The 60,948-nt window shown below is 43.1% G+C and overlaps 2 protein-coding genes across 2 annotated transcripts; both read right to left on the reverse strand.

Annotated features, from left to right (window-relative positions):
* Positions 1 to 7,955: 7,955 nt before the first annotated feature.
* LOC120054471 (C2 calcium-dependent domain-containing protein 4C-like) lies at positions 7,956 to 13,782 on the reverse strand. Its single transcript, XM_039001892.1, has 2 exons — positions 13,703 to 13,782; positions 7,956 to 9,822 (listed from the first exon to the last, which is right to left on the reverse strand). The coding sequence occupies exon 2, from the start codon at positions 9,774 to 9,776 to the stop codon at positions 8,550 to 8,552; it is 1,227 nt and encodes a 408-aa protein (XP_038857820.1). The 5' UTR covers positions 9,777 to 9,822; positions 13,703 to 13,782; the 3' UTR covers positions 7,956 to 8,549.
* A 30,447-nt stretch (positions 13,783 to 44,229) lies between these two features.
* Positions 44,230 to 60,460, reverse strand: LOC120054472 (ubiquitin-conjugating enzyme E2 R2-like). Its single transcript, XM_039001893.1, has 5 exons — positions 59,668 to 60,460; positions 48,890 to 48,976; positions 48,548 to 48,645; positions 45,378 to 45,512; positions 44,230 to 45,153 (listed from the first exon to the last, which is right to left on the reverse strand). Exons 1-5 carry the CDS (start codon positions 59,851 to 59,853, stop codon positions 44,931 to 44,933), a joined length of 729 nt encoding a protein of 242 aa, XP_038857821.1. The 5' UTR covers positions 59,854 to 60,460; the 3' UTR covers positions 44,230 to 44,930.
* Between the last annotated feature and the right edge of the window lie 488 nt (positions 60,461 to 60,948).

Below are 60,948 nucleotides of genomic sequence, written 5' to 3' on the forward strand. Positions count from 1 at the left end.
ACTAATAAGGATCACTGTTGTATCATATCTGAATATTAACTTGATGTGAGAAGGTCACTGCTATAGCACTGATTTGTATAACGTGATTATGTCAAAAAAGTAGTAATGATGACACGGCTTCCTGAGTGGCGCTGTGGTCTAAGGCACTGCATCGCAGTGCTAGCTGTGCTACTAGAGATTCTGGGTTCGAGTCCAGGCTCTGTCGAGACCCATAAGGCGGCGCACAATTGGCCCAGCGTCGTCTGTGTTAGGGGAGGGTTTAGCCGGCAGGGATGTCCTTGTCCCATCACGCACTAGCGACTCCAGGTGTATGGTGTTTCCTCCGACACATTGGTGCGGCTGGTTAAGTGGGCATTGTGTCAAGAAGCAGGTTGGGCTGTGTTTCTGAGGACGCACACCTCTCCCAAGTCTGTACGGGAGTTGCAGCGACGAGACAAGACTGTAACTACCAATTGGACACCATGAAAATGGGGGGTAAAAAAATATATTAAAAAAGTCATGACATGCCAAATCTACAATAAATATACATTTAATCAAGGCATTTCATACTCATACATACACTATATATACAAAAGTAAGTGGACACCCCAAATGAGTGAATGTGGCTATTTCAGCCACACCCGTTGCTGACAGGTATATAAAATATAGCACATAGCCATGCAATCTCCATAGACAAACATTGGCAGTAGAATAGCCTTACACCTTTACTGAAGAGCTCAGTGACTTTCAACTTCGCACCGTCATAGGATGCCACCTTTCCAACAAGTCAGTTCATCAAATTTCTGCCCGGCTAGAGCTGCCCCACTCAGCTGTAAGTGCTGTTATTGTGAAGTGGAAACGTCTAGGAGAAACAATGGCTCAGCCACAAAGTAGGCGGCCACACAAGCTTACCGATTGGGACCGCCGAGTGCTGAAGCGCATGGCGCGTAAAAAACGTTTTGTCCTCAGTTGCAACACTCACTACAGAGTTCCAAACTGCCTCTGGAAACAAAGTCAGCACAAGAACTGTTCGTCGGGAGCTTCATGAAATGGGTTTTCATGGCCAAGCAGCCGCACACAAGCCTAAGATCACCATGCGCAATGCCAAGCGTCGGATGGAGTGGTGTAAAGTTCACCGCCATTGAACTCTGGAGCAGTGGAAACACGTTCTCTGGAGTGATGAATCACGCTTCATCATCTGGCAGTCTGACGGACAAATCTGGGTTTGGCGGATGCCAGGAGAATGCTACCTGCCCGAATGCATAGTGCCAACTGTAAAGTTTGGTGGTGGAGGAATAATGGTTTGGGGCTGTTCTTCATGGTTCCGGCTAGGCCCCTTAGTTCCAGTGAAGGGAAATCTTAACGCTGCAGCATACAATGACATTCTAGACAATTCTGTGCTTCCAACTTAGGGGCCTTCCCCCTGTTGCCACAATCTGTTTCAGCATGACAATGCCCCCGTGCACAAAGCAATGGTTTGTCGAGATCGATGTGGAAGAACTTGATTGGCCTGTACAGAGCCCTGACCTCAACCCCATCGAACACCTTTGGGATGAATTGGAACGCCGACTGCGAGCCAAGCCTAATCGCCCAACATCAGTGCCCGACCTCACTAATGATCTTGTGGCTGAATGGAAGCAAGTCCACGCGGCAATGTTCCAACATCTAGTGGAAATCCTTCCCAGAAGAGTGGAGTCTTTTATAGCAGCAAAGGGGGTACCAAATCCATATTAAAATGGAAATGAGATGTTCGACGAGCAGGCATCCACATACTTTTGGCAATGTAGTCCATATAAACACAGTTTGAGGAACAGTCAGGAAAACCCACAGGTGTCCCTTACGTCTTTTATACTGTGATGTCAATACTAAGCACCCACATCAACAATAACAACACTGTAGATAGAAACAAACCAGCATCCATTCTTTATCTAACACCGTGACAACAAAATTAAAGAATTTGGCATCAAGTATGAAGGATTTGCACTTGTTTCATTTTCTGAAAACCTGTCAAGACAGGAAGACTTGAGAAACAGAATAAGTTAAAAAAAAATCTCCTTTCCTCTACAGATATGTGATCACTGAAATAAATATTGATTCTCTTAATTATTTATTATTTCGCATAAGCATCGTCTTCTGAGTATAACTTACTTTAAAATGTTGATAGTCAAACCTTTTTTTTTGAGTGTGTGTGTGTGTGTGTGTGTGTGTGTGTGTGTGTGTGTGTGTGTGTGTGTGTGTGTGTGTGTGTGTGTGTGTGTGTGTGTGTGTGCGTCAGTCATTCGATCTCAACCCAATTGAATACTTAAGGGAGATTTTGAGACAGCATTTTTCACCATCAACAAAACACCAAGTTATGGAATTTCTTGTGGAAGAATGCCTTCGCATCCCTCCAATAGAGTTCCAGGCGCATTGGAGCTTTTCTGGTGGCTCGTAGTGGCCCAACGCCCTGTTAAAACACTTTATCAAATCAAATCAAGTTTATTTTATATAGCCCTTCGTACATCAGCTAATATCTCGAAGTGCTGTACAGAAACCCAGCCTAAAACCCCAAACAGCAAGCAATGCAGGTGTAGAAGCACGGTGGCTAGGAAAAACTCCCTAGAAAGGCCAAAACCTAGGAAGAAACCTAGAGAGGAACCAGGCTATGAGGGGTGGCCAGTCCCTCTTCTGGCTGTGCCGGGTGGAGATTATAACAGAACATGGCCAAGATGTTCAAATGTTCATAAATGACCAGCATGGTCAAATAATAATCAGGAGTAAATGTCAGTTGGCTTTTCATAGCCGATCATTAAGAGTATCTCTACCGCTCCTGCGGTCTCTAGAGAGTTGAAAACAGCAGGTCTGGGACAGGTAGCACGTCCGGTGGACAGGTCAGGGTTCCATAGCCGCAGGCAGAACAGTTGAAACTGGAACAGCAGCAAGGCCAGGTGGACTGGGGACAGCAAGGAGTCATCATGCCCGGTAGTCCTGATGCATGGTCCTAGGGCTCAGGTCTTCCGAGAGAGAGAAAGAAAGAGAGAAGGAGAAAATTAGAGAGAGCATACTTAAATTCACACAGGACACCGGATAAGACAGGAGAAGTACTCCAGATATAACCAACTGACCCTAGCCCCCCGACACATAAACTACTGCAGCATAAATACTGGAGGCTGAGACAGGAGGGGTCAGGAGACACTGTGGCCCCATCCGATGATACCCCCGGACAGGGCCAAACAGGAAGGATATAACCCCACCCACTTTGCCAAAGCACAGCCCCCGCACCACTAAAGGGATATCTTCAACCACCAACTTACAATCCTGAGACAAGGCCGAGTACAGCCCACAAAGATCTCCACCACAGCACAATCCAAGGGGGGGTGCCAACCCAGACAGGAAGACCACGTCAGTAACTCAACCCACTCGAGTGACGCACCCCTCCTAGGGACGGCATGAAAGAGCACCAGTAAGCCAGTGACTCAGCCCCTGTAATAGGGTTAGAGGCAGAGAATCCCAGTGGAGAGAGGGGAACGGCCAGGCAGAGACAGCAAGGGCGGTTCGTTGCTCCAGAGCCTTTCCGTTCACCTTCACACTCCTGGGCCAGACTACACTCAATCATATGACCTACTGAAGAGATAAGTCTTCAGTAAAGACTTAAAGGTTGAGACCAAGTCTGCGTCACATGGGTAGGCAGACCATTCCATAAAAATGGAGATCTATAGGAGAAAGCCCTGCCTCCAGCTGTTTGCTTAGAAATTCTAGGGACAATTAGCAGGCCTGCGTCTTGTGACCGTAGCGTACGTGTAGGTATGTACGGCAGGACCAACTCAGAAAGATAGGTAGGAGCAAGCCCATGTAACGCTTTATAGGTTAACAGTAAAACCTTGAAATCAGCCCTTGCCTTAACAGGAAGCCAGTGTAGGGAAGCTAGCACTGGAGCAATATGATCAAATTTCTTGGTTCTAGTCAGGATTCTAGCAGCCGTATTTAGCACTAACTGAAGTTTATTTAGTGCTTTATCCGGGTAGCCGGAAAGTAGAGCATTGCAGTAGTCTAACCTAGAAGGAACAAAAGCATGGATACATTTTTCTGCATCATTTTTGGACAGAAAATTTCTGATTTTTGCAATGTTACGTAGATGGAAAAAATCTGTCCTTGAAACAGTCTTGATATGTTCGTCAAAAGAGAGATCAGGGTCCAGAGTAACGCCGAGGTCCTTCACAGTTTTATTTGAGACGACTTTACAACCATCAAGATTAATTGTCAGATTTAACAGAAGATCTCTTTGTTTCTTGGGACCTAGAACAAGCATCTCTGTTTTGTCCGAGTTTAAAAGTAGAAAGTTTTCAGCCATCCACTTCCTTATGTCTGAAACACAGGCTTCTAGCGAGGGCAATTTTGGGGCTTCACCATGTTTCATTGAAATGTACAGCTGTGTGTCATCCGCATAGCAGTGAAAGTTAACATTATGTTTTCGAATGACATCCCCAAGAGGTTTATGATTGGTGTTTCCTTAGTTTTGGCAATTACCTGTACATTATACATTTGCAGGTTTTCTGCACTCATAATAGGCATTAAGCTTCGCTTAATCAGAAGGGGAAACCCCACACATCATAGACTAAAGCACTTGTCAAACTCATTCTATGGAGGGCCCAGTGTCTGCGGGTTTTCGCTCCTCCATTGTACATGATTGATGAGTTAAGGTCACAAATTGTAAATAACGCCCCTCACCTGATTGTCTAGGTCTTAATTGAAAGGAAAAACCAAAAACACTGTCACTAGGTCCTCCGTGGAATGAGTTAGACACCTCTGGACTAGAGGACAGTGGGTATTGTTCCACTTTTAGAAATCAGATTAATTTGGACAAGGTGCTCAGATCTAAAAGTGCTGTATTAATTTCATACTATGTGACTGTGTGACATTGCCAATCAGAATCACCTGCACTTTTCTGGTGCATATATGTATTCATTATTTAGCTGACAGTAAGCCCCCTCACTGGCATCCCATTCCACGACACACATGGTCACCATTAGCCAGCCTCATTAGTAAGAGTGATATATGTTTTCAGTGTATTCAACCAGGATAATTAACCCTGTGGTTGGTATATAAGACAATCAGGAAGGAATTCTGGCCAAAGCTGTATGCTAAAGCATTTAAATCACTTGAAAGCATAGCCTAACTGGAAATAGCTAAATCATAACTGATGCCCAATGCCTGAAAACACAGTCATGATGATAAAGCTAATTGAATATGGTTGAATATCTTTTTTTCGTTGCATATCTAGCCTGTTCAGTGAAATAGCTAGCAGCACAGATTTCATTTGTCTGGAGAATTGTTCCTAGTTCAAATGTACATTGGGCTGGTTTTATATATAGTACCAGTCAAACGTTTGGATACACCTACTCATTCAAGGGTTTTTCTTTATTTGTACTTATTTGTAAGTAGCCACCCTTTGCCTTGATGACAGCTTTGCACACTCTTGGCATTTTCTCAACCAGCTTCATGAGGTAGTCATCTGGAATGCATTTCAATTAACAGGTGTGCCTTGTTAAAAGTTCATTTTTTTCTTTCCTTCTTAATGCGTTTGAGCCAATCAGTTGTGTTGTGATAAGGTAGGGGTGGTATACAGAAGATAGCCCTATTTGTTAAAGACCAAGTCCATATTATGGCAAGAACAGCTAGAATAAGCAAAGAGAAACGCCAGTCCATCATTACTTTAAGACATGAAGGTCAGTCAATATGGAAAATTTCAAGAATATTAAAAGTTTCTTCAGGTGCAGTCGCAAAAACCATCAAGCAATATGATGAAACTGGCTCTCATGAGAAAGGAAGACCCAGAGTTACCTCTTCTCTGGGTAAATAAGTTCATTAGAGTTACCAGCCTCAGAAATTGCAGCCCAAATAAATGCTTCACAGAGTTCAAGTAACAGACACATCTCAACATCAACTGTTCAGAGAAGACTGCGTGAATCAGGCCTTTATGGTCGAATTGCTGCAAAGAAACCACTACTAAAGGACACCAATAAGAAGTAGAGACTTGCTTGGGCCAAGAAACACGAGCAATGGACATTAGACCGGTGGAAATCTGTCCTTTGGTCTGATGAGTCCAAATTTGAGATTTTTGCTTCCAACCGCCTTGTCTTTGTGAGATACAGAGTAAGTGAACGGATGACCTCCGCATGTGTGGTTCCCACTGTGAAGCATGGAGGAAGATGTATTTATTTATTTTTATTTTTATGTTATTTTACCAGGTAAGTTGACTGAGAACACATTCTCATTAACAGCAACGACCTGGGGAATAGTTACAGGGGAGAGGAGGGGGGTGAATGAGCCAATAGTAAGCTAGGGATGATTAGGTGACCATGATGGTATGAGGGACAGCTTAGGAATTTAGCCAGGACACCGGGATTAACACCCCTACTCTTACGATAAGTGCCATGGGATCTTTAATGACCACAGAGAGTCAAGACACCTGTTTAACGTCCCATCCGAAAGACGGTATGATGGTGTGGGGTTGCTTTGCTGGTGACACTGTCCGTGATTTATTTAGAATTCAAGGCACACTTAACCAGCATGGCTACCACAGCATTCTGCAGTGATATGCCATCATTTTTCTTTTTCCATAGGACAATGACCCAACACACCTCCAGGCTGTGTAAGGGCTATTTGACCAAGAAGGAGAGTGATGGAGTGCTGCATCAGAGGACCTGGCCTCCAAAATCTCCCGACCTCATATGTGTTATTTCATAGTTTTGATGTCTTCACTATTATTTTACAATGTAGAAAATAGTAAAAATAAATAAAAACCCTTGAATGAGTAGGTGTCCAAATTTTGGACTGGTACTGTATATGAGAAACTAGAAAAGACAATCAATTTCAAAAATAGGCCTTGTTCGGCAGTCCCAAAAATATACTACCCACTTTTTGACTTAATTGAATTTTCATCATAAATGCACTTACATTTTGACCCGGTCTACTAAAATGAAGTTTTATCAAATCTACTGACAATATTGATGTTTCTTAGTCATGCTGATGTAAGCCAAAAAGGGGATTGGTTACAACTCAGTGAGCACACTCCCATGTACAGCAGGTATAGATAGCATAAACACTCACAAATAGATTATTTTATAGTATCATACTGATTTTTCACAATAACAAAATGATCACACATACAGCAACAAGAGTTATATAAAGTATAAGCTTGGAGAAAAGCAATGGTTTTGTGGAGAGCTCTTTTGTATAGTCGAGGTTTGAACATAACAGGAATGTAACCCACAAAAACACTGGCTACATACTGTAATCAGTCATGTCTGACATGGTTAGATGACTACATATCTCAACGACTGATCGGTGTGTTGACCCTTCAACCATCTTCAGAAACAACCTCTGTCTCCTACTTGAAATTGCAATCAGACCACATTTATTCTAATTCATTTTAAAGGACCGCAGAGCACATGCAGAGAATAGAAGACTATCCTTCATGTCAAATATTGTTGTGTTATTGTTAATTTTGTTTCCCTTTCTCAGTCTACTCACCTGGTGGCTTGTCTACACAGGGGGGCTGCCAATCATTCACTCTCCAGCAGAGAGCAGTTAACAAACAAACAAGTCATAATATTGTATCTTGATAACAAATTCACACATACACCATACTGAGTCAGATGTCTCACACAAATACCACATTTATGTATAAAATCAAGTTCAACCACTTGGTAAACACTCTTTAAAATGACATGCATTCTCTCTCTCTCTCTCTCTCTCTCTCTCTCTCTCTCTCTCTCTCTCTCTCTCTCTCTCTCTCTCTCTCTCTCTCTCTCTCTCTCTCTCTCTCTCTCTCTCTCTCTCTCTCTCTCTCTCTCTCTCTCTCTCTCTCTCTCTCTCTCTCTCTCTCTCTCTCTCTCTCTCTCTCTCTCTCTCTCTCTCTCTCTCTCTCTCTCTCTCTCTCTCTCTCTCTCTCTCTCTCTCTCTCTCTCTCTCTCTCTCTCTCTCTCTCTCTCTCTGGTTTGTGAGTGTTATGAAACTGAAGTACAAACTGCTAATGTATAACTGCATTTACATATTCATGCCAAGCGGATGAGGATGCATACGGGGATGTCTGATCTCTATCCTCCAGGTTTGGGACATTGTGGTCACATCACAGATTGGCCCTCCCTCCAGGTGGTACTGTAGATGGCAACAACAATCAGGATATAGTAGACCCACTGATACATAAAGGTGTTGTAGTGCTGAACTGAATAAACACTGAATCGTCTGAGGATGAGTCACATTAAGTTACAACTATGCAACATAAAACGTTGAAATCAAGAGAGTACAAAAAGTGAGTCAATCAAATGTGCGGGTGTCTTTTGACCTGTGCCATATTTGATTGTCCACCACATGATCTGGAGGTTGGGCTGTGCAGGGCTGCAGGCTCAGGGAACAGAAGGTTGAGGAGGTGACCATCTAAGAGACGAGCTGCTAGACCTTTCAGACAGTTCTCTGTGGGGCACCAAGGAAACATCAATCCCAATTATATCTCTTCCATGCATGCACTTTATCATTCATAGTCTCATTCAGTGTCAGTCAAAGTTCTGTTCTGTATCTCCAGAACAAATCTAGAGGTCATGGATCAGCTTCTCCAGAGGGATCTCTCTCTCCCCGAGCAGAAAGTCTCTCTTCAGGCTGGTGCCCTTATTCACCACCTTGATCTTCACTGCCAGGTTCTTCACCTGCACTGAGGTCACAGAGTCAAAGAAGAAGTCCTCATTGAACACAGGATTCCGGCTGTTCTTGATGATAGTGCTCCTCTGTTTCTGCAGCTTGCCAGGGTTCAGGTACAGCGACACGCAGCAGTTGATGCTCTTGATGTCGTACACCTTGTCGTATAGCTCTTCGGCAGCCAGAACACGGATGCGCAGGCGGGCTGTGCCGGCATCGTAGTCGGCGCTTAGCCTCACCCTGCCGCCATTCTGCAGGTTAATGGTGTGCTCACGGTCCGACGGCCCACTGCCGTGGAGGGAAGGGGAGTGGAGACGCCGCAGCACGTTGGGACTGGGCTCAGCCGAGCTGCACTCGTCTGTGGATAAGGAGCTGTGGCGGGCAAACTTGCTCTTGGCCTTCACCACCTTGGCCTGCGTCTCATGTGTGAAGATCTTGAGCAGCGAGGCAGAGCGGGAGAGCAGCGGGGAGCTGAAGGGAGAGGACTCAGCCGAGGAACAGGTGTCACTCTCCCCTCCACTAAAGTAGCGGTACGGGTTGTGAGAGGCGGGGTTGAGGTGGTTGCCCTCGCTGACGCTGCTCTTCCCCTTCCGCTGGCAGCTGGGGGAGGTCAGAGGGCTGGTCTGGTCACAGTGGAACAGCGACTCCTTGCGGCGGGTGTGGGGGCTCTCCATCAGAGTGGCAAAACCATAGGAGGTCTGGGTCTTGGGGACGTAGGGCAGTGACATAGCAGTCTGAGACTGAGGGTCAGCATTGGTGTCCCCTGCCACCACATCATCAGCGCTCTCTATCTGGATGATGTGACGGTTTGCTGCCCTCAGCAGGTTCTTGGTGTCCCCAGCCAGCTTGACGACCAGACGAGGACTTTGAGGACTGCTGATTTTCTTACTGCCAATGGTCTGCTCAGAGGCCGAGAGCCAAAGGCCTTCCTTGGGCTTGACGACGTCCAGGGTCTCAGGCTCTGGGGGGCAGGAGACCAGCTTGGGGGGAATAAAGAAGTCAGGGATCTTATCAGGGGTGAGAACATTGCTGTAGGCTGGAGTATTGCCCTCCTTGTCCCCATTCTCCCCCCTCCGGAGTACAGTGGTTTCTACCGACCCACGGATCTTGTCCAGAACCCACATGGTCCCACTGGGCTTCAGCAAGTGAGATACGGGGGTGTTTCTCTGTCTGCAGGCAAAAGCACAAACAAGGCAGCAGTTATTGGTGTGAAATATATTCATTAATACACTGAGAAAATCACATTGTAGCTGTTACTATATCTGTGCCAGAAATGGTTAACTGAATCTAAAAACTAGAAAAACAAATAAATGGACCCCAATGTGTCAAGTTTATATTTAATCAATAGGGATCGATGGGGTGTGATATATGGCCAGTAAACAGCTGAGGTGCCTTATTGCTATTATAAAATGGTTAGCAACATAATTGGAGTAGTAAAAATAATTGTTTTGTAATACCTGTGGTATACCACGGCTTTCAACCAAATCAGCATTCAGGGTTCGAACCACCCAGTTTATAATTATTTAGGATAGAGATGTTGAATAAATAAATAATTTGTGCAGCCTAAATAAGAGGTACATAGGACATGACTGATTTACAAAGGCTAAGAAAACACTATTATTGTACATTTACTCATACAGTACATTCTATGTTGCAGTAAGTAACCTATACTGCCAACATGTTGCACAGCAAATTATTCCTGTGGAATAATAAAGTCTACATTAGTCAAAATAACAAATGAAGCCTAGATTACGTTTATTTATCTTTTTTGTTAAGGTTTCATTTGGTTCTTTTAAAAATATGACGCCAAAATAAACACTTTAGCACATCACTGAGATCCACTTCAACAGCCATAGGAAATTCTATTCTATTTCTTCTGTTAAATTCCTTAGTCAAAAAATCCTTAAGGATTAGTAATTTTCCCAATAAAATCCTATTTTGTGTCACCTCTATCAGAATCCTATTGCACTACTTTTTCCTATTGGGAATCAAAATCATTCCTATTGGATTTTGTGTCACCTCTATCTATCATTATCATATTGGAATCCTATTGGACAATTGTTTTCCTATTGGAAATCAAAAGTAATCCTATAGGTTTTTGATAAATCTTTTAGGATTTTGTCATCATAATCAGAATCCTATTATAATTTTTTCTTAATTGAACCCATTAAATGATATAGTTTGTTGTAATTTGTTCCAGTACAATACAACATTAATTACAACAATTTCGTTGTTTGGAAACAACAATTCTATATTCATTTCGGTTTCATTCATCGCCACAATATAGGAGCGATCCAAGGCTGCAAGTTCATTTTCAGTATGACCACCAGTACAGTTCACCTTTTTCAACAAAGTTCTACTGTGTTACAGTTCATATAAGAAAATCAGTCAATTGAAATAAATAAATTAGACCCTAATCCATGGAATTCACATGATTGGGCAGGGGCGCAGCTATGGGTGGGCCTGGGAGGGCATAGGCCCACCCACTTGGGAGCCAGGCCCAGCATATCAGAATGAGTTTTCACCCACAAAAGGGCTTTATTACAGACAGAAATACATCTCAGTTTCATCAGCTGTCCGGGTGGCTGGTCTCAGACAATCCCGCAGGTGAAGAAGCCGGATGTGGAGGTCCTGGGCTGGCGTGGTTACACGTGGTCTGCGATTGTGAGGTTGGTTGGACGTACTGCCAAATTCTCTAAAACGACGTTGGAGGTGGCTTATGGTAGAGAAATAAACAAATTCTCTGGCAGCCGCTCTGGTGCACATTCCTGCAGTCAGCATGCCAATTGGGAAAGGGAGATACCTAGTCAGTTGTCCAACAATGTATTCAACTGAAATGTGTCTACCGTATTTAACCCAACCCCTCTGAATCAGAGAGGTGCGGGGGCTGCCTTAATCGACATCCACGTCTTCGGTGCCCGAGGAACAGTGGGTTAACTGCCTTGCTCAGGGGCAGAACGAATGATTTTTACCTTGTTAGCTCGGGGATTCGATCCAGTGCTCTTGGCCCAACGCTCTAACCACTAGGCTACCTGCCGCCTCAATTGCACGTTCCCTCATCTGTGGCATTGTGTTGTGTGACAAAACTGCACATTTTAGAGTGACCTTTTATTGTCCCCAGCATAAGGTGCACCTGTGTAATGATCATGATATGCTCACTAACAGGGATCAAAACAAATTTGTGCCCAAAATTTGAGAGAAATAAGCTTTCTGTGCGTATGGAACATTTCTGGGATCTATTATTTCAGCCCATGAAACATGGGACCAACACTTAACATGTTGCGCTTATATTTTTGTTCAGTATATATTTTCCTCTTAGAATGTACACCATCTTTACATAGCTAAATAAAACAATTAGTACAGTAACACAAAGATACGAGCATTTCTTTCATTTAATATATAATAGTCAGGGTTTCACTTGGGGAGCTCCCGAGTGGTGCAGCGGGACTCCCTCCCTCCCAGGGTTGTACCTTGCCTTCCCCACCTGCCCCCCCATCCCCCCAAGAGCCGCAACCCCCGCTCCCTCCCCATCCTCCCTATTTCCCTCCTGGATGTATCTACCAGTGCGCAGCTAGTGAACTCTTGGCACACCTGAAATAGGTCATCTTTTTTTAAACCAATACCTATGTCACATTATGTCAAATTGTTAATCTAGCTCTATGCTGTTTGGCTGTAATGTCAAATAGCACACCTTTTTGACACAAATGTAAACAACCTTGCAAACAATCACAGTAGGTTTCATATCTATTGTTGTTGCAGTTAATGTGTGACGCAGATGCTTACTCCCTTGGAACTTGGGGAAACAAGTGCACGAGATAGCGGTTCCCCAATATAGGATCATCATCTCAAGTGGCAATATTGGCTGTTTATGAAGTTATTATAGTTCACGTGTCCACCTTCATAGGTAATTACATTTAAGTCATTTAGCAGAGCGACTAGGGCACATAAACAGATTTTTCACCTAGTCGGCTCGGGGATTCAAACCAGCGAGCCTTCGGTTACTGGCCCAACGATCTAACCACTAGGCTCCCGTCTTAATTGTCTAATACATTTGGAGGGTGGGTGCGCCATATGTTAAGCAGCCAAGTTAACAATAGTGTATAGCCAAGTTTTGAGGATAATTCCTTTAGAATGTAATGAAAATATCTATACAATTCCCATCAACAAAATGAATAGGATTCCAATACAAGGGTCCAATTAGAATCCAATAGAAAAATCCTATCAAATTTTGGAACCAGTGTTATTGGACTCCTATATGATTCTATCCTATATGATGTTATATACAAGAATCTAATAGAAAATTCCTATCAATGTCCTGGAGTCTGGTGTAGCGGTCTAAACTCCGGACCACATTTCCCCCCTCAGCAACAGAGGTTTGAGCCCCGCATCGGCCGACTGTCTGTGCCCTTAATAACCACTTCGATATCAGTCTGCCTATCTGTCCTGTCAAAAAATATTACGTTTAAATAACTCAGCTCTCCTTTAAAATATATTTTTTTTTTTAAATATATCAGATTTTGAAACCAGTCCTATAGGATTATATCCTACACAATCATATAAAATCATATAGGGTAGGTTCCAAAATCTGTTTTTCCTTTTGGATTATAATATACATATCTTTTTTAGGATAGGATCTTTTGACTAGGGTTGTTGAATTGTGTGGTCAGTTCATATTGATAAGAGATGGACGATACAGACAAAATGCTAGCCGGTCTAGTTTGTGATGAATTTGCACAATCTTGAATTGATAATAACTTTGCCTTTAAAGAGAATGAAGACGGATCTCCGTTGATTTTAGAAAAACTTGGTGTAGCCTACCATCGTAAGAACGTCAATTTATTATATAAGGAATCAATAATGTAGAAGTGTATATTAGCCTAGTATTAGCCTATCATAAAATAAAGTGCAACAAGTGCAAATAAGAAGTTCGCAGACTATACCATTGGCGTAGCCTATGCTCTCCCGTGCCAGAATATATTTAATTACTCACCCTCGAGTGAGACAAATATACAATTTTAGATACATGTTGAATTCAGTTTAATACACTTACTGAAGACGTGGAGGCTGCTTTTGTCGACTTGATTCTTCCGCAACAGGTGTTTTCTCCCGCCTCCTCTGGATCTCACACTGTTTGCAGAACTAGGCTGGCTGGCTGGCTGGCTGTGGCTGACTGTGGCTGGCTGCTCTGCACCCCAGAGACCAGAGATGGACTTGCGCTTCTTGAGCGACTATGATGCATTTTATACACTCTCCCGGCGGCGATGTTGGGAGCCGACCAATAAGAGAAAACTATTATATCCTAGTCTAGAGAGCCAGTGACAACATTCTATTAAGCTGAACCGCGGCGCACTGGTCTATGGCCAGTGACGTGAACGGGCAAGTGCTGAAGAGTAGTTTTGTATGTAATAAAGCCCTTTTGTGGGGGTAAAACTAATTCTGATTGGCTGGGTCTACACCCTCCAAGGCCCACCAATGACTGCACCCCTGCCCAGTCATATGAAATCCATAGGTTAGGGCCTAATGCATTTATTTCAATTGACTTATGTCCTTATATAAACTGTAACTCAGTAAAATAATTGAAATTGTTGCATGTTGCATTTATATTTTTGTTCAATAGCTTGTACTAATTTCCAGCATCAGTCAAAACTACAGGCTTTGAAATAAAAAATATGACATACTGGTAAAAAAATATATAGATTATTAAAGAGAATAAAGCAGAATAACATAAAATAGTTCACATGTGGTTACAATCCTACAATCCATTCTGCCACCTCTGGTCTCTTTGCCCTCCGATCCCTGTGGGGCAGCTCCTGCTCTGCCCTGCTCAAAGCTCTTCTCTGTCCTGACACCCCAATTGTGGAACCACCTTCATCCTGAAACCAAGACAGTTCCTGCTCAACTTCCAAAAACCCTACATCTTCAAAGAGTATCTTAAATAATTCTAACCCTAACCCACCCACAGTGTTAAATGTAACTTTCTTAGTAATTATATGTGACCCACTGAAATAGTGTTAAACTAACACTTTTCAAAGTGTTGTTAAACTAACACCCCAAAAATGTTGGGTCCTTAACTGTGTGGGTGTTACATATTCTGATTTAAATTAAAACGTTATTACAGCTGATGTAAGTGTTAGGGAATTTACACCTGTAGTAACTCGTTTGGGGTGTTGTTTTAACACTGTAGGGTGTAAAGCCTTATTTCCATATTTATTTCCCAGGGTGCCTGTCAAGTTAATTTTGGAGGTACCAGTACCACCCATGACTGTGTTTGCTAGTGACAGAGAGATGGTTGTTGCATTCAATAGTTTTCACTCATGTAGTCTATTATAAAAAGGTAATTATTTATTTTGACAATACATCACTTTTTTACAATATAATACTTTGACATCCTAGTTTTACCAGGATCCCCATTAGCTAATGCCGTAACACTAGCTAATCTTCCTGGGGTCCAGATCCTCCTGGTTTGTAGGCCACGTCAGCAAGTCATATTACACTGGCTTGCAAAGTGTTATATAATACCTATTGGATTCGAGCCAGAGTTAGGATATCCACAAACTGGAACCTTTAATCACCTGCAATCCGCAGTTAGAATAACTGCCAAGGTTAGGAAGATTAATGAATGTGACTACCTAAACCATCTCAATAACAGGTGAAATATATCCAACCACTTACAGATTGGAATAGTTCAGAAAAAATTTATGTTATTTATCTTTGTGTAGCACAAGATCAATGAATCAATCAATGTGCATGCAGAAACAGATATTAAAACAAACCATTCTAAAAAGCAACCTGCAACAAAGCATATTGGGAAATATGATAATGAGGCCCCTCCCAAATTAACTCAACACAGTGGAGTAACAACACCACCACCTAGGTTAACACTTAATTTATTCAACTGGTGGTGTCAATTTCAAGCCTACTGGTGTTAACCACATGAGAATCAACACTCAGATATAACACTCACAACACTTTTTACCTCAACACCGAGATTTGAGCACCCATTCCGCAGGTTTTTTTCCGACTGTTCGTGTAAACATTTTTTCTTGAGGCAAGTCGAATTTCGGGAGCCGAATTCTACACCTTTTCGTTGATTATTACTCAACAGTCCTACTCTTTGTAGTACGCCTAGTAGTCATTCAATGAGAGACTAGTTTTCATGCACATTTTTTTCTCTTGAGAAATACTGTACTGAACATCTTAGTTAGACGTAAAATGATGCAATCAAGATCTACTTGAAAAAAACGTGAAAATTAATTCCAGATTTCTTGATCTTAGATTGCTTCGGGCGATTTTGAGGAAGTGTATACTGGCTGTTGTTGTTGTTACGGTGTCTCAGAAGAGACAAACAGTCAAATTGTCACTTTTTTCTTGTTTTTCAAGCAAAGGTCTTTTAAAGGAGTTATCAAGGCACATACATTTGCGTCGCCTAGCCAAGTTCTGCTAGGAGCAAACCAAACCTAGTATACAGGTGCCTTTACTTGAATGTCCAGCAACCCAAAGGTTGCGTGTTCAAATCTCATCACTGACAACTTTAGCTATTTCGCAACTTTGCAACTAAATATTACGTTTTAGCTCATTTGCAACTACTTACCATGTTAGCTAACCCTTCCCTAACCTTAACCCCTAATCCTAGCCCAGCTAATGTTAGCCACAAAAAATTGGAATTCATAACCTATCATAAGTATTGCAAATTCGTAACATTTTATATTAATTCCATTTTGTAACATCATACAAATTGTAATTTGTAACATATCATACAAAATGGATGATAGACATCTACAAAGTAATAGATAACATACGAAATGTAACATATTATACTAAATGGAGGGAGACAGATTTACATTTACAATGTTATGTCTACCCCTGAGTCCAGGTTGTTCAGAAATGTTTGGTTTTACCTTTTCTATTGCATTTTTCACTTTGGCCAATCACTATAGTTCTCAGTTCTTTTCTGAAAAAGCAGGCCTCACAACTTTCAGAAGTGCCACTGTAGTCCATGAACTGTGTTGTGAAAACACAATGAACATGTACATCGGCATCTAATTGATTCCCCCAAAATATAATTGGTGCTTCTATTCTTCATTACACGTTTGTGAGAGGTATAGCCAAACACACAGACAACGATGGAAAACTGCAGGCACCTCATTGCTCCTGGGGCAGACAATGACCTTTTCTGTCAGACACCTAATAGAATTGGGAGCTGACACACAAACAGGATGCCCAAGAGTAAATGAACACTTGGATTAGACTTTAATTAGAATTGTCAGTCTCTTTAACCATAACACACTTGACACTAACAGAGACACTGGAGAGACAGACAGAACTTAAGAAGGATGTAGGAAAGTAAACTGGCTTTATGACATTCTTCAGTGATTGGCAAATACTGTATCAACCATGACACTTTATGACTCAACCTGTTCTGAAGAGGTAAACAAAGGAGAGCTCAAGTATGGCATGACAAACAGCTATTGACTTTGTCAAATGCTGTTGAAGTGATATGGCTACAGGTTCACCTGCCTCACCTAAACCCTATTATTGTGGGAAGTTGCTATAGACCACCAATTGCTAACAGTCAATATCTGGATAATACACTATATATACAAATGTATGTGGACACCCCTTCAAACTAGTGGATTCTGCTATTTCATCCACACCGTTGCTGAGATGTGTATAAAATCGAGCACACAGCCATGCAATCTCCATAGACAAACATTGGCAGTAGAATGGCCTTACCGAAGCTCGGTGACTTTCAATGTGGCACCGTCATAGGATGCCATCTTTCCAACAAGTTAGTTCGTCAAATTTCTGCCCTGCAAGAGTTTCCCCGGTCAACTGAAAGTGCTGGTATTGTGAAGTGGAAATGTCTAGGAGCAATAAGGGCTCAGCCACAAAGTGGTAGGCCACACAAGCTCACAGAACGGGAACACCGAGTGCTGAAGCGCATAAAAATAGTCTGTCCTCGGTTGCAACACTCACTACCGAGTTCCAAACTGCCTCTGGAAGCAAGGTCAGCACAAGAACTGTTTGTCGGGAGCTTCATGAAATGGGTTTTCATGGCCAAGCAGCCACAAACAAGCCTAAGATCACCATGCGCAATGCCAAGCGTTGGCTGGAGTGGTGTAAAGCTTGCCGCCATTGGACTCTGGAGTGAGGAATCACGCTTTACGATCTGCCAGTCCGACGGACGATTCTGGGTTTGACGGCCCGAATGCATAGTGAAAATGATAGACTGGGGCTGTTTTTCAGTGAAGGGAAATCTTATCGCTACAGCGTACAATGACATTCTAGACGATTCTGTGCTTCCAACTTTGTGGAAATAGTTTGGGGATGGCCCTTTCTTGTTTCCCGTGCAAAAAGTGAGGTTCATACAGAAATGGTATTTCGAGATTGGTGTGAAAGAACTTGACTGACCTGCACAGAGCACTGACCTCAAAACCTATTGAACTTTGGGATGAGTTGGAACGCTGACTGAGAACCAGGCCTAATTGCCCAACCTCACCAATGCTTTTGTGGCTGAATGGAAGCAAGTCCCCTCAGCGATATTCCAACATCTAGTGGAAAGCCTTCCCATAGGAGTGGAGACTGTTATAGCAGCAAAGGTGGGACCAAATCCATATTAAATCCCATGATTTTGGAATGAGATGCTCGACGAGCAGGTGTCCACATACTTTTGGTCATGTAGTGTACGTGTGTAATGCTTGATGGTGTACGTGATATTAACAGAGAGGTATATTTTCTGGGTGACCAAAATATTGACTGGTTTTTAATCAAGCTGTCCACTCAAAAAAAGCTTCAAACTGAAACCAGTGCCTGCAATCTGGTTCAGGTAATTAGTCAACCTACCAGGGTATATGCAAACAGCACAGGAAAGAAATCCATGTGTATTAATCACATGTTTACTAATGCGGAAGAAATCTGCTCTAAAGCAGTATCCACACCAATCGGATGTAGTGATCATAATATGATAGCCATATCTAGAAAAACCAAAGTTCTTAAGGCTGGGGCTAAAATTGTGTATAAGAGATCATACAAGAGGTTCTGTAGTGATTCCTATGTTGAAGATGTAAAGAATATTTGCTGGTCTGTTGTGGAGCAAACAGATGCCGTACTTGACACATTTATAAAATTGCTTCTTCCAGTTACTAATAAGCACGTACCCATTAAGACACTGACTGTAAAAACTGCTAATGGTATGGTTGAGAGGGACGAGGAAAAAGGAATGGAAAATAAGACTTCACAGCCGATTGGCAAACATAACGTAAATTGATAAATCATGTGACTAAACTATACAAAAAGAAGAAGAAACTGTATTATGAGACAAAGATAAATGATATACAGTACCAGTCAAAAGTTTTCCAACAGGACAATGACCCAAAACACACCACCGCCATTCTGTGTAAGGGCTATTTGACAAAGGAGAGTGATGGAGTGCTGCATCAGATGACCTGGCCTCCACAATCACCCGACCTCAACCCAATTGAGATGGTTTGGGATGAGTTGGACTGCAGAGTGAAGGAAAAGCAGCCAACAAGTGCTCAGCATATGTGGGAACTCCTTCAAGACAGTTGGAAAAGCATTTCTCATGAAGCTGGTTGAGAGAATGCCAAGAGTGTGCAAAGCTGTCATCAAGGCAAAGGGTGGCTACTTTGAAGAATCTCAAATATAAAATATTTTGATTTGTTTAACACTTTTTTTGGTTACTACATGTGTTATTTCATAGTTTTGATGTCTTCAGTATTATTCTACAATGTAGAAAATAGTAAACATTCAGAAAAACCCTTGAATGAGTGTGTCCAAACTTTTGACTGGTTGTTAATGGGATTTATGTTTAAATTAATGATTAGAATACTCCACCCTGAAACCATATAATTGTATGAAATTGATTAGAATCATGAAGTTATAATTAATGATGTGTGTAGTTTTAGTCAGTAAAACAATATGTCTCTACAGTATCTTAAACACAGACTGTCTGAGCAAAATTCGGTGCCGACCTTGGCTAGGGGCCACTGAGAAATTTGGTCTCACGGCCTCCCCAATCTTGGAGGAGGACGGGGAGTGCTTCTCACGGTCTCTGTAATCTATGTCGGCTGGGTAGGGAGACAGTATGTGCGCAGGATACCTACTGTTTGTGTGGAAGTATGTGCGCCACTATAAAATGGATGTCTTTGTATTGTGGACTTCAGAACGTTCTCGTGAATAAACATTTGACTATTGTAGGCTGGGCCTCTGTCTGTTTCATTCAACCAGTATCTTACAAATTCTGGTTTGCAGACCCGAGTAGTAATTGAATTGGGTTATGAACATTGAGAACATAATTCTCTTAACAATTTGGTCCTTCGAGAGCCGGATTCCAATACCTGTCCCTGCCGTCCGAAGGTACCACGCCAAAAACCGTGCACGGGCTGGTCATTGACCCGTAAATTAAAGACCTGTCCCCTGACATTGGGGTTCTATAGCAGGCCGGTATATATCTAAGGTCGGCAGAGACGGTGACGGAATCTAACCCACATTGCTTTCCCAGTCTATGAGACGAAGGTCAGTAAATCTTTATTCACGAATTTGGGGGAATTATTTAAGAGATCTTTGAGTTGATGTTCTAAATACTTAGAATATATCAATAATAGGAGCTTGGTTATTCTAAACAGATTCACTAGGAGGCTTTTACTTTGTGTTTTAACCAAAAATCGATTGAGGGAACAGGTCCGCATTGACCTGAGGTACATGTGCACTACCATAAATAAAAATAGCTTAATAATTGAGGTCTGTGGAATGGCAGAAAGGTTATTAGCAAGGGATGTAAATAGGTGCTGTGAGATAGGACGGTGATTTTGTGCAAATAGGATAACTTCAATGGTTAATTATCATGTGGTAAATTAACCATAGATCCAATTTAAAAAACATACCTAAATAAAGTCCTAACTTAAAGAGGCGAGGATATAAAATAGGTTTGGTGAGATAGGACGGTAATTCTATGCGAACAAGATAACTCAAATGGTCAATTAACAAAAGTGAATTAGCCATAGATCCGATTCCAAAGACAATACTGAAATAAAGTCCAAAAAATGGAGAAAGAAGGGAAACCTAATACAGCGGAGTGAGATACGAGATATTAACGTCAAAAGAACAAGGAACAACAGAAAAATAGGCTGCTGACTAGGGATTTACGACCCCTGGAAAATAGCTTGTAAACGGTGAGACCTAATGTCTGATCGAAAGACACCTCTATAGATGAAGTTTCAAGAAAGGAAAAGCACACATAGGTTAAGAGATAGCAAAATACACATAGAGTGTATGCCCACACATAGGGAGTAGTGACATACACATCAATAGTGAGACACATAGAATAAATGTTGTAGATCTTAATGTTTTTCCTCATAATCCTGGACTATCGGACCACCATTTTATTACGTTTGTAATCGCAACAAATAATCTGCTCAGACCCCAACCAAGGAGCATCAAAAGTCGTGCTATAAATTCTCAGACAACACAAAGATTCCTTGATGCCCTTCCAGACTCCCTCTGCCTACCCAAGGACGTCAGAGGACCAAAATCAGTTAACCACCTAACTGAGGAACTCAATTTAACCTTGCGCAATACCTTAGATGCAGTTGCACCCCTAAAAACTAAAAACATTTGTCATAAGAAACTAGCTTCCTGGTATACAGAAAATACCCGAGCTCTGAAGCAAGCTTCCAGAAAATTGGAACGGAAATGGCGCCACACCAAACTGGAAGTCTTCCGACTAGCTTGGAAAGACAGTAGCGTGCAGTATCGAAGAGCTGCTCGATCATCCTATTTTTCCAACTTAATTGAGGAAAATAAGAACAATCCAAAATGTATTTTTGATACTGTCGCAAAGCTAACTAAAAAGCAGCATTCCCCATGTGAGGATGGCTTTCACTTCAGCAGTAATAAATTCATGAACTTCTTTGAGGAAAAGATCATGATCATTATCAAATCAAATCAAATTTGATTTGTCACATACACATGGTTAGCAGATGTTAATGTGAGTGTAGCGAAATGCTTGTGCTTACAGTTCCGACAATGCAGTAATAACCAACAAGTAATCTAACCTAACAATTCCACAACTTCTACCATATACACACAAGTGTAAAGGGATAAAGAATATGTACATAAAGATATATGAATGAGTGATGGTACAGAACGGCATAGGCAAGATGCAGTAGATGGTATAGAGTACAGTATATACATATGAGATGAGTAATGTAGGGTATATAAACATAAAGTGGCATAGTTTAAAGTGGCTAGTGATACATGTATTACATAAAGATGGCAAGATGCAGTAGATGATATAGAGTACAGTATATACATATACATATGAGATGAGTAATGTAGGGTATGTAAACATTATATTAAGTGGCATTGTTTAAAGTGGCTAGTGATACATTTTTACATAATTTCCATCAATTCCCATTATTAAAGTGGCTGGAGTTGAGTCAGTATGTTGACAGCGGCCACTAAATGTTAGTGGTGGCTGTTTAACAGTCTGATGGCCTTGAGATAGAAGCTGTTTTTCAGTCTCTCGGTCCCTGCTATGATGCACCTGTACTGACCTCGCCTTCTGGATGATAGCGGGGTGAACAGGCAGTGGCTCGGGTGGTTGTTGTCCTTGATGATCTTTATGGCCTTCGTGTGACATCGGGTGGTGTAGGTGTCCTGGAGGGCAGGTAGTTTGCCCCCGTTGATGCGTTGTGCAGACCTCACTACCCTCTGGAGAGCCTTACGGTTGTGGGCGGAGCAGTTGCCGTACCAGGCGGTGATACAGCCCGACAGGATGCTCTCGATTGTGCATCTGTAGAAGTTTGTGAGTGCTTTTGGTGACAAGCCGAATTTCTTCAGCCTCCTGAGGTTGAAGAGGCGCTGCTGCGCCTTCTTCACAACGCTGTCTGTGTGGGTGGACCAATTCAGTTTGTCTGTGATGTGTACACCGAGGAACTTAAAACTTTCCACCTTCTCCACTACTGTCCCGTCGATGTGGATTGGGGGGTGCTCCCTCTGCTGTTTCCTGAAGTCCACAATCATCTCCTTTGTTTTGTTGACGTTGAGTGTGAGGTTATTTTCCTGACACCACACTCCGAGGGCCCTCACCTCCTCCCTGTAGGCCGTCTCGTCGTTGTTGGTAATCAAGCCTACCACTGTAGTGTCGTCCGCAAACTTGATGATTGAGTTGGAGGCGTGCATGGCCACGCAGTCGTGGGTGAACAGTGAGTACAGGAGAGGGCTCAGAACGCACCCTTGTGGGGCCCCAGTGTTGAGGATCAGCGGGGTGGAGATGTTGTTACCTACCCTCACCACCTGGGGGCGGCCCATCAGGAAGTCCAGGACCCAGTTGCACAGGGCGGGGTCGAGACACAGGGTCTCGAGCTTGATGACGAGTTTGGAGGGTACTATGGTGTTAAATGCTGAGCTGTAGTCGATGAACAGCATTCTCACATAGGTATTCCTCCTGTCCAGATGGGCTAGGGCAGTGTGCAGTGTGGTTGCGATTGCGTCGTCTGTGGACCTATTGGGTCGGTAAGCAAATTGGAGTGGGTCTAGGGTGTCAGGTAGGGTGGAGGTGATATGGTCCTTGACTAGTCTCTCAAAGCACTTCATGATGACGGAAGTGAGTGCTACGGGGCGGTAGTCGTTTAGCTCAGTTACCTTAGCTTTCTTGGGAACAGGAACAATGGTGGCCCTCTTGAAGCATGTGGGAACAGCAGACTGGGATAAGGATTGATTGAATATGTCCTTAAACACACCAGCCAGCTGGTCTGCGCATGCTCTGAGGACGCGGCTGGGAATGCCGTCTGGGCCTGCAGCCTTGCGAGGGTTAACACGTTTAAATGTTTTACTCACCTCGGCTGCAGTGAAGGAGAGCCCGCAGGTTTTGGTAGCGGGCCGTGTCAGTGGCACTGTATTGTCCTCAAAGCGAGCAAAAAAGTTTTTTAGTCTGTCTGGGAGCAAGACATCCTGGTCCGCGACGGGGCTGGTTTTCTTTTTGTAATCCGTGATTGACTGTAGACCCTGCCACATACCTCTTGTGTCTGAGCTGTTGAATTGCGACTCTACTTTGTCTCTATACTGGCACTTAGCTTGTTTGATTGCCTTGCGGAGGGAATAGCTACACTGTTTGTATTCGGTCATGTTTCCGGTCACCTTGCCCTGGTTAAAAGCAGTGGTTCGCGCTTTCAGTTTCACGCGAATGCTGCCATCAATCCACGGTTTCTGGTTTGGGAATGTTTTAATCGTTGCTGTGGGTACAACATCGTCAATGCACTTTCTAATGATCTCACTCACCGAATCAGCGTATTCGTCAATGTTGTTGTTGGACGCAATGCGGAACATATCCCAATCCACGTGATCGAAGCAGTCTTGAAGCGTGGAATCAGATTGGTCGGACCAGCGTTGAACAGACCTGAGCGCGGGAGCTTGCTGTTGTAGTTTCTGTTTGTAGGCTGGAAGCAACAAAATGGAGTCGTGGTCAGCTTTTCCGAAAGGAGGGCGGGGGAGGGCCTTTTATGCGTCGCGGAAGTTAGTATAACAATGATCCAAGGTTTTACCAGCCCTGGTAGCACAATCGATATGCTGATAGAATTTAGGGAGTTTTGTTTTCAGATTAGCCTTGTTAAAATCCCCAGCTACGATGAATGCAGCCTCAGGGTGTGTGGTTTCCAGTTTACATAGAAACCAAATTACGGACTCCTCTTTAAATCTGCGTATTCCTCCAAAGCTCAGCTGTCCTGAGTCTGCACAACTCTGCCAGGACCCTATTCCAACTAAACTACTGAAAGAGCTGCTTCCTGTGCTTGGCCCTCCTATGTTGAACATAATAAACGGCTCTCTATCCACCAGATGTGTACCAAACTCACTAAAAGTGGCAGTAATAAAGCCTCTCTTGAAAAAGCCAAACCTTGACCCAGAAAATATTTTTTTAAACTAAATCGGCCTATATCGAATCTTCCATTCCTCTCAAAAAAAATTGAAAAAGCTGTCACTGCCTTCCTGAAGACAAACAATGTATACGAAATGCTTCAGTCTGGTTTTAGAGCCCATCATAGCACTGAGATTGCACTTGTGAAGGTGGTAAATGACCTTTTAATGGCGTCAGACCGAGGCTCTGCATCTGTCCTCGTGCTCCTAGACCTTAGTGCTGCCTTTGATACCATCGATCACCACATTCTTTTGGAGAGATTGGAAACCCAAATTGGTCTACACGGACAAGTTCTGGCCTGGTTTAGATCTTATCTGTCGGAAAGATATCAGTTTGTCTCTGTGAATGGTTTGTCCTCTGACAAATCAACTGTACATTTCGGTGTTCCTCAAGGTTCCGTTTTAGGACCACTATTGTTTTCACTATATATTTTACCTCTTGGGGATGTCATTCGAAAACATAATGTTAACTTTCACTGCTATGCGGATGACACACAGCTGTACATTTCAATGAAACATGGTGAAGCCCCAAAATTGCCCTAGGTCCCAAGAAACAAAGAGATCTTCTGTTGAATCTGACAATTAATCTTGATGGTTGTAAAGTCGTCTCAAATAAAACTGTGAAGGACCTCGGCGTTACTCTGGACCCTGATCTCTCTTTTGACGAACATATCAAGACTGTTTCAAGGACAGATTTTTTTCCATCTACGTAACATTGCAAAAATCAGAAACTTTCTGTCCAAAAATGATGCAGAAAAATGTATCCATGCTTTTGTTCTTTCTAGGTTAGACTACTGCAATGCTCTACTTTCCGGCTACCCAGATAAAGCACTAAATAAACTTCAGTTAGTGCTAAATACGGCTGCTAGAATCCTGACTAGAACCAAAAAAATGTGATCATATTACTCCAGTGCTAGCCTCTCTACACTGGCTTCTTGTTAAGGCAAGGGCTGATTTCAAGGTTTTACTGCTAAACTACAAAGCATTACATGGGCTTGCTCCTACCCATCTTTCCGATTTGGTCCTGCCGTACATACCTACACGTACGCTACGGTCACAAGACGCAGGCCTCCTAATTGTCCCTAGAATTTCTAAGCAAACAGCTGGAGGCAGGGCTTTCTCCTATAGATCTCCATTTTTATGGAATGGTCTGCCTACCCATGTGAGAGACGCAGACTCGGTCTCAACTTTTAAGTCTTTACTGAAGACTCATCTCTTCAGTGGGTCATATGATTGAGTGTAGTCTGGCCCAGGAGTGTGAAGGTGAACGGAAAGGCTCTGGAGCAACGAACCGCCCTTGCTGTCTCTGCCTGGCCGGTTCCTCTCTCTCCACTGGGATTCTCTGCCTCTAACCCTATTACAGGGGCTGAGTCACTGGCTTACTGGTGCTCTTTCATGCCGTCCCTAGGAGGGGTGCGTCACTTGAGTGGGTTGAGTCACTGATGTGATCTTCCTGTCTGGGTTGGCGCCCCCCCTATACACGGCCTTGTCTCAGGATGGTAAGTTGGTGGTTGAAGTTATCCCTCTAGTGGTGTGGGGGCTGTGCTTTGGCAAAGTGGGTGGGGGTATATCCTTCCTGTTTGGCCCTGTCCGAGGGTATCATCGGATGGGGCCACAGTGTCTCCTGACCCCTCCTGTCTCAGCCTCCAGTATTTATGCTGCGTTAGTTTATGTGTCGGGGGGCTAGGGTCAGTTTGTTATATCTGGAGTACTTCTCCTGTCTTATCCGGTGTCCTGTGTGAATTTAAGTATGCTCTCTCTAATTCTCTCTCTCTCTCCCTTTCTTTCTCTCTCTCGGAGGACCTGAGCCCTAGGACCATGCCTCAGGACTACCTGGCATGATGACTCCTTGCTGTCCCCAGTCCACCTGGCCATGCTGCTGCTCCAGTTTCAACTGTTCTGCCTGCGGCTAAGGAACCCTGACCTGTTCACCGGACGTGCTACCTGTCCCAGATCTGCTGTTTTCAACTCTCTAGAGACCGCACGAGTGGTAGAGATACTCTTAATGATCGGCTATGAAAAGCCAACTGACATTTACTCCTGAGGTGCTGACTTGCTGCACCCTCGACAACTACTGTGATTATTATTATTTGACCATGCTGGTCATTTATGAACATTTGAACATCTTGGCCATGTTCTGTTATAATCTCCACCCGGCACAGCCAGAAGAAGACTGGCCACCCCTCATAGCCTGGTTCCTCTCTAGGTTTCTTCCTAGGTTTTGGCCTTTCTAGGGAGTTTTTCCTAGCCACCGTGCTTCTACACCTGCATTGCTTGGGGTTTTAGGCTGGGTGTCTGTACAGCACTTTGAGATATCAGCTGATGTAAGAAGGGCTATATAAATACATTTGATTTGATTTGACATAGGAGTAATTTAATCAGAATTTTAAAAGCACACACATAGAATAAGGAGATAGATATATTTATCAGTCAAAAGTCATAAGGAACAACTAAGAATAAGTAGAACTTATAGTCGTATAAAGTGTGAGATCTAAATAATATATCAGGATTCATACAAATAATTATTGTAAAATTCTAGGGAAGATTTACGGGAGGAATTTATCAACATAGGTTCAGGATAATAACGGTAAAAAGCACATACACCTAGATTGTAAGAAGAAGCATAATAACAATAACAATAATAGTAATTGAATAAACATGAGTAGTAAATCCCGGAATTAACGGGAGATGAGAAATATATGCAGGGAAAAGATAAGAGGAACATCTATTTTGGCCCGAAATGCAGGAAAAAGTACGAATTTGGCGGACTTTAAATATAGAAAAACTGGAATCAATGATTAAACAAATAAATAGGGTTTGTGGGGACAACGTAGAGAAGCAACGGACAGAAGGGCTCGACACCGCTCGTATTTGGCTGACTGAAGCTGTAAAGGATGATAGGGAAAAAAACATTGGAGCAATTAACTTTTTGCAGAAAGACAAACTCAGCTCCATCCTTCATTGAATCAGATGGCTCATTCATCACAAAACCCTCTGATATTGCCAACTACTTTAATTACTTTTTTATTGGCAAGATCAGCAAATGTAGGCATGACATGTCAAGAATAAACTCAACCTTCATATCCATGCATAACTCACCATTATTAAAGACAAGCATTGTAATTTCGAAATACCGTCAAGTGAGTGTGGAAGAGGTTAAAAAATTGTCTATCAATAATGACAAACCACCTCGTACTGACAATTTGGATGGAAAATTACTGAGGATGGTAGTGGACCATATTGCCACTCCTATTTTCCATCTCTTCAACAATTTGCTAGAAACAGATGACGTTCATATTCTGACAATCTCTGAAACTCACTTAGATTATACCTTTGATGATACAGTGGTAGCAACACATGGTTATACGATCTACAGAAAATACAGAAATGCCAACGGTGGAGGTGTGGCTGTTAATATTCAGAACGGCATTCCTGTAAAGCCTAGAGAGGATCTCACGTTAAATACTGTTGAAGTAATATTGCCACAGGTTCATCTACCTAAGCCCATTCTGGTGGGAAGCTGCTATAGACCACCAAGTGCTAACAGTCAGTATCTGGATAACATGTGTGAAATGCTTGATAATGTACACTACCGATCAATAGTTTTAAAACAACTACACATTCAAGGGTTTTTCTTTATTTTACTATTTTCCACATTGTAGAATAATAGTGAACTATGAAATAACACATATGGAATCATATAGTAACCAAAAAAGTGTTAAACAAACCAAATTCTTCAAATAGCCACCCTATGGCTTGACGACAGATTTGCACACTCTTGACATTCTCTCAACCAGCTTCACCTGGAATGCTTTTCCAACAGTCTTGAAGGAGTTCCTACATATGCTGAGCACTTGTTGGCTGCTTTTCCTTCACTCTGCGGTCCAACTCATCCCAAACCATCTCAATTTGGTTGAGGTCGGAGGATTCTGGAGGCTAGGTCATGTGATGCAGCACTCCATTACTCTACTTCTTGGTCAAATAGCCCTTACAGCCTGGAGGTGTGTTGGGTCATTGTCCTGTTGAAAAACAAATGATAGTGGGACTAAGCCCAAACCAGATGTGATGGCATATCGCTGCAGAATGCTGTGGTAGCCATGCTGGTTAAGTGTCACCAGCAAAACACCCCCACACCAGCAAAGCACCCCCACACCATAACTCCCTCCTCCTCCATGGTTTACGGTGGGAAAAACACATGCGGAGATCATCCGTTCACCCACACCACATCTCACAAAGACAAGGCGGTTGGAACCAAAAATCGCACATTTTGACTCGTCTAATTTCCATTGCTCGTGTTTCTTGGCCCAAGCAAGTCTCTTCTTCTCATTGGTGTCCTTTAGTAGTGGTTTATTTGCATCAATTCGACCATGGAGGCCTGATTCACACAGTCTCAGTCTCCTCTGAACAGTTGATGTTGAGATGTGTCTGTTACTTGAACTCTGTGAAGCATTTATTTGGGCTGCAATTTCTGAGGCTGGTAACTCTAATGAACTATCCTCTGCAGCTGAGGTAACTATGGGTCTTCCATTCCTGTGGCAGTCCTCATGAGAGCCAGTTTCATCATAGCGCTCGATGGTTTTTGCAACTGCACCTGAAGAAACTTTCAAAGTTCTTGAAATGATCCGTATTGACTGACCTTCATGTCTTAAAGTAATGATGGACTGTCATTTATCTTTGCTTATTTGAGCTGTTCTTGCCATAATATGGACTTGGTCTTTTACCAAATAGGGCAATCTTCTGTATACCACCCCTACCTTGTCACAACACAACTGATTGGCTCAAACGCATTAAGGAAAGAAACTCCAAAAATTAACTTTTAACAAGGCACACCTGTTAATTGAAATGCATTCCAGGTGACTACCTCATGAAGCTGGTTGAGAGAATGCCAAGAGTGTGCAAAGCTGTCATCAAGGTAAATGGTGGCATTTGAAGAATCTAAAATCTAAAATATATTTTGATTTGTTTAACACTTTTTTGGTTACTACATGATTCCATGTGTGTTATTTCAGAGTTTAGATGTCGTCACAATTATTATACAATGTAGAAAATAGTACAAATAAAGAAAAACCCTTGAATGAGTAGGTGTTCTAAAACTTTTGACCGGTAGTGTATGTTATATCAATAGAGGTATATTTTCTGGGCGATTTAAATATTGACTGCCTTTCGTCAGGCCGCCCACTCAAGAGAAAGCTTCAAACTGTAACTAGTGCCTGCAACCTGCTTCAGGTTATCAATCAACCTACCAGGGTAGTTACAAACAGCACAGGAATGAAATCATCAACATGTCTTGATCACGTATTTACTAACGCTGCAGAAATTTGTTAGAAAGCAGCATCCAAATCCATCGGATGTAGTGATCACAATATAGTAGCTATATCTAGGAAAACCAAAGGTCCAAAGGCTGGGCCTAATATACTGTATAACAGCTCATACAATAAGTTTTGTAGCGATTCCTATGTTGTAAATAATATTTATTGGTCCATGGTGTGTAATGAGGAGCAACCAGATGCTGCACTTGACACATTTATGAAATTGCTTATCCTAGTTATTAACAAGTATGCACCCATTAAGAAAATGACTGTAAAAACGGTTAAATCCCTGTGGATTGATGAGGAATTGAAAAATGGTATAGTGGAGAGGGAGGATGCAAAATAAATGGCAAATAGGTCTGGCTTTACAACTGATTGGCAAACGTACTGCAAATTGAGAAATCATGTGGCTAAACTGAATAAAAGAAACTACACTATTAAATAAAGATAAATTACAAATAATTATAGTAAAATGCTTTGGAGCACCTTAAATGAAATTTTGGGCAAAAAGGCAAACTCTGCTACATCATTCATTGAAGAATCAGAAGGCTCATCCATCACAAAACCCACTGATATTGCCAACTACTTTAATGATTTTTTTCATTGGCAAGATTAGCAAACTTTAGCATGACATGCCAGCAACAAACGTTGACACTACACATCCAAGTATATCTGACCAAATTATGAACGACAAGCATTGTAATTTTGAATTCCGTAAAGTAAGTGTGGAAGAGGTGAAAAAATGATTGTTGTCTATCAACAATGACAAGCCACCGGGGTCTGACAACTTGTAGGGAAGCAAAAGTTATTCCCCTACCTAAGGATAGTAAAGTCCCCTTTACTGGCTCAAATAGTCGACCAATCAGCCTGTTTCCAACCCTTTGTAAACTTTTGGACCAAATACAATGCTTTTTTTTACAGTAAACAAATTAACAACAGACTTTCAGCACGCTAATATGGAAGGGCACTTAACTTGGACAGCACTAAGACAACTTACTGATGATTGTCTGAAAGAAATTGATAAGAAGATTGCGGGAGCTGTTGTTAGACTTCAGTGCATCTTCTGACATCATCGATCATAGTCTGCTGCTGAAAACACATGTGTGTTATGGCTTTACATCCTCTGCCAGACTGTGGACCGAGAGTTACCTACCTTCAAAAAGTATTAATTCCCCTTGACTTATTTCACATTTTGTTTTGTTACATCCGGAATTCAAAATGGATTAAATACTTAATTTTCTCACTCATGTACACACAATGCCCCATAATGACAAAGTGAAAATGTGTTTTTAGAAATGTTGAACATTTATTGAAGAAATATAGAAATATCTAATTTACATAAGCATTCACACCCGAGACAATACTTTGTAGAATAACCTTTGGCAGTGATTACAGTTTTGATTCTTCATGGGAGATTTTCTCAAGCTCTGTTCAATTAGATTGGTAGCGGCGGTGAACAGCAAAGTTTTTCAATAGGATTCAAGTCTGAGCTGGGCCACTAAAGGACTTTCACATTCTTGTTCTAAAGCCTTTCCAGTGTTGCTTTGGCTGTATGCTTGGGTTCATTGTCCTGTTGGAACGTAAATCTTCGCCCCCAGTCTAAGGTCATTTGCAGTTTTTCATCAAGTATTTTCCTCTAGTCGGCTCCATTCATTGTTCCCTCTATCCTTACCAGTATCCCAATACCTGCCACTGCCACCACCATGCTTCACAGTAGGGATGCTGTTAGAAGGGCGATGAACTGTGCCTGGTTTTCTCCAGACATTGCGCTTTGCATTCAGGCCAAAAGTTTAATTTCTGTCATCAGACCACAAAATATTTTTCCTTATGCTCTCAGAGTTTCACGTGCCTTTTGGTAAACTCCAGGAGTGCTGTCAAAGCCCAGATTGGTGAAGTGCTGTAGAGACTTGTCTTTCTAGCAGGTTCTCCCATCTCAGCCAAGGTCCTCTGTAGTTCTGTCAAAGTGTTCATTGGGTATTTGGTCACCTCCCTGACCAAGGTCCTTCTTGACCAGACTGGTCGGAAGGCCAGCTCTAGGCAGAGTCTGGGTATTTTTGAGATTTCCCAATGATGGAGACTTCTGTGCTCTTGGAAATTTCAACACTCTCAAAATTGTTTTATACCCTCCTAAGATACACAGTGCATTCGGAAAGAATTCACTTTCACCACCATTCACCTTGACTTTTTCCACATTTTGTTACAGCCTTATTCTAAAATTTATTAAATTTTTGCTCTGACATGCAGTCAACTATGGGACCTTTTATAGACAGGTGTGTGCCTTTCCAAATCATGTACAATCAATTGAATTTACCACAGGTGGACTCCAAGTTGTAGAAACATCTCAAGGATGATCAATGGAAACAGGATGCACCTGATCTCAATTGAGTTTCATAGCACAGGGTCTGAATACTTATGTAAATAAGGTGTGTGATGGAAAATGTAACGTTTGTGCTTCTCTAATAACCAATTTCTGTGTATATGCAATTGACTGATTGAACGTGCCTGGGAGGAATCCTCACTATCAGCATCTGCAATTTGGCAGTACGCCCAGACCCTTGTTTTAAGAACAAAAGGGATATCTCAATTTCAAGGTCTCAGCTTGGAGAAGATGCCCCTTGAAGTATTGGTTGGTCACATGTAGGGCTGTGGTGGTCATGAAATTGCCAGCCAGTGATTGTCAAGCAAATAACTGTCGGTCTCACGGTAATTGACTGTAAATTAACAAACACATTTAATGTCTCTTGGCTTCCTACAAGCCATTGATGCAGACCTTTGGAACATCTACATTTTAAAAAGTCAAATCCATGTAATATAGTCTTAACCTTCACAATAAATCCAATATTTATTTTAGACAGGTCTAAAGAAGCATGATATGAAGAAAATGTAGTCTATTTCATTAGAACAGAATGGCATACTCTGAGTTGTTCGTATGTTAGGTCCTGATCTGACTATGCCAAATGGTTGTGGGCTACACTAGTCCATTTAGCAAACAAGATTTGCTTAGAATTCCGTAGCATTGTTTTATAGTATGAAGAACACAAGGGGTCTCTTCACAGTCATCAATTTCAGGACACACTCTGGGAAATGCACAGTACTACATGGAACTCTTCCACATCAAGTAACTCAAGCGAGCAGTAAAATCTGAAAAAACAACACCTGACACAACGCAGACATGACATGCGCATATGCACACACACATTGTAATGTTTTGGCATTGTGGAATTTATATTTTATAAGTGTGTAATAATATCTTGTACGATGTTTTGTTTTATTTATGATGTAGACCATTGTTGTGTTTTGATGTAACTGTTTTAACCCTGTTTAGACCCCAGGAAGAGCTAAATGAGGATCCTAATAATTATTCAATTGTACACTTTGCTGCAACCAGGTCAACCCGTTACAGTCCACTGCCAGTGTCATTTTCTCAAGACATAACCAATACAATTTATTATAGATTGCAGATGACTGTTTGACCTCTTACCCAGTCACTGTTGGTAAAACCCCCTGATTAAGGTAATTGAGAGGGTTACAGTTGTCTACAGCAGTCTGAGACAGTAGTGTAGCTCCTCCAGGGCAGGGCTGTAATATTAGCTACACTCCCTGAGTCTATTTAGTACAGTGGTGTACACACACACACACACACACACACACACACCATATTCTTTATATTATTAGGTAAGCCAAGTCAATAACAAATTAAGGCCATAGATAGCCTATATCCAAAGAACCCTTGTAGGCTGAGACAGGGACCTAGAGACAGATACAGAGGGGAAAGGTTAATGTGGCTGTTCTGTGCACATTAATGGCCACAGCCAGCATCTCTCTATCCGTTTGAGAATTGAAAGAACACTGAAGTCTTCCAATTAAACGAGAGGAGACAAGCTCTTGCCCTCGGTCATACCTGTGAATCACACAAATGATTTAATGGTACAACTTACTTGTTCTTCCCAAGGAGGACATGAAAATCAGAGCACAGGAAAGTAGCCAAGTTATCCTTGATAGACCATAGGGAGTCATAACCATGACTGTGTCCTGAGACCCACTCCTTTAATTCTCTGTGACTCAGCCACAAATAACTCTGTTGGACCCCTGGAAGAACAGGAAGTGAGACGGGAGCAGAGCGGTGGAGAGTAGAAATAACAGATAAAAACCCTCTGACCCAAAGCTCAGTGGGAGAGCTAACATGCCAGGAGGCCGCAGCACAGCATTTGTTGTTCCAGCAGTTTGTGTGTTGAATGGAGGACGGCTCCATTCACCCTCACAGACGGACACGACGGCTGGTGAGTCAGAGGCATTACACATCCACAGCACATAAACAAAACAAAAAATCCATTGTTGTTACCATCGGTTTCTATCTTCCCCCAATTCTCCTTAGTTGCCTTTGAGACCAATCCTCACATACAGTAAGGCAATAAGTTTCCCCCCCACAATACACAGGCACACCATAGACTTAATATAATTGACAGGTACACCTACATTTGTGTAGCATATCCTATGCTACAGTAACATAAAGACCAAATTCGTGTCTAATTTATCTATCTCCATCTGGCTTTCCGGGGTCACCTTGATTTATTTATTATTATTGCAGCCTATCACTCGAATACTGTTGCTTTAAATCAGTGCACCGAAGCACACTCTCTCCAACTCCATTCAAATTGCATCCAAAATAGATAACCCTGTTCTATTGTGGGGCAAAAAAGTATTTAGTCAGCCACCAATTGTGCAGGTTCTCCCACTTAAAAAGATGAGAGGCCTGTAATTTTCATCATAGGTACACTTCAACTATGACAGACAAAATGAGGAAAAAAAATCCAGAAAATCACATTGTAGGATTTTTTATTTATTTATTTGCAAATTATGGTGGAAAATAAGTATTTGGTCACCTACAAACAAGCAAGATTTCTGGCTCTCACAGACCTGTAACTTCTTCTTTAAGAGGCTCCTCTGTCCTCCACTCGTTACCTGTATTAATGGCACCTGTTTGAACTTGTTATCAGTATAAAAGACACCTGTCCACAACCTCAAACAGTCACACTCCAAACTCCACTATGGCCAAGACCAAAGAGCTGTTTTTGCCCCACTGTATATAGTATATCACAAAAGTGAGTACACCCCTCACATTTAAAAAAAATATTTGAGTATGTCTTTTCATGTGACAACACTGAAGAAATGACACTTTGCTACAATGTAAAGTAGTGAGTGTACAGCTTGTATAACAGTGTACATTTGCTGTCCCCTCAAAATAACACACAGCCATTAATGTCTAAACCGCTGGCAACAAAAGTGAGTACACCCCTAAGTGAAAATATATATATACACACACACTGCTCAAAAAAATAAAGGGAACACTAAAATAACACATCCTAGATCTGAATGAATGAAATATTCTTATTAAATACTTTTTTCTTTACATAGTTGAATGTGCTGACAACAAAATCACACAAAAATTATCAATGGAAATCACATTTATCAACCCATGGAGGTCTGGATTTGGAGTCACACTCAAAATTAAAGTGGAAAACCACACTACAGGCTGATCCAACTTTGATGTAATGTCCTTAAAACAAGTCAAAATGAGGCTCAGTAGTGTGTGTGGCCTCCACGTGCCTGTATGACCTCCCTACAACGCCTGGGCATGCTCCTGATGAGGTGGCGGATGGTCTCCTGAGGGATCTCCTCCCAGACCTGGACTAAAGCATCCGCCAACTCCTGGACAGTCTGTGGTGCAACGTGGCGTTGGTGGATGGAGCGAGACATGATGTCCCAGATGTGCTCAATTGGATTCAGGTCTGGGGAACGGGCGGGCCAGTCCATAGCATCAATGCCTTCCTCTTGCAGGAACTGCTGACACACTCCAGCCACATGAGGTCTAGCATTGTCTTGCATTAGGAGGAACCCAGGGCCAACCGCACCAGCATATGGTCTCACAAGGGGTCTGAGGATCTCATCTCGGTACCTAATGGCAGTCAGGCTACCTCTGGCGAGCACACGGAGGGCTGTGCAGCCCCCCAAAGAAATGCCACCCCACACCATGACTGTCCCACCGCCAAACCGGTCATGCTGGAGGATGTTGCAGACAGCAGAACGTTCTCCACGGCGTCTCCAGACTCTGTCACGTCTGTCACATGTGCTCAGTGTGAACTTGCTTTCATCTGTGAAGAGCATAGGGCGCCAGTAATTTGCCAATCTTGGTGTTCTCTGGCAAATGCCAAATGTCCTGCATGGTGTTGGGCTGTAAGCACAACCCCCACCTGTGGACGTCGGGCCCACAGGTGGGGGTTGTTTGAGCAGACACATGCACATTTGTGGCCTGCTGGAGGTCATTTTGCAGGGCTCTGGCAGTGCTCCTCCTGCTCCTCCTTGCACAAAAGCGGAGGTAGCGGTCCTGCTGCTGGGTTGTTGCCCTCCTATGGCCTCCTCCACGTCTCCTGATGTACTGGCCTGTCTCCTGGTAGCGCCTCCATGCTCTGGACACTACGCTGACAGACACAGCAAACCTTCTTGCCACAGCTCGCATTGATGTGCCATCCTGGATGAGCTGCACTACCTGAGCCACTTGTGTGGGTTGTAGACTCCGTCTCATGCTACCACTAGAGTGAAAGCACCGCCAGCATATAAAAGTGACCAAAACATCAGCCAGGAAGCATAGGAACTGAGAAGTGGTATGTGGTCACCACCTGCAGAACCACTCCTTTATTGGGGGTGTCTTGCTAATTGCCTATAATTTCCACCTGTTGTCTATTCCATTTGCACAACAGCATGTGAAATTTATTGTCAATCAGTGTTGCTTCCTAAGTGGACAGTTTGATTTCACAGAAGTGTGATCGACTTGCAATTACATTGTGTTGTTTAAGTGTTCCCTTTATTTTTTTGAGCAGTGTATGTATATATATATATATATATATATATATATATATATATATATATATATATATATATATATATATATATATATATATATATATATATATAAATAAATAAAACAGTAGTCATTTGGGCTTTTTTGAGCTTGGGCTCATTAAAATGTTGTTAATGTAGTGCTCATTAAATGTATTTATTATATGGTTCATCAGGTTCAGGGAGGATCAGGTTTGAATGTTCATTCTGATCAAAGCTCTAATCAAATCCAGACATATTTATATGCTTTATAATGCTTTTGAATGACACTTCCTGTTTTGGTGGGAAATAACGGGTTACCTGGGGAAAAAGTGATTGATTCTCGGGATGGAACATTTTTTCATCAGGTGTAGGTGGGTGAGTAGGGGGCAATGCCGAGTGTAGTGTGTCACTGAGGAATAGGGGTGACCTGAAAAGAATGTGACACGGTCATCATAAGCTTGGTTTATTTGATAATTTAAAACAAGGTACACATACAAAGTTATGGACTTGATTACGAATCATTGGGGTTAAACAAAAAAAAAGGGTTATTTCCATTGTAGTCTACTTTCATGATAGCCTTTAGCAAGTTTGGAATATGTGGAAGGATTAAAAAAAACAGAAGCTAAAATGGAAGTCAATTCGGTTATTTAGTCATATAAAAAAAAAACAAATGAACAAGGAACACCTGTTAATTGAAATGCATTCCAGGTGACTACCTCGTGAAGCTGGTTTAGAGAATGCCAAGAGTGTGCAAAGTTGTCAGAGGCAAAGGGTGGCTATAGATTTTGATTTGTTTAACACTTTTTTTGGTTACTACATGATTCCATATGTGTTATTTCATAGTTTTGATGTCTTCACTATTATTCTACAATGTAGAAAATAGTCAAAATAAAGAAAAACCCTTGAATGAGTAAGTGTTCTAAAACTTTGGACCGGTAGTGTATACATGCTATACACAAAGGAATTATATTTGGTCATCATCCATGGGCTAGGAGGGATTGCTCACAGAAGCACACTGGCCATTAACCAGGATTTCACCTTCCTTTAAAAGCTACTCAGAGTGGGAATAGTTTTAACAGACAGAGGCAGACTATTCCACTCAGAGGCTCCTGAATATAAAAAGGTACCTTTCCCTGTCAGGCTTCTGAAACCACACACACACGTTAGATATCCTAGCTCTACTGTTGTGTGAATCTCTAACATGGGGAAAGTAGGACAGACAAATACCTAGGAGCTTGATCCTATGTACCAGACTAAGCTTGGTCTGTGTGATTCTTGACTCAACGGGCAGCCAGTTGAGCTCCTGAAATTGGCTACTACCAATATGAGTATGTGAGCTCAATCAACTTGTTCTGGGCTACCTGAAGCTTGCTTTTTAGTAGATAGTTGAGCATTCGAACCAGGAGGTGCTAGCATTGTCAAAATGCAATTAGATGAGAACATTTGCTAGCACTTTTTAAATATTTTTTTCAACAGCTTAGACTTCCTAGCCTTCCTACGTGTTTGTGGCAGAGACCTTACCTAGTAACTTAATAGCCATACATACTCCCCCCTCCCAGGTTGTCATCTAGTGTACATCCTAATTAATTAACTGCTGTTTTGGCTGTGAGTACCTCTCCTGCTAGCTGTACCCTGATGTATGAGGACTTGCTTAGTTTCATTTTGGACCCGAACAGAATTGCTTCTGTTTTGCAGAGGTGCAGAGATAGCTTGTTGTCTTTGTTGTTAGTGAGCTCTGCACTCAGTATACTTTCCAGTGTGGTTTGGTCATCTGCATAAAGAAACAGGTGACATGACATGAGCAAGCATCCTTTAAATCATGTATGTACAGCAGGAATAGCAGAGGCCCTAGCACACTCCCCTGTGGCATGCTACAGCTTATGGTTTTAGCCTCGGGGGGAAACCATTTACCTCAACCACTTGTTCCCTCCCCGACAAGTAGGACTTACCCCATTCAAGAGTAGTACTGCCCAACCCCAGAGCCTCTAGCTTGGCAAGTAGGATGCTATGATTAACTGCATCAAAAGCCTTCTGAAGATCAAGCAGCACCATTCCACATTTTGAAAGTTGTATAAACACATAGGCTTATAAAATAAAAAACATTTACTTACTTTTCATGGGAGACGCTAGATAAATGTAAAAAAGTTTCTGCTCCTCATCGCAAAGCATTATGATATCAAAGTTGCACATGCTGAATCGAAAGCAGTAGTCAAAAGAGTTAGTCTATACTGCTTTGGTGGAGGGGGAAATCCTTGCGGAGAGGGAGGATGATGATAAGGGTTCTACGGGTGGTAGAGTGCATCCCATAGACATGCAACTGGGAGAGGTAGTACTAAAGGCAAAATGGGAACAACAGAAATTAGAGCTTGAGCACAAGGAAAGGGAATGAGAACATGCAGCCAGACTAGAACAAGAAGAATGTGCGCATGCCATTCCATTCCATTGAAAGAGAGATGGAGCTGGAAGTACTCCGAATAAAGTCAGGCCATCCTGCACCCTCAACAGAGTTTGATCATGGTAAGAACAGCCTGCTTGTACCGCCTTTCAACGAAAAGGAGGTAGATATATATTTTACTCTGAGTGACTTGCTAAATCCCAAAAAATGGCTGCGAGATACTACATGGTCAAAAGTATGTGGACACCCCTTCAAATTAATGGATCGGCTATTTCAGCCACACCCGTTGCTGACAGGTATATAAAAATCGAGCACACAGCCATGCAATAACACCTTTCCAACAAGTCAGTTCGTCAAATTTCTGCCCTAGTCAACTGTAAGTGCTGTTATTGTGAAGTGGAAACGTCTAGGAGCAACAACGACTCAGCCTTGAAGTAGTAGGCTACACAAGCTCACAGAACGGGACCCCCGAGTGCTGAAGCGAGTAGCGAGTAAAAATCATCTGTCCTCGGTTGCAACACTCACTACAGAGCTCCAAATTGCCTCTGGAAGCAAGGTTAGCACAATAACTGTTCGTCGGGAGCTTCATGAAATGGGTTTCCATGGCCGAGCAGCTGCACACAAGCCTAAGATCACCATGCTCAATGCCAAGTGTCGGCTGGTGTAAAGCTCTCCGCCATTGGACTCTGGAGCAGTGAAAACGTGTTCTCTGGAGTGATAAATTACACTTCACCATCTAGCAAATCGACAGACGAATCTGGGTTTGGCGGATGCCAGGAGAACGCTACCTGCCCGAATGCATAGCACCAGCTGTAAAGTTTGGTGGAGGAGGAATAATGGTCTGGGGCTGTTCTTCATGGTTCAGGCTAGGCCACTTAGTTCCAGTGAAGGGAAATCTTAACGCTACAGCATACAATTACATTCTAGACAATTCTGTGCTTCCAACTTGTGGCAACAGTTTTGGGAAGGCCCTTTCCTGTTTCAGCATGACAATCCCCCCGTGCACAAAGCGAGGTCCATACAGAAATGGTTTGTCGAGATCAGTGTGGAACAACTTGGCCTGCACAGAGCCCTGAGCTCAACCCCATCGAACACCTTTGGGATTAATTGGAACACCGACTGTGAGCCAGGCTTAAACTTAAGGCCATGTAGTATATTTGGTCACTGCTCCTCCAAAGTGTTTTTGTGGGAAAAGCTCAGAAAGTGTACGCCGCTTTCTCTTTCGACCAGAGTTCAAATTAGGACACTGTTAAAACTGCTATCCTTCGGGCTTACGAATTGGTCCCAGAGGCTTACAGACAACAGTCCCGTAAATTATCTATCTGTTATATAATTATAAATATGCCATCAAAATGTTGAAAATCTGATTTCCCCCTTGCTGATCAGTGTCGGCTGTGCATCGACTGTGCTACAGTAGCGAATTAGATATCCGTTTACAAAACACAGGGTCGCTACAGTTATTTGTGGTCATAAACATTTTTTAGTTAACTCTATGAGGGGGGGGGTGTTGAATTTATTTTACAATACAAGGGGAGGGTCATGTGAAAAACAAATTTAGTTGGGGAGGGGAGTGCATTTCTTTTTTAATGACACCCCCCCAGTAAATTTCAATCTGTCACTAAGTCCTCAAAATGCTAGAAGTGTTTTTGGGAGTCATGCGACTCCCTCTCTCTTTCTGGGTGTGTTCTGAAGATATAAAATGGACCAGTAGGCCCATGTTCTCTCTAATCAGACAAGGATGAGGTCTTCTTCCTCAATGCCCAACAGGTGAGGCAGCCTGGGCATTGACATAGAACACCATCAGATAATCAAAACTGAAACTGTCTGATGTTTCACTTTACAGTGTGCTATTTGTTAACGGTGATGTACACATTATTTTGATGTTGTTGCTCACACTACTGCAAGAGGAGACATTTTGTAAGTGAATGAGGACCACCTGCCAACAGATATGACGGAACTGTGGTGGAAAGTTCAGTTGTCCGTCTGTGTGATGTTTACTGTTGAATCTAATGTGGTTTCAGTTGGTCAGCAGATTGAAACCATGTGCAAACCGACACTATAGCTGACAACAGCCTCACTTATTTACTCTAGATTCTAGTGAAAGGTAATGTTGCCCCCTAGAGGTAAAAAATACATAAGAGCCCTTTACAGGCCTATATAAATCTCTTCACACAAGGCTATTACTTGAATAACCATGTTAGGGTTGTGGCGATAAACTATCTTTCAAGGTGACTGCAGGTTACAGATCTCATCAACAACTTTCCTTGTCACCTGACATCACAAGGGTGCAAGAACCAGTAGGGCCAAAAGGGCAACAACCTGAGTGTTGAGGTTAATCTAAAGTTAAGTGGCTTCTTTTGACACTCAAGATGAGAATAGCACACACAACAGTCTTACCTCAGAGTTCTCCCTGAGTGATACATTCCCAAGTGTCTATAAGAGAACACATAACAGAATAAATAAAGAAGCTATAGTAGTACAGTATGTGTTTTTGTTAAGGATTTAGTTGAGGAACACATCAGGAAATCATTTAGGTTGCCACCACCCCAGCTCTTTGGATGACTGCAGGGTACAAATCTCATCAACTGACCTCTGTCCTCAAAAAATGGCTAAAACCATTTGGATCAAGACCCTTAACTCCAGATTAACATCACAGTCTAAGTGTATTCATTCAACACTCAGGATAAGAAGAGTAAGTAGAGTCTTACCTCAGAGTTATCCCAGAGTCATAGATTCCCATTGTCTAGAAAAGAACACAAATAGAGAATGGAATAAATAAAGATGCCATAACAGTACTATTCAGTATGTGCTCCTTTAAGTCAAGGAAAGCATCAGGAAATCCTTTAGGTCTCCACCACCCCAACTGGGTGTCAGGGTGACTGCAGAGTACAGCTCTCATCATCAACTTCCCTTGTTACATTAACAGTGAGTTCACTTATCTTAATTTACATTCAACACCCTGGATAAAAAAAAGAGTGAGTCTTACCTCAGGTAATACGTCCCCACAGTATCTATAAAGAGAACACAAAACAAATGTATTTAATGAATAATTGCGAGCTAAGAATCGTATTCAATGAAAATATATTACACCATAAACAGTTATAAAATCTATTAGAATATATCCATTCACTCCTGCTATAAGAAACAGCTCAAACCTCTAAGAAAGATCTTTATTTTGGTTTTAAATAGATTTACAAACCAAAAATAAAATTAAAAATACAAACAAGAAAAAAATACAACAAGTGAGCATCAAAATATTCAGATTGTATACAGTCTTTGAAGCAGAGGTGATAGGTTGCAGGGGACAGTTGTCCACACACAGTGAGAGGCTGTGGTGAGATTCACTTCGATGTGAAAAAGTTTGTGGTTTTGTTTTCCTTACTAACATCGGGGGTCCCTCGGTGATGCCACCACCAAAAAGAAAGTCTGCATGGATGGGAAGGAAGGTAGCACATTGGGAGGAAACACAGTAGATGATGAAAATGGCAACTTCACAAAATGAAATCCCACTTCCTTAAAACAAAATGGGGGTTGTTCACAAAACGCAACAGCCATATGTAGAATGTAAAAACAGTTACGAATTCCTGATTAGATTGATGTATACATGCTTTATACTCAAGATGTTAACACAAAGAGTACATTTTCCCCCCAGTAAATCACCTATTTTCCTCTATTGGAAAAATACAGTAGAATACCCATGTTTCTTAATTGAAAAAATATAAAATGGTGGTAAATGTACTACTAAGTCTAATGAATAACCCCCATGATATGGTGTTTAAAACAAAAGGTCAAGAATCAGAGCACTAAGTACATGTAAGGGGAAAAAAACAGTTGCTCTCACCTTACTCATTTTGAAGTAGAAGACTATATCAAAACAAGCCCACTCAACTTAGTTATAACGGAGTATATGGGAACCAAGTGTTTTCCTCCAGCCCTATACCGAGCCGGACACTGGCATGCTAGTGGGATGGCTGTATGACCTAAACTCAACATCCCTAGCATTCTTACGATGGGAAATGCCCTTCTCTCAAACTTCCCATCAAATAGTCAAGGCGTAACGATGAATGAGCATTTACACACTACTGAAGCAACACAAACGTGGGGTTGTGTTAAATACGGTTAAATAGTTTGTATTTAATGTGGCAAATCCTGTGTGATGGACCACTTCCATTGCGAGCACTTCTACAGACATATGTTAAGTAAAGTGACTGAGGAGTTTAAGCAAATCAGCTAATTCAAAATCGCTTATATGCAAGACATCAGTTACAGACTTGCCATAGGGACTGATGTTGAGTTAATGCAAACATTTTCTCGTAGCAAAGCATTCCTCCACTACATTTGAATAAAATAATGACCCACCACCCAAACATGCATATACACACATTGAGACAATTATTCCTCAACTCCCATCTTTAAGTGATCAGTGGTGAGGAATTCCAGGAGGTAGTGATCAGAGTTAGGAGCTGTGTATTTAACCCAGTTGTTCAGGCCATGGGTAAAAAAAAACTAACAGCTCAGATCACTGCCTTTCTGTACTTGCCTACGGAGCAGCAAGAGGAAGTGCCCCTTCCTAACTTCAGGCTATACTCAAACCCTACACCTGTTTTTTTGGCCCTCCCACCCCTATAGGAGGGCAAGTCAAAGCTCTTCTCTGTCCTGGCACCCCAATGGTGGAACCAGCTTCCTTTGAAGCTATGACAGCAGAGTCCCTGCCCATACTCCTCACCACAACAATATATATATAACTTTATATATATATATATATATATATATATAAAACTTTATATATATATATATATATATATATATATATATATATAAATAAAACAAAATGTGTGTCTAGCACTGACTTGGCTACCTTATTGAGGAAAATGTACTTACTATGACTCAGATGTGGTGCCACCTAGCTATCTTAAGATGAATGCACTAACTAAGTCACAGGTAGCCTAGTGGTTAGAGCGTTGGACTAGTAACCGAAAGGTTGCAAGATCAAATCCCCGAGCTGACAAGGTAAAAATCTGTTGTTCTGCCCCTGAACAAGGCCTGTTCCTAGGCCGTCATTGAAAATAATAATTTGTTCTTAACTGACTTGCCTAGTTAAATGAAGGTAAAATAAAACAGTGGATAAGAGTGTCTGCTAAATGACTAAAATGTATGAGGTCTCCAAAAGAGTACACCAGCATCAAAACATCAACTGTCTGCAATATGCCCTTATCATTACAAACCACCAAGTCATACAGTAAAACTTGGCTCTGGAGCGGCAGACAGTTGTGAGCAACCCCAGACCCAATAGTGAAATGTCAGGGGTCCCCTTAACCTCAGAAAGATTCATGTGACAGGCAGGCCGGCATCACAAGGCTGTCAACCAGGTGAGAGGTCACCAAGTTCAGATGAACACTACTATCTCAGGGCTCTCTCTCCACACTGCCTCGGTGTCTGAATACACACTCTACAGGAGACAGAGCCCTTACCCAAAACTTTAGAAAGCAAGCGGTCATTGAGAGCAAACCATGGGAATCATTTGTAGAGCTAGCATTAGCTCTAACACTCCACAAACAGACAGGAAAATAAAAACACCAGAAACAAAAAGGACAAACTAAATCTGTAGCTTTCTTTCAAAATGCATCTGGGTTTAGCGTGCAGGTGTGGCTGCACTGCTGTGGGGGGGGGTTGGAGTATGAGCTCAGTTTAAGGGGGGGGGGGGGGGGGGGGGGGGGGGGGTGACGGGGGAGAGGAAGGGGTAGTGAGGCGATGGTGGGTCGTCAGGACTCCTCGGTTCCCGAGTCATCTTCGTCATAGCAGCAGTCCTCGTCATCATCCTCGTCTTCGTCCTCCAGGTCCTCGTCATCATAGTAATCGTCGTAGAAGAGGTTGGAGCCCTCATCGGGGGGCGGGGCGCGGGTGCGGACGCAATACTCTGCCAGGGTTGTGGGCACCTTCACACCGTCACGCTCAGCGTCTGCTTTGGTGGCGTGGACCTGCTTCCTGTTAGAGACAGGGAAGAGACATGGTGAGGGCTGGATAACAGGGACATCCGTCAACTGTGGAGGTGGTAAAGGGTGTACCTGATGGTTTGCGTATACTCTCTGTTCTCACACTTAATGTGTCTGCGCATGTGTGTGCCTACATAATGATCGTGTTGCTCTCTCTGTGCCTGGCCTTGCTCTTTGTGTGCCATATGATACATCTGTGTGTGTGCGCGCGCCCACCTGATGATCTCTGCGTACTCTCTGTCCTTGCCCTTGCTGTCTCTCCACTTGCGGTACATGACGGAGGCGTCCACGTTGGCTGGAGAGAAGGTGTTGGGCTCGTTGAGCAGAGAGATCACACTCAGCAGGATCGTCCTAAGAGGGAGAGTGAAGGAGAGAGGGAGGGAAAGACCGTGAAGGAACAGAAAGAGAGAGAGAGATGGAAATGAGTCAACACCAGGGTTATTAGAGGCAAAGCAGCCAATCAGCTAAGTCAATTTGCTCCTGCGTGGCTGATTGACATCAGACTGTTCTGACAGCAGCTAATCTGACACACTGTGATGGATGGACACAACAGACACTATTGTTTGTTGTAGGGGTGTGAATATTGAAACAACATTTAGAACAAAATCCTTAACCGAAACGTTTTCACACAGGGCGGTTATCACATAACTACTAACAGGTTCTGATCATCATCATAAAGTGACATTGAAATGTAACAAATACATAATGCAACAACGCTGTAACGTTAGTAGGAGGAGATAAGCATCTTAAATGATTTGCCACAGATATAAAGTGCTCCGCACATCAACGTCGTTGGATAAATGGCAGAGCGAGACAGGGAATCGACAGCAGCGAAGTATTGTATGACAATACTGAGAAGTTAAATGAAAAGGAGGTGAGGTGAGCTACAGTGGCAGTACATGTGCAATGCTTAACCATCTGAAAGGGAGGCACCGTGACCCAACCCGTTGCTGGCAGCCTAGCGATAAAGGACAGAGAGACAATATCACACCGCTGATTACAGTTGATATGCAGCCATTGTCAATGGTAGAGGACGTCGGTGTCACTGCATATCTAGAACAAGACGCCATGTCAAATAACGGCGAAGGCCTGGACGGAGAAATGATTGCTCTGCAAGTACAAATCGCGAGCTCTCAAACACCATGCGTGGCATTAAACAACAGATTGTTGGACATCTATGAACACGCGGTCATACATCACTGCAACAAGCCATAACATTGATGAAAAGTGGGACATGAAGTCCCATGTACTGACAACTGAGGTCAAGGAGGAGGGACAGCAGAGAACCTAAAACAGCATTGTTGAGTGGGAGACAACAGTGAGGTGAGCGCCGTCTGGTAAGTAACCAGGACTGCAGTAGATTGAACTGCATTGTACCCTAGCAGTCATACGCAGGACAATATCTGAATTTGTAATTTTATGATTTTTCTTATATATATATTTTTTAAATGGCCGTTTAAACGTTAAGAACAATTGTACGTTTGTCAAATCCCTAGTTTGTTGTCGTTGGGAAGCCTACACCTGGCTAATAAACAAAAGAAGACAGGTCCACTGATGGTGTCTGGTGGCGTAGCCTAGGCAAATGTCACCTCAGAACCAAACATGGTGGAGACGAAGGTAGCAACAGCTGAATGAATGATTCAAATGAAGAGGGAGGCAGCGAGTCAAAACTTGTGATATGACTGTATACAGCATTCTCGCTCCACTCCAACTTTTTCACACCCGTGGTCTCGGTCTCTGGGCAAAGACACGTGAGGCTACTGTAGTTGCCGCGCTGCCGAGGAGACACAATTTACAAATTATATATCCGTCTGCGTGTGTGACAGTGTGTCTGTGTGTAGTAGTAAACTCATGAAAAAAAAATAAACATCCTCTGGTGTGGCGGACAGCTGCATTAAGTACTGCAGTGCATCTCCTCCTCATGGACTGCACCTAGATTTGCCCGTTTTTGCTGTGAGATGTTACCCCACTCTTCCACCAAGGCACCTGCAAGTTCCCAGACATTTCTGGGGGGAATGGCCCTAACCTATCCTCCGATCCAACAGGTTCCAAACGTGCATAACGGGATTGAGATCCAGGCTCTTCGCTGGCCATGGCAGAACACTGACATTCCTGTCTTGCAGGAAATCAGCCATACTGCTCGTTCTGTACGTGGTGGCATTGTCATGCCAGGATGAGCCTGCAGGAAGGGTAACACATGAGGGAGGAGGATGTCTTCCCTGTAACGCACAGCGTTGAGATTGCCTGCAATGACAACAAGCTCAGTCCGATGATGCTGTGACACACCGCCCCAGACCATGACGGACCCTCCACCTCCAAATCGATCCTGCTCCAGAGTATAGGCCTCGGTGTAACACTCATTCCTTCGACGATAACCGCAAATCCGACCATCACCCCTGGTGAGACAAAACCACGACTCGTCAGTGAAGAGCACTTTTTGCCAGTCCTGTCTGGTCCAGCGAGAGTGGGTTTGTGCCCATAGGTGACGTTGTTGCCGGTGATGTCTGGTGAGGACCTGCCTTACAACAGGCCTCCACCCCTCAGTCCAGCCTCTCTCAGCCAATTGCGGACAGTCTGAGCACTGATGGAGGAATTGTGCGTTCCTGGTGTAACTCGGGCAGATGTTGTTGCCATCCTGTACCTGTCCCACAGGTGTGATGTTCGGATGTACCGATCCTGTGCAGGTGTTGTTACACGTGGTCTGCCACTGTGAGGACGATCAGCTGTCCGTAGGCGTCTCGGTACGGATATTGCAATTTATTGCCCTGGCCACATCTGCAGTCCTAATGCCTACTTGCAGCATGCCTAAGGCAAATTCACACAGATGAGCAGGGAGGGACCCTGGGCATCTTTCTTTTTGTGTTTTTCAGAGTCAGTAGAAAGGCCTCTTTAGTGTCCTAAGTTTTCATAACTGTGACCTTAATTGCCTACCGTCTGTAAGCTGTTAGTGTCGTAACGACCGTTCCACAGGTGCATGTTCATTAATTGTTTATGGTTCATTGAACAAGCATGTTTAAACCCTTAACAACAAAGATCTGTGAAGTTATTTGGATTGTTCCGAATAACTTTTGAAATACAGGGTCCTGAAAAAGGGCCGTTTCTTTTTTCGCTGAGTTTGTGTGTGTGACAGTGTGTCTGTGTGTAGTAGTATGTGTGTGACCGTGTGTCTATGTAGTAGTAGTAGTAGTAGTAGTAGTAGTATTATTATTATGTGTGAGTGAGTGATAAAAAACATGGAAACAAGTAAACGGAATGAAATCAAAGTGTAAAAAATAAGTGTTTGATAAATTCCACATTGTTACTAACAGTCAACCACATTTCAAAGATGAGGAAAAGCAGTGAAGTGAGAGAATGATCAGTGTGAGGGAGAGAGAACTGCTGTGTACCTGACGTTCTGCGTGGGGTTCCATCTCTCAGAAGCCAGTTCTCCACTCTGGGGGTCGTCCACAGGGGGGTGCAGGATGGAGATACACACGTCCCCATTCTACAGAAACACTTGCACACGTCAGTTACCAGTAATACATTAACCATCTATAAAACGCACTACCTAGGCCATAGCCCAATGATATGACAGCAGCAAAGAATTAAAACGTTCTAATAGAAGATAACAAATCAAAGCAATCAAGAGAAAAGGGACATTGGACTATTATGTAGGGGAACCCCCCCAGCCCCCCCCCCCCCAAAAAGAGGTGATTGTGTAACAATGACAGTGTTGTGCTGTCTCTTACCTCATAGATGTTGGGGTGCCACATCTTGGTGAGGAAGCGGAAGGCCGGAGGAGAGTAGGGATAGTCGATGGGGAACTTGATCCGAGCCTGAGAGAAGAGGGGGAAGTGCACACCAATTAGTGATGCAAAAGGTAGAGGCCAGTTGAGTAAGGTGTAAGAAAATACCTCTGGTCAAATGCCTTGTCATGGCTACTTTATTTAGGCCCGTCTTAGCTCGGTACCAGATCAGTATGCACTTTAGCCAACTCCCCTATGGTGTCATGCCATAGACATTGGAGTGGCAACTAGGGCTACCTTTCTACTTACAGTACCAGTCAAAAGTTTGGACACACCTACTCATTCAAGGGTTTGTCTTTCTTTTTACTAATTTCTACATTGTAGAATAATAGCGAAGACATCAAAACTATGAAATAACACAAATGGAATCATGTCGTACCCAAAAAAGCGTTTAAATCAAAATATATTTGATATTCTTCAAAGTAACCACCCTTTGTCTTGATAACAGCTTTGCACACTCTTGGCATTCAACCAGCTTCACCTGGAATGCTTTTCCAACAGTCTTGAAGGAGTTCCCACATATGCACTTGTTGGCTGCTTTTCCTTCACTCTGCAGGCCAACTCATCCCAAACCATCTCAATTTGGTTGAGGTCAGGGGGATTGTGGTCATCTGATGCACCACTCCATCACCCTCTTTCTTGGTCAAATAGCCCTTACACAGCCTGGAGGTGTGTTGGGTCATTGTTCTGTTGAAAAACAAATGATAGTCCCACTAAGCCCAAACCAGATGTGATGGCATATCGCTGCAGAATGCTGTGGTAGCCATGCTGGTTAAGTGTGCCTTAAATTCTAAATAAAATCACTGACAGGGTCACCAGCAAAGCACCCCCACACCTCCTCCATGAACCACACATGCGGAGATCATCCGTTCACATACTCTGCGTCTCACAAAGACAACGGTTGGAACCAAAAATCTCAAATTTGGACTAATCAGACCAAAGGACAGATTTCCACCGGTCTAATGTCCATTGCTCGTGTTTCCCAAGCAAATCTATTCTTCATATTGGTGTCCTTTAGTAGTGGTTTATTTGCAGCAATTCGACCATTGAGGCCTGATTCACGCAGTCTCCTCTGAACAGTTGATGTTGAGATGTGTCTGTTACTTGAACTCTGAAGCATTTATTTGGGCTGTAATTTCTGAGGCTGGTAACTCTGATGAACTTATCCTCTGCAACAGCGGTAATTCTGGGTCTTCCTTTCCTGTGGCAGTCCTCATGAGAGAGTTGAGCGCTTGAAGATTTTTGCGACTGCACTTGAAGAAACTTTCAAAGTTTTTGAAATTTTCCGGATTGACTGACCTTCATGTCTTGAAAGTAATGATGGACTGTCATTTCTCTTTGCTTATTTGAGCTGTTCTTGCCATAATATGGACTTGGTCTTTTACCAAATAGGGCAATCTTCTGTATACCACCCCTACCTTGTCACAACACAACTGATTGGCTCAAACGCATTAAGGAAAGAAACTCCAAAAATGTACTTTTAGGAAGGCACACCTGTTAATTGAAATGCATTCCAGGTGACTACCTCATGAAGCTGGTTGAGAGAATGCCAAGAGTGTGCACAGCTGTCATCAAGCCAAAGCGTGGCTACTTGAAGAATCTCAAATATATTTTGATTCGTTTAACACTTTTTTGGTTACAACATGATTCCATATGTGCTATTTCATAGTTTTGACATCTTCACTATTATTCTACAATGTAGAAAATAGTACAAATAAAGAAAAACCCTGGAATGAGTAAGTGTCCAAACTTTTGACTGGTACTGTATGTCATTGAGAACGGATCTCTCACAATGATACCCAGCGTAATAAAAATGGGTGAATAGGCCTAGTTAGAGTTCTATTTATTTTATTTTTTTTCTACAGCGGACCGACTGACAGATATGGAATCCCCTGGTTAATTGACTCCAGAGCTTGGTGCTTTAACAGCAAACAGACAGGCTGAAAAGCTGAGGATATTCTATCCTCTTTTCTAAATGTAATCCAAAACTGATATGTGGCAATACTGTGTCCACGCTGTATTAAGTAGCAAGGATCATCTAGCCAACACAACATTAAATACAGATAGTGGTTTTGAAGTGACCAGACTGCTGTGTAAATTCAATCATAGATGGTGAACAGCACAGGCCTAACTAATGAGTGTGTAACTGGATTCACCAGGCCTTCTGTGGTAGTGTTCTGTATAGTGTGTACAGGCTGAGTGAAAAGACCATAGTGATTGTGTTGTGTGTTTGGTAGACATTGTTGGGGTTGTCCCCCAGCTCTCATCACCAGACAAGCCACTACTCACCATCCCCCCAGTAGACCCCCTCTAGTCTCCCCCCAGTAGACCCCCTCTAGTCTCCCCCTACTCCGCTGACACACACCATGAATCCCAGTGGCGAGTAGAGCATGGTACCCCTCCCATTCCTCCGAGGCTCACGGTTCACCAGTGGGGGGGGGGGTCGTTCTTTACCTCTCACACATAAACTAATGACAAAGGCAGGCACATACACCACACAGTCTGCTGATCCTCCCCCTCTGCCACCCCCTGCCCACACTCGCTGATTCGGCACGGTCAGCTGGTGATCCCCATGCTGAGCCAACTGCCACGAAGGGGAGCGGGTGGGGGCTGGGTGTGTGGGTGTTGGGGAGGGTGGGAACATGTACTGGTGGGGGGGGGGTTGTCCACAAACTCCACACAAGCCTACGGCTTTCCTAACATTACACTGTTACTTAGGCCTAATGCTGATTGCATTGTACGAGCCAGTAGTGACTAGTAAATTGAACAGGAAGACATTGCCATATCTACCAGGTCCATACAACAACAAGTCCAGAGTGGAAACCCTGACAGGCCGAATAGAATTCTGTTTGCTTTTAAAGTCTGGCGCCCTGCCTCTGAACTGGCTCGGGTCCAGAATGACTGGGGTTCACGCCAACACTCCACATACAGACAGCGAGAGACAGGCAACAACAGCCTTGTAGCTTACATACCAGCCTAGCTCCAACAGTTCAGTGAGGACCAGTGTTTATGCAGAGCTCCGTAAGGTGAGCTCTGAGCGCAATATTCAAGCAATCGGCTTATTAAAAGGGGGTACTGCATTTCACCACGTGCCTTATTGGAGGGCCTTTAACACTTTCTCTGCCCACAGAGCCACAACATAGATCTCAATAATAATTTAAATTAAAAAACTCATACCACAGAGCTTCTAAACCCAGAGGCACAACATCACAAGACTTCCGGGAACACTTGCGAAACAGACCAAGCAGGCCAGGGTCTGAGAAGTGAAAAAGCATTCTGTAGTTGTTAATTTTCTTAAAATCTAAAAGCCACAACCTAGATTCGAGCCAATGTCTAAAGTAGTCGAACATGTTATTACACCAACCTCGTGACAAATTGACAACTTTGAATTAGTCCAAAACAACTTTAGTAGTGCCTTTGATTTGACGGTCTGCACATGCGCAGCTCGGCGCGAGACGACCATTAGACCCGATGACATGTTTCTGCACATGAGCTTAGCTAGCCAACGTCGCCATGACCGTCACCTAGAAGTGTGATTGGGGATTTCTATTGGAGAAGCAGTTTTACCCGATCTTCATACTGTACCGTCTGTCTTTGATCATACTCTGCCCAAAATAGACTACTTGATCATATGAATGGAACAAAAAGACACACCCAACCAACATAACTCAGGCCTTTATTTATTTGCATGAGTTAAATAAAACATAGAAAATGGCTGATCCAGGCTTGGTTAGAAAGAGAGAAAGATAAGGGAAATAGGAAAAGGAGGGAGGAAGGGTGTGTCCTCCACAGAAAGCACTGACTTGGCACTGTCGCCCTGCATGCCACTCACACAGCCCATGGCAGGCAGGCTGCACTCACAGGCAGGGAGGGAGGGAACTTTCCATGGCAGCAGAGAGAGCTGAATCCCCTGAATTGCCTGCAAAACTGACACCAAGCCTAGCGAGAGAGCAACACACACACAAAGAGAGAAATAGAGAGAAAGAGGGCAGTGGAGTGACTGGGCTTAAAAAGTTGGCCTTGCTCATTCCCTCTGCTGCACCATGCCTACCTCATCAAGAGCATCCCAAGGAGGAGCCAAACAAAGAGAGACTCAGAATAGGGACATTTGCTCCATTTCTCTCCCTAATTCTGAACGCTACACACACTCCCTCTCTTCCTCTATAAATATCCCCTCCATGCCTGCGAGGCTCGACTGTCTCTCAGATCACATAGCCATGCCACAGTGACACACCCTAGCCCGTAGCCCCAGAACGGAGCTCCTCAGTGCACACCCAGCCTCTCCTCTCCTGGCTGCTCAGCTCCATGTCTCTTTGAAGTGAGGCTCTCCTGAGAGCCCTGTGGAAACAAGCAGCAGCTGCTTTTAAGTATCACCCAGTAACAGGTACAGAACTGGGAGGACGTGTCGCTGCTTCAGTCAGCCAGGCAGGAGGAGGAGGAGCGGCTGGCAAAGGGAAAGCAAGAATATTTAGAGCAGAACTGCTAGGCTCAGCATCTACCTAGTAACCTACCAAGCCCATGTTTGTTTGAACATGCTCCTCCCTGCGCTCTTGCCACACTCTCCTTCTCATAGGATTTGAACAGAGTTAAAGTGATGCTCCACAGCTTTGGTATAATTTCAGCCAGTAGTTTTGAAAGTAGTGCTCACGAGGCAAAATGGTTCCCGAAAATTGTGTAATACATCATCCATTTCGTATCACACATACGCTTTTTATTTTTTGGGTTGCAATTGGTATGATATGTTTCGAATTCCATTTGTAAATGCTTAGGATCCTGGACTGCATCTTGAAGAGCTTCCGTGGTTAAAACAGGTAACCTCGACACTGGAGCAGGGCAGTGGATTACATTTGCCCCCGCAGGTGGAGATGTAAATGAAGAATAAAACGGATACATTTTCTACTCTTTCAAAAGCTCTGTCTAGGATGGTGACCTAAACACCTGGGTGGCAAAGCCAGTCAGGAAGAACAAACACACCTTGTTGAGGGAGGTTGGAATCAGGGCAAAGTAAACCAGGTCAGCTAAAGCAACCTAAACCCTAACAGAACGAATCATTATGTTCTTCCCAACGCACCACCTTCCCCTGTCTGCAGACCCCCCCTTCTACCAGTCCCCAGGTGCTCTCTTTCTCTCTCCTATTCTCCCTCGGATTCCCTCTCTCCAGGTTGCTCAGTGTGAATGAAAAGGAACGTGTCCTTGAGAACAGCAGTGCACCGCGCACACACATACATTCTAGCCCACAACACGTGTATGAAACGAGGTGCTGTAGATTATCCTGCCCAGACCCAACAGGGTCCTGCCTCATTAACAAAACCTTTTCAGTGTGGGGGAGAGGAGGAGGAGAAAGAGGAGGAGGAGTAAGAGGAGGAAAAGTACTGGCACAGGCAGAGTACACTACACCAGAACCACTGTCAAGACTGAACAGCAGTCCACTTCACTAACACAATTTGCCTAATCAGAGGCTGCCAACAAACTTGACACGAAGAGGAGGGCATGCCAAAACCCAGACCTTTAGTATTAGAAGAAGACAAGAATGCAGCAACACTGCACAAATCTTCTACTATTAGGCTCACTGAGAAACGAGTGAACTAAATGTGCTGTGGACCAAGGCACCAAGAATTATTCACCTTTTCTGATACAAAGCATTACTGGTAGGTCTAATTCCCATGGAAGTAGGCTAAATTAGGGATTTGTCCATGTAGGAGAGACATTGTATTTGCAAGTCCCTTTCATTCAACCTGATTCAGTCTAGCAATATCTGGAAATATACTAAACTAGTCCAATGTTGGCCTATTTCTGAAAAAAGCAAAAGCTGAAACAGGCTGCCTATCAAATGGGGCCCAGTTCTCTTATCCCAGGCTAGAAACATGTAAGCACATGATCATGATGAGGCTGACCATTGGAAGGTGTACTGTCTGACTCGACCTCTACATGGGCCCCCATTCACTTCATGGCATGCTTGCTTTTCACAAGGCCCCCAGGGGACCAGCCCGAGCGGGGCCAGGAATGGCACTGCCTCGCTCTCCCTTTATCTCTCTCACTCCTACTCCCAGCTCTTATTTCTGTGTGACAGAGTCAGGCAGCCAGAGGAGGAAACATGACTCCAGCAGCCCAGACAGGACAGCCCAGCCCCGTGCAGGCCTCCTCCTCCTCCTCCGATCACCAGCCTGAGGCCAGGAGACTGCCACCACAGTCACAGCAAGGTTCTGAATACTGTGTGTCTCAATTGACTGTCAATGTTACATTACGTCATGTTACGTTGAACAAAACTAGTGTGCTCTCCACTTTGCGAGTGACTGACATGACCAAGTGGTTTTTAAATTGTATTGTGCAACATTAATTTTGAAATACACCATTAAAACACTGGATGGAAATCTAAAAATAAAATGTCTTTCTCGAATGGTCGGGGTTTGCATTTCTCAACCACACCAAGTGTGGTTCCCGTCACCCTCATCAGTGCTGACATTCCACTAACCCTAGGCTCTTAACACTGTCGTGGCATAGGCTTAAACTTAGCTTACATCTAATATATTTTCTAGCTAGTGTAATTCGTGGCAGAATTCTCACACTTCAACATGTAGATGACCTCATGGTTGAGGAAGTGTATGGATGATGCCACTCAAAAGGAAGTAGCAGAGCTAGAGCAATTCCTCTTGTCATGACAGCCTTTGAACTCCAAGCAAAACATCATGCACTTCTCAAAGCTGAAAGGCTCTGCTGTTAAAAGAAAAAAAGGGGGCAGTCTTTGGCCTACTCTGCTTGAGGGATGTGTTGTTGACTATGAGAGTGAAGGGTTGGCTGGCTGTTGTAGTGGAAGGTTGCCAGGGACAGCTAAGCTAATGTGATTGCTGGTGTGTTAATGAAGGGTTGGAGAAGACAATGTAGTCCCCAAGAAGAAGAGCGAATATGAAGATGGAGGTGACAAAGTGATTATGTAGAAAAGACTGCATCTTGATGGGCAGTGCAGATCTCCCCTGAGCTTCCAGCCCAGGCAGTGGTCATTCTGCCCTCTGTCCCTGCCAGGACAAATTCTCTGGCCAGGTGACTTGGCTCCCTGGGTAGAAGCTGTTAAGGAGCCTTTGACCTAGACTTAGCGCTCCGATACCGCTTGCTGTACGGTAGTAGAGAAAACAGTCTATGACTAGGGTGGCTGGAGTCTTTGACACTGCCTGGTAGAGGTCCTGGATGGCAGAAAGCTTGGCACCAGTGATGTACTGGGACGTAAGCACTACCCTCTGTAGCACCTTGCGGTCGGATACCGAGCAGTTGCCATTCCAGGTGGTGATGCAACTAGTCAGGATGCTCTTGATTGTGCAGCTGTAGAACTTTTATAGGATCTGAGAACCCATGCCAAATCTTTTCAGTCTACTGAGGAGGAATAGGCATTGTAGTGCCCTCTTCACGACTGTCTTAGTGTGTTTGGATCATGATAGTTTGTTGGTGATGTGGACACCAAGGAACTTGAAGCTCTAGACGAGCTCTACTAAAGACCCGTTGATGAGAATGGGGCCGTGCTCGTTCCTCCTTTTCCTGAGTCCACGATCATCTCCTTTGTCATGATCACGTTGAGGGAGAGGTTGTTGTCCTGGCACCACACTGTCAGGCCTCTGACCTCCTCCCTATAGGCGGTCTCATTGTTGCCGGTGATCAGGCCTACCACCGTTGTCGTTGGCAAACTTAATGACGGTGTTGGAGTCGTGCTTGGCCACACAGTTGTGGGGGAACAGGGAGTACAGGAGGGGACTAAGCACGCACCCCTGATGGGCCCCCCATGTTGAGGATTAGCGTGGCAGATATGTCGTTGCCTACCCTTACCACCTGGGGGCGGCCCGTCAGGAATTCCAGGATCCAGTTGCAGAGGGAGGTGTTTAGTACCAGGGTCCTTAGCTTCGTGATGAGCGCCTTAAAAGCGGCAGCTATACCCTTTAGCTCAGTGCAGATGTTGCCTGTAATCCATGGCTTCTGGTTGGGGTATGTACGTACGGTCACTGTGGGGATGACGTCATCGATGCAGTTATTGATGAAGCCGGTGACTGATGTGGTATAGTCCTCAATGCCATCGGATGAATCCTGGAACATATTCCAGTCTGTGCTAGAATCAGCCCTGTAGTTTAGCATCTGCGTAATCTGACCACTTTCATATTGAGTGAGTCACTGGTTCTTCCTACTTTAGTTTTTGCTTGTAAGCAGGAATTAGGAGGATAGATATTATGGTCAGATTTGCCAAATGGAGGGTGAGAGAGAGCTTTGTGCAGGTCTCTGAGTGGAGTAAAGGTGGTCTAGAGTTCTTTCCACAAGGTAGTTGTGTGATCCAGCAAAGAGTGTTTGCCATGGCAAATATATAAATGAAGACAGAACTTGGCTGAATATCTACACATTGGCAATGAATGAGAGGAATTCCGACCCTAACAATGTCAAGTGTGTTGAGTAGCCCATTTGGAAAAGTGGTATAGGTTATTTCCACTTTTATTACTGTATTTTAGTTCCAGTTTGCCAATCTAGCATTAATATTTTGTTTGGTGACACATGTACTGCACTGTGATGCAAACGTGCTGCTCTGGGTTTGAATAGGCCTACGTCCAGTGGTGGAAAAAGTACCCAATTGTCATACGTAAAAGGAAAAAATACATAAATAGAAAATGACTCAAGTTAAAGTGTAAGTCACCCAATAAAATCCTACTTGGGTAAAAGCATTTGGTTTTAAATATACTTCAGCATCAAAAGTAAAGCATACATCATTTTAAATTCCTTATATTAAGCAAACCAGACAGCACCATTTTCATTTACAGATAGCCAGGGGCAAACTCCAACATCATTTACAAACAAAGCATGTGTTTAGTGAGTCCGCCACTTAAGTACTTTACACCACTGCCTACGTCACTGTTCGACTCACTATTTTCAATAAATAAGCACAAGCAGCATGTCACAGAGGGTTTGTCTAACCTGTGTAGACAGGGAGGGTCTTAGAGGAAACAGTTTCCACGTTCTGACTAACTCCAACAAACCAATGAGTCACAGGTCTGCTGTGTATTTCTCAGTCAAGCATTGCATTGCATTCCTGGCCCAACAATTCAATCTCGTACACAGCACCCACAATACACATGTTCCTAGCTAGCACAGCTCAAGCTTAGCCTACTGTGCTGCCGATAAAAGACTGGAAGCAGGTATCTGAATAAAAAGAGTTTGATTAGTGTTTCCAATGACATAAACCAATTAGTAGGCCACCTGATTCCGACATTGGTAGTTTCATTGATAAACAGAAAGGAAAACACTGCACTGACGCTCATGCTCCCATGGATGCCTGATGAAGACCTAAGGTACAAAATGTTGTTGTAAATAAATATCACCTGGGAGCATGAGCAGCAGTGTGCAGCGGTTTCTTTTCTGTTTTCAATGAGTTGGCCTACAACTCCAGCTGAAAGAACCTGGATGTGCAGCTGTTCTTCAGCTTTAGTTTCATTGATACTCTTGCATCAACCTTGGATTTGATTAATAATGAAGATAAAATGTGTTTTCTATTGGGTGATTACAAAAATCAAATATCAATGACAAACAGATACTGACACTAGGCTATAATACTGGGTGCTTAGAGTCGATTTGGAACAAGTTGGACAATGCTATCCGCTGCTATTGCTTCGCTATGAAAACAAAAGGAACTGGGTTTAGTTTGACGTATTATAGGAACCAGTGGAGGCTGCTGAGGGGAGGACGGCTCATATTAATGGCTGGAACGGAGTGGAAACCATGTGTTTGATGCACTTGATACCATTATACTAATTCCACTCCAGCATTACCACGAGCCCGTCCTGCCCAATTAAGGTGCCACCAACCTGTCATAGGAACCTACAATACATTATAAATTAGGTCTACTTAATTGGTCTTTATCATTATCAGCAGCTGTATATCAATAACATGTGTTACATTTCAAACAACCACAGAAAGTAAATGTGGCTTTGAATGTGATACATTGTCATAGTGTAACATGCGTTTGGCAATGATTGACAACATTTAAATTCCAATAAGAAAGAAGTCCTATTACGTTATTGGGAGGTCTTTAGGGTTAAAATATGGACATACATTGACAAACAGGACCAATCTATGAACAATAAAGCAATGGCAACATACAGACTTAACAAAACAAACAGCGCTGTAAATTCTGCCTGACTGGCTACAGTGATATAATTTGACAATGTTTATTTCTTCAAGTAATCTGTTAACATCATAACATGTTTTGTTGGTTTTCAGATGTAGATCAGCTGCACAGGAGGCGGCTGAGGGTAGGACGGCTCATAACTGTCTGGAATGGTATGAACTCATGGAAACCATGTGTTTGATATCATTCCATTCCAGCCATTACTATGAGCCCATCCTCCCCAGTTAAGGTCCCACCAGCCACCTGTGTTCAACTGGTCAACTCAGCAAACTAGGCCAGGTTCGAGGTTGTCAGACAGTTTTCAATAGTTAGGTACTTCAAACAAAGGTGACAAAATATAACACAATTGCTAACTCCGTAACATTTACAGAAGTAATACTGTTACAGTATCTACAGTGGACATTAACTTCTAGTTTGGGACAAGAGTGAACACTGACCAGGCACATAAATAATCAGTCTGATGACCCAAGCACATTCGTGCCATGAGGAGCGACAAAACACTGCGACAGTGAGTGATTTGATAGCTAGCTAGTTAGCGATCTTGTTAAATATTCAGCAATTGAATACTCACCTTAAAATAACCTCCCTCATAGTGAGTATTTGGGGGTCCAAATATAGCAACTTCCCAGTTGTACAAGTCCGATTCGTCCACTAAAGTTATCCTGAACCCTTCAACTGGCTCCTCTTGAAGACTTTTCATTTCTAACATGAGTGCTTTTTGGGAACTGGCTACATGATGATGTCCATGCTGAGCCATATTCCGCGACGATCTGTTTAAAATACCTATCTAGAGCTTTTTATATAAAATGTAGCTAACTAGCTACTTAAACCACCCTCCCGGAAACCTTTTGATTGTTCACTCGTTTCCCCTCACAAAATCTCAACAATTCTCCGCAGTTATTACGTTCGGTTCTCTTCCACTGTGATCGAACAAACCCGTAAATCTCTCGCTTACAACCAACCCAAAGCTAGCTTGCTAGCATTTCTCGCGAATCTGTTGTTGATCTACCCCTGGAGGGCAACGGGACGCTTCCTCATTGACTCAAAGCCAGATTTGAGCAACGGAAATGTTTATTGTCAAAGCAAACTAGGAATCACAAACAAATGAACGACTGTCCGACAGAGTAGGGAAAGATCTCCCCTCCTCAGTCTTACTTCACTACAGCAGCTGCTTCACCGTGTCGCAACTGAAGTCGCTTAAGCTGGTCCCACAAAGCTTGATGCCATGAGCAGTGAAATGCTAGCAATGCTTTCTGGGAATCGAAGTTAAACAGGACACATAGCATCCAAAAATAAAAACACAACATATAGTGTTTGTCCCATGCTCATGAGCTGAACCAAAAGATCCCAGAAATGTCCCATATGCTCAAAAAGCGTATTTCTCTAAAATTTTATGCACACATTTGTTTACATCCCTGTTAGTGAGCATTTCTCATTTACAAAGATAATCAATCCACCTGACAGGTGTGGCATATCAAAAAACAGATTAAACAGCATGATCATTACACAGGTGCATATTGTACTGGGGACACTCTAAAATGTGCAGTTTTGTCACACAACACAATGTCACAAATGTCTCAAGTTGAGGGAGCGTGCAATTGGAATACCGACTGCAGGAATGTCCACCAGAGAATTGAATGTTCATTTCTCTACCATAAGCCACCTCCACATCCGGCTTCTTCACCCGCGGGATCGTCTGAGGAGAGGGAGTGAGGTGCTGAGGAGTATTTCTGTCTGCAATAAAGCCCTTTTTTGTGGGGGGGAAACTCATTATGATTGGCTGGGCCTGGCTCCCCAGTGGGTGGGCCTATGCACACCCATGGCTGCACCCCTGCCCAGTCATGTGAAATCC

Source organism: Salvelinus namaycush, chromosome 10, assembly GCF_016432855.1.
Source record: "Salvelinus namaycush isolate Seneca chromosome 10, SaNama_1.0, whole genome shotgun sequence".
Taxonomy (NCBI): domain Eukaryota; kingdom Metazoa; phylum Chordata; class Actinopteri; order Salmoniformes; family Salmonidae; genus Salvelinus; species Salvelinus namaycush.

Excerpts from the sequence above, each read along its gene's own strand:
- LOC120054471 (XM_039001892.1), bottom strand. The coding sequence starts at position 9,776 with ATGTGGGTTCTGGACAAGATCCGTGGGTCGGTAGAAACCACTGTACTC.
- LOC120054472 (XM_039001893.1), bottom strand. The coding sequence starts at position 59,853 with ATGGCTCAGCATGGACATCATCATGTAGCCAGTTCCCAAAAAGCACTC. Across the intron at positions 48,646-48,889 it reads GGCACCCCAACATCTATGAG|AATGGGGACGTGTGTATCTC; the intron begins GTAAGAGACAGC and ends GTGTTTCTGTAG. Across the intron at positions 45,513-48,547 it reads AACCCCACGCAGAACGTCAG|GACGATCCTGCTGAGTGTGA; the intron begins GTACACAGCAGT and ends TCTCCCTCTTAG.